This window comes from Gossypium arboreum, chromosome 8 (assembly GCF_025698485.1).
Source record: "Gossypium arboreum isolate Shixiya-1 chromosome 8, ASM2569848v2, whole genome shotgun sequence".
NCBI classification, from domain to species: domain Eukaryota; kingdom Viridiplantae; phylum Streptophyta; class Magnoliopsida; order Malvales; family Malvaceae; genus Gossypium; species Gossypium arboreum.
Window position 1 is genome coordinate 3197077 of NC_069077.1, and position 69410 is coordinate 3266486.

The 69410-nt window shown below is 31.5% G+C and overlaps 11 protein-coding genes and 1 non-coding gene across 16 annotated transcripts in view; 4 read left to right on the forward strand and 8 right to left on the reverse strand.

Annotated features, from left to right (window-relative positions):
- Positions 1-2898: 2898 nt before the first annotated feature.
- Positions 2899-5137, reverse strand: LOC108484501 (uncharacterized). Of its 2 annotated transcripts, none has more exons than XM_053031419.1 (7): positions 4898-5137; positions 4026-4103; positions 3852-3927; positions 3684-3757; positions 3537-3607; positions 3303-3349; positions 2899-3237 (listed from the first exon to the last, which is right to left on the reverse strand). In XM_053031419.1, exons 1-7 carry the CDS (start codon positions 4925-4927, stop codon positions 3119-3121), a joined length of 495 nt encoding a protein of 164 aa, XP_052887379.1. In that variant the 5' UTR covers positions 4928-5137; the 3' UTR covers positions 2899-3118. The 2 variants fall into 2 exon arrangements, with proteins under 2 accessions (XP_052887379.1, XP_052887378.1); XM_053031418.1 differs by having other exon boundaries at positions 2899-3193; positions 4898-5136.
- A 106-nt stretch (positions 5138-5243) lies between these two features.
- TRNAC-GCA (transfer RNA cysteine (anticodon GCA)) lies at positions 5244-5315 on the forward strand. The gene has a single exon. It is a non-coding gene; the product is annotated as a tRNA-Cys (tRNA).
- A 2513-nt stretch (positions 5316-7828) lies between these two features.
- LOC108486621 (F-box/kelch-repeat protein At5g60570-like) lies at positions 7829-11751 on the forward strand. Of its 2 annotated transcripts, none has more exons than XM_017790763.2 (2): positions 7829-8442; positions 10099-11751. In XM_017790763.2, exon 2 carries the CDS (start codon positions 10121-10123, stop codon positions 11486-11488), a length of 1368 nt encoding a protein of 455 aa, XP_017646252.1. In that variant the 5' UTR covers positions 7829-8442; positions 10099-10120; the 3' UTR covers positions 11489-11751. The 2 variants fall into 2 exon arrangements, with proteins under 2 accessions (XP_017646252.1, XP_017646253.1); XM_017790764.2 differs by having other exon boundaries at positions 10109-11751.
- A 3622-nt stretch (positions 11752-15373) lies between these two features.
- On the forward strand, positions 15374-17259 carry LOC108484102 (protein CDI-like). Its single transcript, XM_017787764.2, has 2 exons — positions 15374-15644; positions 16177-17259. The coding sequence occupies exon 2, from the start codon at positions 16212-16214 to the stop codon at positions 16974-16976; it is 765 nt and encodes a 254-aa protein (XP_017643253.1). The 5' UTR covers positions 15374-15644; positions 16177-16211; the 3' UTR covers positions 16977-17259.
- A 1474-nt stretch (positions 17260-18733) lies between these two features.
- Positions 18734-22057, forward strand: LOC108484520 (uncharacterized). 2 transcript variants are annotated; one of them, XM_017788334.2, is made up of 4 exons: positions 18734-19080; positions 19972-20205; positions 20277-20378; positions 21034-22057. In XM_017788334.2, the coding sequence occupies exons 2-4, from the start codon at positions 20022-20024 to the stop codon at positions 21768-21770; spliced, it is 1023 nt and encodes a 340-aa protein (XP_017643823.1). In that variant the 5' UTR covers positions 18734-19080; positions 19972-20021; the 3' UTR covers positions 21771-22057. The 2 variants fall into 2 exon arrangements, with proteins under 2 accessions (XP_017643823.1, XP_017643824.1); XM_017788335.2 differs by having other exon boundaries at positions 19070-19257.
- A 1887-nt stretch (positions 22058-23944) lies between these two features.
- On the reverse strand, positions 23945-27554 carry LOC108484055 (uncharacterized). The gene is made up of 6 exons (XM_017787679.2): positions 27369-27554; positions 26684-27065; positions 25707-26017; positions 25558-25620; positions 24731-25155; positions 23945-24428 (listed from the first exon to the last, which is right to left on the reverse strand). Exons 2-6 carry the CDS (start codon positions 27007-27009, stop codon positions 24156-24158), a joined length of 1398 nt encoding a protein of 465 aa, XP_017643168.1. The 5' UTR covers positions 27010-27065; positions 27369-27554; the 3' UTR covers positions 23945-24155.
- Positions 27555-30536: 2982 nt separating this feature from the next.
- On the reverse strand, positions 30537-35886 carry LOC108484594 (uncharacterized). 2 transcript variants are annotated; one of them, XM_017788439.2, is made up of 5 exons: positions 35775-35886; positions 33937-34325; positions 33777-33814; positions 33603-33669; positions 30537-31181 (listed from the first exon to the last, which is right to left on the reverse strand). In XM_017788439.2, exons 2-5 carry the CDS (start codon positions 34237-34239, stop codon positions 30780-30782), a joined length of 810 nt encoding a protein of 269 aa, XP_017643928.1. In that variant the 5' UTR covers positions 34240-34325; positions 35775-35886; the 3' UTR covers positions 30537-30779. The 2 variants fall into 2 exon arrangements, with proteins under 2 accessions (XP_017643928.1, XP_017643930.1); XM_017788441.2 differs by lacking the exon at positions 35775-35886 and adding an exon at positions 35613-35715.
- Positions 35887-37235: 1349 nt separating this feature from the next.
- On the reverse strand, positions 37236-39205 carry LOC108484423 (50S ribosomal protein L17, chloroplastic). Its single transcript, XM_017788198.2, has 2 exons — positions 38847-39205; positions 37236-37755 (listed from the first exon to the last, which is right to left on the reverse strand). The coding sequence occupies exons 1-2, from the start codon at positions 39058-39060 to the stop codon at positions 37346-37348; spliced, it is 624 nt and encodes a 207-aa protein (XP_017643687.1). The 5' UTR covers positions 39061-39205; the 3' UTR covers positions 37236-37345.
- Positions 39206-48696: 9491 nt separating this feature from the next.
- On the reverse strand, positions 48697-50566 carry LOC108485692 (cytochrome P450 89A2-like). The gene has a single exon (XM_017789546.2). It carries the CDS (start codon positions 50487-50489, stop codon positions 48945-48947), a length of 1545 nt encoding a protein of 514 aa, XP_017645035.1. The 5' UTR covers positions 50490-50566; the 3' UTR covers positions 48697-48944.
- A 1140-nt stretch (positions 50567-51706) lies between these two features.
- On the reverse strand, positions 51707-55451 carry LOC108484493 (maltose excess protein 1, chloroplastic-like). The gene is made up of 9 exons (XM_017788297.2): positions 55006-55451; positions 54353-54526; positions 53500-53790; positions 53261-53350; positions 52962-53063; positions 52747-52865; positions 52428-52490; positions 52277-52338; positions 51707-52137 (listed from the first exon to the last, which is right to left on the reverse strand). The coding sequence occupies exons 1-9, from the start codon at positions 55237-55239 to the stop codon at positions 52055-52057; spliced, it is 1218 nt and encodes a 405-aa protein (XP_017643786.1). The 5' UTR covers positions 55240-55451; the 3' UTR covers positions 51707-52054.
- A 2051-nt stretch (positions 55452-57502) lies between these two features.
- LOC108484413 (RNA polymerase sigma factor sigA-like) lies at positions 57503-61405 on the reverse strand. The gene is made up of 10 exons (XM_017788187.2): positions 61113-61405; positions 59812-60617; positions 59530-59728; positions 59344-59436; positions 59042-59170; positions 58817-58870; positions 58657-58734; positions 58493-58555; positions 57971-58083; positions 57503-57813 (listed from the first exon to the last, which is right to left on the reverse strand). Exons 2-10 carry the CDS (start codon positions 60471-60473, stop codon positions 57705-57707), a joined length of 1500 nt encoding a protein of 499 aa, XP_017643676.1. The 5' UTR covers positions 60474-60617; positions 61113-61405; the 3' UTR covers positions 57503-57704.
- A 1117-nt stretch (positions 61406-62522) lies between these two features.
- LOC108486380 (dual specificity protein kinase YAK1 homolog) overlaps positions 62523-69410 on the reverse strand; it is a 9913-nt gene continuing 3025 nt past the window's right edge. The window contains 16 exon segments of the mRNA XM_017790420.2: positions 62523-63036; positions 63394-63549; positions 64148-64496; positions 64499-64973; positions 65072-65146; positions 65746-65820; positions 65907-65989; positions 66102-66216; positions 66312-66456; positions 67858-67980; positions 68475-68515; positions 68604-68682; positions 68781-68863; positions 68982-69051; positions 69174-69283; positions 69381-69410. The exon segment at positions 69381-69410 is cut by the window's right edge and continues 124 nt beyond it. Of these exon segments, the coding sequence (XP_017645909.1) occupies positions 62937-63036; positions 63394-63549; positions 64148-64496; positions 64499-64973; positions 65072-65146; positions 65746-65820; positions 65907-65989; positions 66102-66216; positions 66312-66456; positions 67858-67980; positions 68475-68515; positions 68604-68682; positions 68781-68863; positions 68982-69051; positions 69174-69283; positions 69381-69410 (2109 nt within the window). The 3' untranslated portion in view covers positions 62523-62936.

Consider the following 69410-nt stretch of genomic DNA (forward strand, 5'->3'; position numbering starts at 1 on the left):
AATTCAAATCGAATTGATTTATTTAGATAGTTTATTAAAATATTTTAATTATTTAAAATTGAAAATTAAATTATAATTTTATTTAATTTATAGTTAATTTTAATTTTTATAATAATAGAAATAAATTTTCTGTATTTAAAATAATGCAAGTAATATAAATTTTATTGGTTATTTTTATTCACTTGAAATTATTATTTTTCCAAAATATTTTAAATTATTAAGTAAATTAATTACGAATTTCTAGCATAAATCACAAGCGACATGCATCAAATGAAAAAACCAAATTATAATAAAAAATCCAAAACCGAAACAGACGAATGATACGATGAAAAGACGTATGAAATAAGCAAACCTTTAAATCATAAACAAACAAAATTACTACCAAACAAGAGATTGAATTTCTTGGGATTATAAACTACGAAATCTCTTGTGCACTTAAACTTCTCTCTACTTTCAATATATTTACGAAAGAATAATTTAAATTTATAAATAATTCATTTTACTCTAAAAACAATAATTTAATTAACTTTAAATTTATAAATAATTTTAATGGTTTTAATTGAATTCAAGACCAACCAATCTAAAAATATAAAAATCCTTATGTCCAGCACATGAAAATATCTAATTATATAATATCAATTACAATTAAAATATTTATTTATGCTATAAATAAAATGCTTCATTAAACTAAAAATAATTAAATTAATTAAAAAATTTATTGCTTAAGTTTTCTCTATTATTTGCGTTTCTTTCACATGTCAAACTGTGGTGTCACATGTAATTTTTATTTACAAAATGTAAATAATTACTTTTTGTTAATACATGTGAGAGATCGTATGTCTACTTTATTTTTATTAAAATATTTATTTATTTTTCAATATCTTTTATATTATTTATAAAATCTTTTAAAGTGTCACTTTACTTAAAAGAAATTAATTTACTGTTTCTTTATGTTAAAATATGCCCGTAATTTTATACTTTTCAAAAATTAGAGACTTAATTTCTATTCTTGTATTTCTAATAATTTAATCATTTTACTTTTTAAATATCAAAATTCATGTTAAACTATTAATACTGTTTTTTTTGTTAATTTTAGGTCAATTTCAAAATGTCACAACAAATTTAACAAAAACAATTAATGATGTTAACAGTTAGACTTAAATTTTGAAATCTAAAAATAGAGGATTAAATTCTTAAAAGTACAAGTATGGGGACTATAGGCACATATTAACTAATAAATTATATTATTTGAAGGTACTTTAATTTTTTTATTTTAAAAATATAATAAAAATATGTGTATGATTAGATTTGAACGCATGCAAATTAGGTTAATAAAACTATAAATTTACCACTTAACAAGATTTTATTTTAGTACTTTTGTACATTTTAATTTTATTATGTACACTTTCTTACCTCTATCAATTGTATATCTTCTATGTTATATATAAAGTTCTTTATCAAGTTGATGTCACTCATCAACCAAGTCTCGACTCAATTAGAGAAATTATTTTGATGTCCCTTCACATTTAAAAATAAATTATATTATTTGATAACACTTTGATCTTTTTATTTAAAAAATAATAAAAATATACATATGATAGGATTTGAACCTATGTCAATTGGGTTAGTAAAACCTTAAAATTGCTACTCAACCAAAGTTTTATCAATAATGTTGCTGATTGAGATGGTGTCACAAATTAACTTAGACACCATCTTAGTAATCTCACTTTGATGTATTCATGTGTTTAAATTTTATTTTATTCGCAGTTTAATTTAATTTTTATTATTTTAATAACGTACATATTTCATGTTTACTATTAACTAGTTTCAAATCATACATTACATTATTTATTGTATGTTATTTTTAAACACAAAGCTGTATTCAAAATATATGATTTCCACATCTGTATGTGTATGATAGAGTTTCTAGTTATTATTTAAGTTCCCGATTGAGTTAGTGTCACAAGTCAACCGAGTACTTACTCGGTTAGGAAAACTATGAAAATATCATTCTCTAATTAAATTATGTCTTATTATTTGTGGGTACTTCAAATATTTTATTTTAACAAAAACTAATATGCATATGGTGATATTTGATTCCACACCAATTAGATTAGTAAAATCTTAAATTTATCACTCAACCAAAGCTTTAGCTTTTTATTTTCAAGAATTTAATCCTTCTACTTTTTTAATTTAAAATTCTACTTGCAAATCATATATAATCACATAACATTTTAGTTAAAATATAACTATTTGAACTAATTAATTACATTAAAAATATTAAACAAATTAATAACATTTAAAAATATAAAGACTAAATTATGTTAGAAACTATTATAAAGATTAAATATTAATTTTAAGCATATTAGAAGGGCCAAAACCAAAAATTAACCACTTTTATAAAATTGTTTTTTAAAAAAAGCACGATGGTGCGAAGATTCTTTGGACCCACTCTCTACGAAGAGCTCAAGTGATCAAGCGGTAACATATTTGCCCATCGTTGCCCTTCAAAGTGCTAGAGTTCAAATCCTACCAAACGAGAGTGCTCACATTCTCTTGGTAGGTGGTTCAGCGCCATGCACGACCTGGCCTGATCCTCGCTATGTTAAACTTGTCACCTCAGGCACTCGAGCTCTTTCTAGAATCGAGAGACATTCCTAACTAGAGATAATATTGACTAGTTGAGGGGTCCGTCAACTCTTGATGGATGACACTTTCAAGACTTTTACAAAAAGGTTCGAATAATTGAACTAAAACCAAATTGAATTCAATAAAAACCCAACCTTATGTGATAATTATATATATACCCTAAGGCCAACAGTATTTTGTAAAATCATCAAGATATTGTCACTTGAAGAAACAAACAACAAGAAATCAAGCTGCAACGGAAAACAAGTCTTTATCTCTCCACAAATTTAGATAAGCTAAGATTGCAGCATCAGCAATGCCATGGCAATATCTAAATTACATATATATACACACATATATTCAGTTATTCAATTGAACTCATACAATCTAAAGCCAAGCCTCATTGAAACACATCTCGTATCAGCACGAAAAAAGTTTCTTTTACCCAATGTTCGTCTACCCGGAGATATAATAATACAAATAAGATAACTTACAAATTCAGGTTCAATGAGTATGAAATGATCAATACCGATAAAATTACGGCTTTTCGATTCATATAGTGGCCCTGCCGATCATATGGCATCGACATGTTGAGTAAACAGATACATCCTGAGCCACTAAGAAAATAAACAGGAGGCAATCCTTGTAAACCTCAATGAATGATAATAACTAACCTTTTTCATCATCTGCATATTCATTTGTTTCTCTTAGTTGTTGTGTCCTGCATTAACATATAAGGTATGTTAATACCATGACCGATTGTAATATAAAGTCGGTAAAACTACTATCGGCTTTTCGTTTAGGAACGAGTAATGTATCATCACCCAATGTGCCAATAAATAGTTTTTGAACCCAAGAATGAATCGAGCTAAGTTTTCCAGATTTGCAAACAGAGAAAAGGGAATTACCATATTGATGTATGAGGGATTCCGAGCCCGTTGCAAGTAAGAATCATCCCTTTAAATCTGGCAAGATATTCCTGCATCACAATTGCAGAGTTCCTATAACATAACAATTCTAGACCAAAATATCATACGGTTAACATGAATTCTTACTCGTAAGGTATACTTATCGATCTCGTATATTCCAGTAATATCATACTCGAACCGTTTATCAGGGTCGATTAACACTGCAATAGAGTATGATGATAAAGAGAAGACTGTAAGGAAATCATATGGCAAAGAGAATGCAAAGATCATGTTCCATATGAGCAGAAGAAATACCGTTGTAAGCTTCGTTTATCTCTTGGAACTTTGCGGTGACGGAGCTGTCACCCTTGTGCTTATCAGGGTGCCACTTCTGTAGCAACATCATAAGACCTTCTCTGGTTAACTTGATCGTATTTCAACAAAAGAAAGAGTTCGAAGGAAAACCAGAGCGAGAGAGAGACCACTAACAAGTGCAAGCTTTCGGTAATTTAACCTGATCTTCTCATCAGTTGCATCATACTCAACTTCCAATATTTTGTAGTAATCCTTGAATCCAAATTACAACTATGTATCAGATACATGCTGAGGTAAGTATATACAGTGAAGATACGAATCGAAATTACAACATCATATAACTATTTAAGATCGGAAATTGCTTCAACTCTTCGTTTGGCTTTAAGTACGGTGTCGCAATATACCCATGTTTGATACTCGCACTCGAGTCTGAATAACATAGCAAGGAATCATACAATAGTATACTGCATAACAAAGCAACCTACAGATTCCATTGCTAAAACTACTCACTTAGTAACATTATAATTTTAACAATGTCTTTAAATACTGGAATTATGAAATCCAAAAACCCAAAACATACCATGAAATACTGGAATTTCTTACTTGTTAGCATTTCTATGAGAAAGTGAATCTCAACCATCATAATCAAATAACCAATAAAAAAAAAAGGGTTTTCTAATTTCTTAGAGAAAAAAATGGCAACTTAGACAATTGTTTAGAAAAGAAATTGAAAAATAATAATTTTCCAGCAAGAAACTAAGCCCAAATCATTTTTTCCCTTTTAAATCTTCAGTTCTTCCATTTTGTAAATCCCTTGAGCTTTTAAACTTTGTTTTTAACAATTCCAATGGCCACAACAAACAGTTCCATAAGTAAACTTCTAACTTGTAATTTGTAAAATACCAGTAATTTCTAGCAAAGTCAATTAAAACCATAACAAAAAATAAAATAAAACTCAAATAAGTAGCAAAGGAAAATAAAGTAAAGCAGAGTTCTTCCCAACTATTTTTTTTAAGAAGAAAAAGGCAGAAGGAAATAAAGAATACCTTAGGGGTGGAATTATGATTGCCTTCCATCTGCGAATGTAATAAAGTTGGTAAGGTGAAGTTTGTTCTTCACATGCTTCATTTCATACAGATACCCACTATGTTAAAAACAAAAAAAAAATCAACAAATTTTTGGAGGAAAACAATAATTTGGGGATTTTTTTTATGAAAGGAGAGACTATTTCGATGCCACAAAATGTTGAATGCAGATTTGTTGTTGGGTCTTATCTAATAAATATTATCATTTTCCGGAAATAGAAAATATTTTTCACGAAGGAATTGCTTAAATTGATGGAAATCAAAATTTTCATGGTAATTAAGATTTCGTATTGAGTTACCGCCAGTTGGGTCCATAGCTCAGTGGTAGAGCATTTGACTGCAGATCAAGAGGTCACCGGTTCGAACCCGGTTGGGCCCTTACCATTTTATAATTTTATTTGATTTGGGTTTCTTTTGTTAGGCCTTTCGTGGTTGGGCTCTTATCATTTTTTTAATTTTATTGATTAGGCCTTTTTTTTTTAGCCGCTTTTATATAAAAGTAAAAGATTTTTTTATATATTTCAAAAATATTATGCTTAGGAATAAATAAATTTGTCTTTCTTTTATTTCCTTTATTATATAGAAAGGATTGTCATATATATTTTATATAATTAGATTGTCCACTGTTATTTACTTTGGTCTAATTTAGATTTAGTACTAGTTTAGGACACATCTCTTTAACATAATCTTATCTTTCACAAGAAAAACAGATTATCAGCAAAAATTCATAGTTAACTCGTTAGATTATTCCATTAATTAAAACCTGAGAAATAAGCGACTTTTGAAATTAACGTAGACAACCAGTTAAGACCAAACAATTTTAGACAAAGCCGCTCGTAGTTATGACCATAATAAACGATTTTGATGTATAGTGGTAGCATAGTGAAGGTGTAGCATTATCAAGCTGTCAAACAATTGGGAACCCTTAAGTCTATGTTGAGAAGAGCGGGTTCGCAAACTAACCAATTATACTACTTGAATCCATCAAATTGCCTATAACCATGGGTGATGGAAAACAAACACTGATAGTAAAGGCTAAATTCTTGGTAGTTGATGATGTTATATATCGTAAAATTTCAATATAAATTTAAAATTGTAAATTAAAATTTATCATGTCAGATAATTAAGAATAAAAATTAAATGTGAAAGTGGATCTGAATCCATCAATATCTTGAAACCTTCGAATATCATTATTTTGATCTTTCAAATTAACATACAAGTATTTTAGAGAAGATGACTCTCTCTATTCTGAATATGCAATATCAAAAAAATTACGTATTAATAATTTGAGGACATAATTTTAATATACAGCTTTTGCATATTAATTTAAATTTCTAACTAGCTCATGGTCAATTAAAATTTAATTACTAGAATATTTATACATGTTTAGCCCATGCTTTATTGAATAATCGAAGTCCAATAAATCTTGACCAAATTTGACTACTTTTAATTTGATTTAACATTTTATAATAAGTAAATAATAACATGTAAATTTTATTATTATATATATATGTGACGTGGATATTTATCCACCAGATTACTCGTAACCTATAAGCAAGGGAAGGCCTTTGATGAGGAAGGCTAAGCTGATTCTTTGGAAAACCAAGCTTGCCTAAGCTTTCTAGGAAAACATAAACTTTGACCAACAATACCATTGATTCCTACAACTTGTTTAATCAACAATAATATTGTCCCCAATACAATCATTCTCCATGATATTATAATCATTACCTAGGATTCCTTCACCAGCTTTAGGACATCATGTTCGGAACCAGAACTCTAATTCACAACAATTCACAAAGCTCTAGGCACAACTTCCAAACTTGCAATAATAGTTCTTACAGTAGCAAACATTCCATCACCAACAACACGAGCTTGATTGCCAACAACAAGCATTCCTTCAACAGTACATAGAAGAATTGATGGTGGTTTTGTAAGCTGCCATTGACGTCAACGAGCAGGCAAGGATGATGATACTTCATAAGTGTCTAGCCAGGAACAAGAACAACTTGGCCAGATGAACCAAAGGTCAGGTAATGAATATTTCCAGCAATCAACCAATAGACAAGCTCGCCAGCACAGAGATTGAAAGTACATGCCCCAAGCAATACCTCACCAAGATACCGACCTAGAGAACAAGGTGGAAGAGTTGCAAAACTCTCAATACTTTTGCTTTAACAAACACAACACCAACAATACTTTTCTCACCGGTATCAACAAATTCAATGTCTTAATATCATGATTCATGTCTACCAATAGTAAAAATCTCGTCCAAATTTCTAGCTTCTAAATCTCATATTTTTCAAGATAGTTTAGGTTACTGCTAGCTTATTCAGACTACCATTGAGATTATCTTCTTTTTTCGTTAGCCGGCAGTCTTTATCTTTGGCATCTTCAATAAGTTGTGATTTTCTTGTTTTATTAGGTCTTTTTCAATTAACTTTACATATCAAATGATTTCTTATTAATATGCCTTTAATAGGGTTTATAGCTTAGTGATAGAACATTTGACCGCGAACTAAAAGGTGCATGATCTGTATGAATCAGGTTGGGACTTATTAGTTCACCATCCGAATGTGGTCTAGGGAATAGCATTGTTATTAGGGTTTTATTGATCTCTTTTTAATTCACTAAAAATAATAAATGTATACTCTCTAATTATAAAATAAAGAAATGAAAAGAAAATAGAGAAACCTTTAGGATGTGTGAAAGCTAATCATCTGATTGTAAAAGAAAGAAAAAACGGAAGAAAAGCAAGAAGCACGTGCAGAGGCAAACACTAGCACTGAGCAATTGGTGAGTTAAAAAAAAAAAAAACTAAAGGAGAATGGTATAAAAAAAGTTGACTAGTCAACCCAGTTATTTTCCCTTTTTAATTAAAAAAAAAGTAAAACAAAGTTATACAAGGAAGAAGAAGAACTAATTTTTACGGACAGCAAAAGAAAATATGAAACATAAAAAAGGGAGAAAAAAACAAAAAAAAAAGGGGGGAAAAATAAAGCTAAAACAAGCGTTAGAAAATTGTTGATAGAATCGAATCTCTGTTTTCATCGCCTTTTAAATAAAAAAACGGAAAATTACTATTAAAATTGAAACATAAAAATTATACAATTAATTTAATCTCTGTCTGTCTGTCTGTCTGTCTCTCTCTCTCTCTTTTTTCTTTTTTTTTTTTTCTCTCTGGGTTTTTAGAGAAAGTGAGTGGAAAGATGATTTTTTTGTGTAATAAAATAATCATATTAATAAATAATTATAAATATTAATTATTTATATATATATGGATGAGAATGAGATTACTATCGGAGAAAGATAAAGGGAGAGAAAAAAAAAAAAAGATACTGGGAAATTTGGGGGGTGATCAAAGCTTTAAGAGTAATGTGAATTAGGGGTTTTTTTTCCTTTTTTTTCTCCCTCTTTTTTTTTTTTTGGGTTTTGAAACTTCTAGTCAGTGATCGGAAAATTTCCAGGTAGCGAAAGAATCGGGTCGGATTTTTTATTCACTGAAGGTGACGACTGACGATGACTTTGGTTTTTTTTTTTTTTTAAAGCTGAATTTTGTTGCATGTTAAGATTTGCTCTTTTTTGAAGCTTCAATTGTTGAATTAATTTAATTTTGCTTTAAATTGTTGTTTCCTTTTTTTTTTTTGCATTTTATTTGAGAATTTCCTCGACTCTGTTTATTTGTTTCTATTTTTTGTTTCATTTTCTAGAATCAAATTACAGAAATATATTAGATATCATCAGTTTGTTGTAATTGAATTGCATGTTGGATTATTTGACAAATCAAGTTAAAAATTAACTTTGTATTTTGCTAATTTTTGTTGTAAAATTATTCTTCAAGATTACTATATCTAGATATATATACAGTGATAATTTGATTTAATTCATTGAAAATAACAAATAAAATTGTTTGCTAACATTAAATTCAATGTTATTACTGTAAATAGTATATATTAATTGAGATAAGAGTGTAGAAGATATGAACAAAATGGAAAGTTCTGCTTGTAACTACCACTTTACCAAATTTTTTCATTACTTTACATGATTTTAGCAGAAAGTAATGATAGGAATAAAACACATACTCTATCTGTTGAATAGAAGTTTAAAATCTCTACCAATGGTGTTAAAGGTTCGTTATCTGTCGGTTTGTGTTGTTCGGATTCAGCTAGGTTATGTTTTTTTGTTGTATTCGGAGAGTCGTTGGAGATTATATACTCGTGCCCGTGTCTGGAAATGCGTAAAACACGTGTACTTCAAGTTCATTTTGGTTACTTATTAACAGTTCACAGGGTGTGGAGGGGGGATTATTAGAAACTATTGTGATCCAACATCGTCGGAACCCTTCAAACCGTTTAAATGCATAGTTATTTTTCCTTATTCGTAGAAAGTTGTTTAGATGATAGAATTCTATTTGGATGGTTATCATTTGCTTCTAGTCATGTGATATGTAGGGCAAGTTGGCTCGAGTGGCAATGTGGCGTTAATTTGGCTAGAATGCTGTTGATCGCCTTTTTGGGAATCCACTTGCCTTTCAGATTAGATTTTTTAATTAAACTAAAAGATCCTTTTCTATTGGAGTATGAGGTTTGCCCAAAAAGTTGTTCATAGGATCGGTTCATCTTGGGACTGAAGTACTGATTAGGTTCGGAAGCTGGAAATGATTAATAACCATTATGTCTAGATGGAAAGATGATTACTTTCGGAATAAGGAGTTGATTTTGAAGTTGTTATTCATATGTTTTCTCTTGCTAACGATGAAAAAAATGCGGAAGCCTTGGTTTGGGTCTGTCTTGAGCAATGTTGCATTGCATGGGATCGTAAGTACCCCTTTTTTTGCATATTTTATTGTAACTTATCCATTTTTGTTTTTCTTAGGTCATAATCATTCTCGTATTAATGAGAGTCTGAGTTATGGCTTGATCCTTGTATGGTTCAGTGTTGATAATTTGACAGTAGGAAGATGATACCTGAAGTGATGCATTGTTAAATTGTTGAACTATAATGTGCTTTTGAGAAAATAATTTCGTTTGCATAAATTACTCTTGGCCAGCAAGATTTAACAGTACATATGTTGTTTAACACTGTTCACTTTTTGGTTTCCTTTCCTTTTGCCTTTTGGTATCGTCACTTTGCTTTATTTTTCTTACATTCTCAAGGAATAGTTTCGTGTAGGGCACATTCTAAATGGTGTTCAGAGATTCACTTAAGAAGTCAAAGACAAAAGTCGATGGGTCAGAATATGACTCACCAGTGGTGGCTGGTTTGCAACCTCCAGCATCATACAAACACAATTTGAGAGTTTCGCAAGATGATTGGGATCTATTGGCATACATTCTCTTGGCTAATAAAACTAATACGAAACATGTTGGGCAAGGTTTGCTGGACCCAGAAGTGCGTACTTTAACTTTTGGCTATATAGGACTGAACGGAAAGAAACCTATAATTGTAGCAAGATCTGGAGAAAATCATGATGGACAAGCATCGGATAACAGTCTACTACCTGGTCTTAATGATGACATGGCACTGAACATTCTGGCTCGGAGCAGCAGATCTGACTACCCAAATCTTTCCTGTTTAAACAAGAAATTTAGGTCACTGATCGGCAGCGGTTATTTATATAAACTGAGACGTCAGCTTGGCATAAGAGAAGACTGGGTTTATCTAGCCTGTAATATGATGCCTTGGAAAGCTTTTGATCCTATGAGACAGAAATGGATGAGGCTACCGAGGATTCCCTGTGATGATTGTTTTACTTGTGCTGATAAAGAGTCTCTGGCAGTGGGGACTGAATTACTCGTATTTGGTCGTGAGTTGTCCGGATTTGCTATTTGGATGTATAGTTTGATTACTCACGATTGGTCAAGATGCCCTGTAATGAATTTGCCTCGATGTTTGTTTGGATCTAGCAGCCTTGGGGAGATTGCTATTGTAGCTGGGGGCAGCGATAAGAATGGGAACGTTCTAAAATCCGCTGAGCTTTACAATTCTGAGTTGGGTACTTGGCAAACCTTGCCGGATATGAACTTCCCACGTAAACTGTGTTCTGGTTTCTTTATGGATGGGAAATTTTATGTCATCGGGGGCATGTCGAGTCATACAGACTGTTTGTCTTGTGGTGAAGAGTACAATATGCAGACAAGATCATGGAGGAGGATTGAAAATATGTACCCTGGTTGCAATGCAGAGGGTACATTTCATCCCGCAATGCGTTCGCCTCCTTTAGTTGCAGTCGTAAATAATCAACTCTACTCTGCTGATCAAGCAACAAACGAAGTGAAAAAATATGACAAGGTTAATAACTCATGGAGCGTTGTGAAGACACTACCTGTTAGGGCCGACTGGAACAACGGTTGGGGACTGGCATTTAAAGCCTGTGGTAACAGTTTACTCGTAATAGGAGCTGGAGGACGTGGAAGTGGTGATAACGGAGTAATTGTTCTGCATTCATGGAATCCGGAGGATGGAAGCAGTAATGGAGCGGACTGGAGTGTGCTTGCGGTCAAGGAAAGAGCGGGTGCTTTTGTTTACAATTGTGCAGTGATGGGTTGTTAACGATTCGACACACATCTTTGGTACAAACATCAGCAGTCGAAAGATCGGTAAGCCTAACCAGTTAATGAGTTATATGTTCTCAGTATCATCAAGTTGTTACTTGTCTTGTATTTTCCTTCTTTTTTTTCTTTTTTTTTTCCATTTATGGTTCTTCAGATGAATAATTGACCTGAAAATTGTGTAGAAAGCCATTACTGAAACCTTTTAACCTCTTACCAAGTAATTGACTGTTTGCCATTTCTCTCCTGTGCTTTGGCATTGAATTCATTTCTTTGAGAAGTTACAGTATCTTCCAAACTAGTATATATATATATATATGTATGCTAATGTGAAAGAAAAGAATAAATTGGAAGTCATTAATGCCATTAATTAAGGTTAATTTGATGTTTTAACATCATGAATTATGGTTTGATCAAACCCACGCTGCTTCAACCTCAATGCAACCGAGAAACTCGTTGGAGTTAGGCTCGAGTTGTGGGTTAGGATGGAGATGTTTAGGTGCAGACAACAGCTAACTATTTTTTATTTTTTTGGTTGGGTGAGTGGTTATTGGGTTGGGTCAACTTTTAAAAGGATTTGGGCCAAATATTTTCAATTTTGGGTCAGGATAATTTTGCCCAAAATGCAGAAACTAGTCGAACCGATTTTTTTTTCAATTAATTTGGTTTCCGGTTTTGTTAGTTCGTGGGTCAACCGACTCTTTAGCTTATTCCGGACAGTGTGTTGGCTGGTCGGATCTGGTTTTGATAAAAATTGCCTTTTAACTTTTCCAAAAAGAATAACAGTAAGCCCCTGCCAAAAAAAAAAAAATAACTCTCAAATGTTAAAACTTTTTTCAATTAAATCATTTGATTGTTAAATTTAACTGTTGACTGTTAAATAGTAATAATTGTCGTATTTTCTTTTATTCTCTAAGGTTATTGTTACCATGTGCTACGTGACGAAAACGGATGTTCTTTTATTTAAAATCATTAAAATATATAAAACTATTTTGAAAAATTATAAGTAAAATATTAAATTTTATTTAAAAAGTAATTATAAATTTTAAAAGAATATATAAATTTAAAAATATATTAAAAATATTTAAAAACTATAGGAAATATAAAATATTATTAAAAAATTACAAATATATTATAAAAAGTATAAAAATCATAAAACAAAAATAAAAATATATAGAAAATAATTCAAAACCAAAATTTTTCCATTTTCACACTACCTATAGTTAACATTACAATACCCTTTAAAATTATCAAACAATATTTGATCTCTAAAACTATCTTTTGTGCTCATCCGCCACGAATTTTCTTAGAGCTTTCGACCCTTTGTCCATCTTCACATCGTTCACTGGTGTTCTGCCTCCCATTGTCGTCCGTCTCTGTTAATCGCTGTGAATATCGTCAATGACAAAATAATTTTTTGATATGCAAATTAAGGTTTAAATTATAGGTATATGTTTAAATTTTTTAACTTCATATAATTTATATAAATTTCTATTATTTTTAAATAATGTTTATAATTTTTGTAATTTTTTTATAAGGTTTTGCACTTTTTTAAAAATATATATTTATGATTTTTTAATGATTTTAAATAAAAATATCAGTTTTGCCATGTGGCATAGCTCAACGTGACAAGTGATGAAAATTAACCAAAAATAAAGGGAAAAAAAGGCAATCATTACTCTTTAACGATTAACCATTAAAGTTAATGGTCAAAAGGTTTAATTGATAAAAATTTAACATTCTGAGAGTTTAAGTAGATGCATTTTTAAACGTTTTGGAGTTATTTGGACTTTTAGCCTTAAATATAAAAATAAAATATATTTAAAAGAAGGATTAAACATAATTTAGTCTCTAAATTTCTTAATTTTCTTTAAACTTGATTTTTGATTTTTTGTCCACATTAGTCTCGAAACTTAACAATATTTTAAAATTTTAAAAACATTTTATATTAAAATGTAGAAAAATTAAAAGTCATAAAGAAATTATAAATTATTAAGTTTTTAAATAAAAATTCAAGTGATAACATTGTACAATTTCAAATCTTAGAGTTTCATACAATTATACATTAACGAAATCCAAGTCCAAGAATTAAATTAAGAAAAGTTTTAGACTAATGTGGACAAGAAAATTCAGAGACCAAAATGAAAAAGAATACTAATTTTAAGTATGAAACGGTAGTTTATCCCTTTAAACAATGGTACCGTTTTCAAACATGTAAAGCGTGCATAGCATTTGGTGTACATGTGGAAACCCGTGAATTCATTGTGTCGGTGCACGTCATGTTAATGGCAAAAATACACACGCGCTAGTGTACGAAAAATAGTATACTCGCTAATATCTGACGTCGATTTGTTATGATGTCAAAGGACTTCAATCAATAATAATAAGCGAATCTAAGTATCTATCTAAAGCAAAGCAGTCACCAGCTAAGTAAAGCGCAAATACAGCCATAGTTTGATTATAAATAAATTTTGGTTAAAATATGTAGTAAGTATCTTTACTCTTTACAAAATTTAAAATTTTTATTTTTAGGAATTTAGTCCTCTATTTTTAATTCTAAAATTTAGGTCAAATTCTTGACATTATTAATTTTTATTAAATTTATTGGCATAATATTTTAAAATTAGAAAAAATGTTCACTTGATAGCTATATAACTAAAAATATAACATTGTAATAAACTTAGATTTAACAAAATAATTTTATCAGTGTTAGTAGTTGGGCCTAAATTTTGAAATCTAAATAGTAGAGAGACTAAATTCCTAGAACTAAAAGTATATAGACTAAATTCTAAATTTATGAATAGTATATGGACTTATAACATATTTTAACCATAAAATTCAAGTTAATGCACTTTTTGAGACTAAACTTAGCAATTGTTCTTATGTAGGGCCTAAATTAGGTGATTGTACGTATATTGGGATTTAAGCATTTTATATTCTAACTTTCTTTAAGGAAATATTAAGGACTAACTAGTACAAAAAAATCAGGCTTGCCTAATTTAAAGACTAACTTACAAAAAAAATTTAACAAGTTAAAGGACTAATTTAAACAAAAAAAAAAGTTCAAGTCTCAATTAACATATTAAGATTTTTTTTTTGAAAAATAAAAATCAAACACATGAAAATTAAATGGATCAATCAAGAGCAGGAGACCACTAACCCGACAGGTTTATTCAATACACTTATTTTTAATGTCAAATTATTTCGTTTTAAATTATTAAAAGATTATCCAAAATAATAATGTCCAAAATACAATTAAGATCCTCTTTCGACACAAAATAATTAATAGAGCTACTTGAACGAGATTATGAGCTGCTCTATTTGCTATCGTACGCGAATCAGAAAACTGTCTGGGATTGAAACTCAGTCGTCATCAGCTGAATTATTACACACTTCCATAACTCGAGAGCAATTCGTTTCCATAACGACAGCGGCAACCCTCCTCTCCTTCAACCATGAAAGCGCTTCCCTCACCGCTAAAACCTCCGCTATGTTGGCCTCCATACACCCTCCACAAACCAGTTTATTCTAAATTCAAGTTTCACTATGTAAGGACCCTAAATTCTTTTATCAAATTCATCAATTTAACATTTTTAAATAAAACAATATTTATTGATAGCCATGTAACAAAAGAATATTATAATGAATCTAGATTTATCAGAAGAATTTTAACTATGTTAATAATTGAAATTGCATTTTTAAATCCGAGAGACTAAAGTCTTTGAAATAAAAATAGAGGGACTAAATTACAATTAATGAAAAGTATTGAGGAGTTGGAGCACATATTCACTAATTAAAAAAATATCCAGCTCACTAAACCACGTGTATGATAATGACCCATCGGGATTGTACGGTGAAATTATGTCACTTCCCGTCAACAGGAAAAAACGAATAACTGGCTCCCTTTCCCTCGTTTCATTTCACCGCTAAATCCTCGCCACAACACATTCATACAAAAATTTCTATTGAATCTAAAATAAAAATTGGATAATTTCGAAATTTTAGAGATTAATTATCTATTCTTTGAGTTCTCATTTCTATAAGTAGTCTTCCAAGAGTCTACCTCTTCCCCTTTATTCTTAATAAACTTTTAGTTCTCTTTCTTCTTTCTTCATTGTCAAGAATTTCGAGATCCCGCGTTTTCTTCATTTTCTCAGGTATCTCTTTGTTTTGGTTTTTGGGTCCTCTCTCTCTCTCTCTCCCTCTCTCTCTATCTCTCTTTCTCTCTCTCTTTTGAGTTTAATTATTGTTTTTCTTCTCTGGGTTTTAAGCGTATATTTTTGCTGATCTGATTATTTTTTTCGTTAATGGTGCCATGTTTTCTTTGAATTTATGGAATTTTCTGCTAAGTTGGGTTTTTATTTATTTGTTTGTTTGATGGAAGTGTAGCACTGTGTCGACTGAATTTGAATATCTCTTTCTATTGTTTTAGATTTACGTTTCTCTATGCTTTTCTTGGTTCTTTTTTACATTAATGGATGCAATGTTAATTCAATAATAAGAGAAATCTTAAAGTTTCCCTTTCTTGGTTTTGTTTGGCTTCGAAGAATCCGCAAGAGAAAAAAAAAAGTAAAAGAAAAAAAAAAGAACGATATTTCAGTGTGCCATTCTTAACTAATTGTTCCTAGAAAATTTCCCTTTTTTTTTGTTTAATTTTATTATATTTACTGAATTTTAAAAACTGTGCAGATCTGTGTTATAGTAGAAAAAAACAGTTGCTATCAATGACTTTGGCTAATGGCGAAGCTCATCAAGTGACTAACAATGGCGATTTAAGCAAACCCTTCAAAATCTTTGTCGGTTACGATCCGCGTGAAGATCTAGCCTATAAGGTCTGCCGCCATTCTATCTTGAAACGTTCATCGGTTCCTGTCGAGATCACTCCCATTGTTCAATCAGATCTCCGGGAAAAAGGCCTTTACTGGCGCGAGCGGAACAAGCTCGAGAGTACCGAGTTCTCGTTTTCCCGGTTCCTGACTCCCTACTTGGCGAATTGTGATGGTTGGGCGCTGTTCATCGACTGTGATTTCCTTTACTTAGCTGATATAAAGGAATTAATGGAGTTGATTGATGATAAATATGCGATCATGTGCGTTCATCATGATTATACCCCGAAAGAGACCACGAAAATGGATGGTGCAGTGCAGACTTTGTATCCTCGAAAGAATTGGTCCTCGATGGTGTTGTACAATTGCGGTCATCCGAAGAACAAGGGTCTGACTCCAGAAGTTGTAAACAATCAAACGGGCGCTTTTCTTCATAGGTTCCAGTGGCTCGAAGATGATGAAATCGGATCGATCCCGTCTATTTGGAATTTCCTTGAAGGGCATAACAAGGTTGTCGAGAATGACTCAACAACGTTTCCTAAAGCCATACATTATACTCGTGGAGGGCCATGGTTCGAGGCATGGAAGAATTGCGAGTTTGCCGATCTTTGGCTGAATGAGATGCATGACTACATTGAAGAAAAGAAGTTGAATGCAAGTTAATCGGAATCGGCATGGTGCATTGGTAATTTCCTAGCTACATGTCAATTTATTCATGCTCCATTTTTATGTTATATTCATATATTGAATCTATCTTTGTGTATCCTAGTTCCAATTATGCTTTAGAGTATATCAGGATGGCTATATATCGATATCGATGCCTCGTGTATGTAGTTTTTCAATTTTTTTCATTTGTTTCAGTGACTGCATATGGGAATATATGATCCTTGGAATGTTAGGCAGTATCTTTAGTTGTTTAATGAAAGGCCTTTAATTTGTTTGTGAATTATGCTTGGTTGGTTGCTGCAAATATTTCTATTTTGGGTTTCAATTGCTTCAAATAGCGGTCTCGGGATGGCATTCATTAGCGAGTTTGCATCATATAATCATACTGTATCTAAAATGATCGGATTTTAAGACCGATGTTCGATTTATGGATGAAAACTTTGTTTATTTGAGTCTGATGTTAGTGAACTATGCTTCGTTGGTTGCTGCAAACATTTTCTGTGCCGGGTTTCGGTTGCTTTGAATAGCGCTCACGGGATGGCACGCATAATGTCTTTGCATCATACAATCATATGGTGCCTAAAATTATTGGGATTCAGCATACTTGAATTTACGTCTTTTTGTATTAGTAATAATGTTCATGCTAATCAAGTTAAGACTCAATCGATTAATAATTTTAAATTTTAATTTAATAATAAAATATATAAATGATAGTATATATATTTTTAATATTAAATGAATAGTTATCTCGGTTTATCTTACAGCCAAGGTTCTTGAAATAAGATTGGTCGGAACCGTCAGGTACTGAACTGTATCTGAACTAATCAGGGTACTAATTCAAAGTAAAGGAAAGAACATACAAATTGATTAAATTGAAACAAAAATAATTTAAATAGGGTATATAATTTTAAAAATAAAAAATTATAATCTTTTAATAATTTATATATAAGTTTAAAATTTTATTTAAATTAGTCCATATTTGTAAAAGATTAACTCAAGTTTAATTGAGGATTGTCCATATCTTTTTTAAATATTTATATTATATTATTTTAATATTTAATAATTTTATATATTTTTATATAATTATCTTAATATTATTTTAATGTTTGTGTTAGAATAGTATTATATATTTCAGATAGATTTATTTTTAATGTGTTCAAAATTATATTATTTATAAAAATAACATAATATAAAGTATTATAAACTTAAAACGGGTTAGGTATGAATCGAGCCTTGAATCTTTTTCATATTTTAAATGGGTCTATATTTTGTTGCTCAAGTTCATTTTTTAGGCTTAATATTATTTTTCTAAACATTCTTAAATTTCGGACAGACCTTTAAGCTTAAATGAGTAATCCAACCCATTGACAGGTTTAGTTGAATATAATCCTAATAACATAATAAAATTTTTTATATTTCGTTGTTATTTTAATTGTTGTTTTGAATTTTCATAAAAAAGTTGTTCTTTCTCTTTGAGAGCGTGCCTTAAGAATTTAATTGTTAATTTAGAAAATAAATAAATAAAAATAATATAAAAGTCATAAAAATATAAATTAATTTAATTTTATGGATCCACTAATTTTTCTGAATTTTTATTTTGAAATAAAGCATAACATCCAAAATCCAAATGCTCCAAATCTTATCGACAGCAAGTGATTGTGATTATTTCTTAGCAGTAGTGATTATTATTGTTGTTATTATTATTTTCCTTTTTTTTTTATAAATGAAAAACATAAAATGAAGAATGAATAGCGAAAAGGTATAACAACTTCAACAGAAACAAACGGAAAACTCGAGGCAAAATCCCACACGTTTCGTGCTCACATTGTAATACTCTCCAGATTTTACAATTTTATTTTCTAATCCAATAGAAAAATAAAAATAAAAATAAAAATAAAAGAAAATCATCCATTTGCCAAAAGCCGCCATTTGAAAAACCCTCTCTTTAGTTTCCTGCCATTTCTATTGCTAAGAGAGTGAGAAAAAGCGAGAGAGTGAACAGTGACAGAGGGGAAGTACTTCTTGGAAACGACGCCGTGTCAATGTTTCAGCATAAGCCCCGCTCCAAGCAAACCCTAATTTTTTTCCTTGCTTGAATGAGGTTTGTTTTTTTCATTTTTTCTCATCGGTTTTCAAAAAAATTTGATCGATAATCTCTTTTTTCTTTCTGCTGATTCCGATTACTTTGAATAAAGTTTCCAGCATTGCGAAACGTTAATTATAACCTTTTTTTTTTGTATTAGAAAAAATGTGTTTGTATTCTCATTGCAGTAGTAAGGTATCGATTTTAATGTGGCGAATTGAATCGAAGCTTTGTGTAGTTGATTTCTTGGTTGTTGTTTGTTAGAAGATTGAATGTTATTTCTCTCGTTTGTGCTAGTATTTGGACATACACTGTTTTGTTGATTTATATTGAATCTTTCAAACTTATTTGATGACTGATGCTGCATCCCTTACAATGCTGTGTAACGGATAAGTTAGTTAATATTGTTTACTTTTGTTATGATTGGTAGATCAACACTGTTTAGATTTATTGTTGAACTTGATAACCAATTTGAAAGGATAGAACTTGAAAGGTGCTTTTTTTAATTGATGAAGTTACCAACTTGACCTGTGGCTCATCTGTTTTTAAGATGTTATCTAGTGTTTCTAAATTCCCTTTAATGCTTGGAATGTTGATCATGTTTATATCGTTGTTTTAAACATTCTAACCATGGATGATGATTTCTTCTTAGAGAGGCCAAACTTGCTCTTTTGTTAGTTGAACAGCTTAATTGCATTTCTTGTTATTCAAATCGCTCTCAAAATTGAAATCATGCAATTTAAGCATTGTTTTTTCATTAGTGTATTTGGTTCACTTGCAATTCATTAGATCCTTTTGTTTCTTGTGAAGATAGGTGACCTCTGTTAAACTTATGTATTTCTTATGCTATTTCACCTAAATTTTGCTTTAAATGAAGAGTAATGGCAGTTTGGTGCACTCTGACTATAGGTCATACTTGGATGATTCAGAATTTTCTCCTCTGACACCTCACTCTTAAAATGAATACAAGAGGTGGCCAGGTATCTAGGGGTCAAAAGTCAAGAAGTTTTCAGGGTGAGGGGCTAAATTGGATTCTTATTGCTGGTGGTGCCTTGCTGAGTACCTTATCAATCCGCCTTGGTTACAAGCTGAAGCAGGCACTTGATACCAAGCAACAGCATGATTCTTCTACTAGATCGAAAGGTAAGCTAGCATCTTTTTCGGCAATAGTTTGTATTGAATATATGCCTGCTTCTGAATTTAGCTTGTTACAGGAATTGGATCTTCTGACAGGAGGAGATCATCAGGTTGCCGTTTACACTCAAACATGTATTCATTTACTCAAGAAGATGATTGGTGTTTCAACTGCATTTCAGGTGTGAGGCTGCTAATGTGTAAACAATTTTGTTACCTTTCACCTTTCAATGCTTTAGTTTGGATCTTTGGAGTGGGGTGACAAAAGGGAAGAAAAGCTTGTTGAGAATCCCGATATATTCCAAAACCACTTTTTTTTTAAAGTGTAAATAGTCACGTATTGGCTTGAAAAAGAAAAAAACAAAGTCTCACTTTCCTTTTGGATCACCGTCCTAATCTGGAATCTCTTACCTTAAAGTATTAATACATGACAATATTTCCTTTTGGCCTTTGCTGTAACATGTTGCTCTTCATATTGGGAGACAAGGTCCTTTTGGAGTTCTCAATGGCAGTCCTGTTCTTTGCCATTCTTAATTTGGTTAGTCATAGATTGATTTACTCACTATGTTACTTGGACTCAGTTGTGATTGTTGGGTGTATGAAATGGGTATGCTCAAAATTTTAACATTTTCTCATGTATTTGGAGGTCATATGCTATACCTATGTTCGAAAATGTGACTGACATAGGTACTTCAGAAAAAAATCGAAGAGTTGGAGCAACATAGCTCTCTAATGCTTTACCTTTTTTAATAGTGAAAGTTAAGGTGTTGGTGCATGTAATTTTATAAATTTAATTCTACCTCTTGGTCTCTTATTCAAGTTTTTGGTTGAAAACAGGAGCTGAAAGCATAGGAGGTAAGCACCCGCCTAATGGCCACATGCCGCCTTCATCTGAAGTTGCTCTCCCTCTGGTGACAGTTCCCACATCTGATTTCAACAAGGATAATGGCATTATGTGGGCATCATCTCCTGATCACCTTGAGTTGCCTCCAAAGCCATTCCATCATTCCAACTGCTCTGATTCACCACGTGTCTCAGAATCAGGCTCTGATATATATAGCAAGCGGGAAGTGATACAAAAGCTAAGGCAACAGTTGAAGAGAAGGGACGATATGATTCTGGAGATGCAGGATCAGATTACAGAGCTTCAGAATTCACTGAATGCTCAAATTTCACACTCGAGTCATTTACAATCACAGCTGGACGTTGCAAATCGAGACTTGTTCGATTCCGAGAGAGAAATCCAAAGGCTGAGGAAGGTGATTGCCGATCATTGCGTAGTACGCGTCAACACAAACGACAAGACTTCAACAGTTACAGCTTTGGCACCTGACATAAAAAACGGCCATGCAAACGGGTATCTTGGTATCGAGACTAACTTGGACTCCCCCGAGAAGGGAAGGGGAGATGAGGAGAGAATCGGAATGCTGAGAAGTGAAGTTGAAGAGTTAAAAGAGGTGATAGAAGGAAAACAATACTTGTTGCAGAGCTACAAGGAGCAAAAAATGGAGCTTTCCATGAAAATCAAAGAATTGCAGCAAAGATTGGATTACCAGCTCCCCAGTATATTGTAGGTAATGTTTTTTTCTAAACATTTTGTGCATTCTTACTTGTTTTCCCCTGTTTTGAAAAAAAATTCCTATTTTCTTATTCTTTCCCACTATCATTTGCCTTAAAAGTTTAGTGTTAGATGATATGTTCATTGCTTTGCAAGTGTCTTCTTTTTTGTATATAGAAATTAGAAACCAAGTTTTCTGTGTTGCACCTTTTTCTACTTGTTCTTTTGCCTTCTCCTTTTATCTTTCCAAGTTGATACCCGAATTTTCATTTGGTATAAAAATATGTAAATAATCATAAATAATTTATAAATAAAATATATATATATTTTAGAAATTACAAAAATTAAACAAAACTATTATTTTATATTACTTTTTTATCTTTTAAAAAATTAAAAATAAAAATACATGAGAAACTAAAAATAAAATAAAATTATTTAAACACAAATTCTGGAATCCAATCTTCATCGCCATCAAATTTTACCAATATTAGTTCACATATTAAAATCTTAGTTGATTTTAGTAACTAATGACTATAAAGTTTTCTAAATTGTTTGATATTTCACCATTGATGATCAGTCGTTTTTCTTGAGAATTTTTAACTTTTTTTTTTTTTTAAAATCCTTGCAAAGTTGTCAACAGGAAATATATTTTGGAGAAAAGAAAAGAAACATTTCAACTTCACCTTCTCAGCAATAAAGTTGAAATCTTTGAAATTGGCACACCCACTTATCATACAGAAAAGGAAAAAGATAAATCTCAAACTAAACAACCAGCCTCAATGTGGGTATTTCCCAGAAGCAAACCCAAATACTGGACTAAAATCCCACTAAGCACTGTCAAATTTGGGAACTTAAATTGATTCTCCACCAGTGGCAATGAAACTGGATCTTCATCAACGATGTTGATTTCTCAAGAAACAGATTCAACTCCCTTATCAACTTTGTTACATGCACCAACGAAAAGTTCAATCCAGCGAGATGTAGGTCGTCTCGGCGGCTGAAATGGAAATGAGGCACAGAACGACTAGGGAAAGTAAGCATAAAGGTTTCGGTTTTGCCATTTTACTCTTTTTGAGAGAGAAATGATGGGAAAACCCAGAAATTTGTAAATGCTAAAAAGCATTGCCAAAATGTCTTTTATGTCTGGGTTTTGAGAAGATTAAATCGGTAAAAGGGTTTGGAAATATTAAAAATCTTGATAAATTTTGTAGGTTTGCAAAGGATAATTGCTAAGAAGAAAACATTGCCATTGCCCACGTCTTGATAGAATGAAATTTGGGCATCCATTTAAGACAATATATATATATATATATATATATATATATAGACATACCAAATTAAAGGAAAGTGACAAATTTAGAGACTCAATAAGTATTTAAGCGGAAAAAAAAAACACTTTGGTGATGAATTGTTGAAAAAATTCTCAAATATTTAACGTCAAACGATTTTTTTGTTTGTTTTATATCTATAATTTATAATAGACTTAATGCGGATTTTAATCATAATCTTACATTTATATATACTTTAGTTTTTAACCGATTGCATGGGATGATTTTGTGTTTATAAATTAAAATATATTTAATAATTTTGAAAAATTTTAAATGAAAATTTTATTTAATTAAAGTACAATAAAAATAAATTTAATTTATCTATATGTTAATTTATTTTACAATTTTTAATTTTTGAAAATAATTATGATAATAGAAAATAAAATTGAAATCACCTGCTTAAAAGTAAAAGTGAAAACTGTAATGTTTAAAAAGTTAACTAAAAAATAAAAACTTAATAATCAAATTTAACCCATTTTAAAACGTTAAAAGTTAAATATAACTCAAAAGAAAGACAAAATTAACAATTTAATTTTAATCTAATTGTACACAATTATTGAATTAATACAATTATTTATATAAACAATACATAAATAAAAAATTATGTCAATTAAATAATGTTGATCATGATTTTGTGAAAATTATATTGAATACAAATTTCATATACAAATTCCCTTATAATATTACACATATATTATATTAAAGTTTACATATAGTTCTAATATTTATCTTTAAAATAAAATATCCTCATGACGTCATGTCATTTGAATTCGGAGGCACTTGAATTTGAGTAACATAACTTCACCCGGACCCGACTAAAGCCAATATGATTACGAACACAGAATTGCTGGATATGTATATATTTATATAAGAACTGAACATGTATGATGTTATATTATAGGTAGAGTGAGAAGTAGCATGTACAGGTAATATAAGTTGCGGAAGAAATGGGAGAGGAAAGCAGAATGCACACTTGCCATTTACATATATTTATATCAAAACTGAAGAACTTTAAAAACCTCTTTTTCTCCATTTCAACTATGTGAAATGTGAGTTGACTTCCGTAAATCCAGTTAACCCGAGGATCTCCGGCTCCATCCACTTAGGTCCGACTTTTTAACCCCACTGGCCCTTTCATTATCAGCTTGCTTTGAATTCAAAAATGGTGGCTGCACATTTGGTTGAAGAGAGGTGTTGTTAATCTGCAAGTTGTCTCCAGGAACAGTTTTCAACTTCGAGTTGTCTATCAATACGTGAGGCTTCTCTGCCTGTTGGGTTATACAACTTCCGAAACTACGCAACTCCTCCTCCGCTGCCTGGTTAGGTATTAGAATATCTGCCTCGATCTGTACATATAGGACCGAATATAAGTTCAGTCATGAAAGAAACAATAGTAGCATAGCTCGTACAAGACAATATCAACAATAAGGAACTCAAGTGTGAGTGTTAGATATGAGTATATATCCGGAATAGGTATACTAAGTTTTTTTTTTTTTTTCCTCTTTCTTGTTGATTGGAAGGTCCTTTAAGGTCATATCCCAATACCTCATGTCCACACGAGTGTCGGACATGAAAGTAAACATGGGTACTTCAATAATAAAACTCAGATTTAAAATGCAGCAAAATTATGTTAGAACATAAAACTTACATTTTCCGACGAAAACGCGAGCAGACACTGACTCATGTTCCTGATCATATCTGGGAGAGTGGCCAACTCTGCCTGACCTGAAAGTGAACTTTCAGGCATAAAATCATCCCACATAAGACACTCAGATGTATGCCGGGATGTGGTACATTGCAAACTATTCCGATCATCTTTCTCAGCATAATGATGACTTTCAGAATTGTTCAATGCATCAGACTGTACAACCGAACTCAACATGTTGATAGATGAGAACTTTTGAGGACTTTCGCTCACAACTTTGTCCATTCTTGTCTTTAGTATCCGAACTCTTGACTGTAGGCGTTCAGTCTTCCGAAGGATCTGCTCCATCAAATCATCACCATCTCTGGATTGATAAGGCCATCCATCATTGCATCCATTTTCATCATAGCCATCAATCGTTTTATTATCTGTAGAAATCATGAGATGGATTGTTCTATTATCACCTCAGTATAAAATTATAATATTGAGGATAATCTCTGCAGCCAAAATTTCATATTTAAGTCTACTGAAATCATTTTTTGCTATATTAAAAAAATAATAATAATAAAGTTTCGGAACTTCAAAAGTTCCAGCAACATCAACTTCTAAGCTAAATACGCATTAATATATAAAACCAAATATAATAAACATAATATCACAGCCATCCCTAGTTGAAAGAGTTAGATCTTATAGGGTTAAATAGGCTAAACCTAATTGTATACTAAACTAAAAAGGAACACTTATGGCACACAATGTTTATTAATCATTCACAGCCTTAACATGTAAGCTATAATATGCACTCGTGGAGAAAAATAATTTTTACTTCTTACCTAAATCGCCCCCGTCATCAACCAAAGCAAAAGCAGCGGCAGCATCAATGGATTTCTTACTTTCTAATTGGCACCAGAGAAACTTAGTTAGATTTGTTCTTTTTTTAAAATAATAAACACCATATAAAGAATAATAACAAGCTCCATACCGTAATACGAGAATATATTATGATGTGACATATATGTTGCCACATCTGTGGTATCTTCTACTCGTTTTCTCTTCCTCCTCTTCATTACTTCTTTTCTTTGAGCTTTTGAAGGAAAAGCTCGCGACTTTGCATCAAAACCTTCAGAGGTAACCCTTCCAAACTCAAACTGCTTACTTTTATCATATTCTGCGAGCTCTCTCTCGTACTTGAGTGCCTGAGACTTAAGTTCACAAAGTTTAATTTCCAACCATTTGCAGCGCCACTCAATAGGATGAATAAACCTCCTCCAGTGATCCGTTAACCTTCTCTTCCTGGTTAAGAAGAAAAAATAATAATTATTTGACATCTAACTGGGGAAAAAATGCACTTCACAAAGATGAAAATTTTTATTTGTTTGCAATTACTTGGACTATTAAGCTGAAGGAAAGAAAAAAATAATAATAATCCATCAAATATGATGGTCAATGATCCACATATGGAAATATTCTTGAGGGCACCAGTTCATTGTAACAAGTTAAAGGAGATAACTTCTTGATATCAATGATGTTCTTTTTACACAGTTTCAGTAATTTGGAAGTCCTTGGAGGGTCAATATTAGGTCATTCGAAATGAATGTTCACATGAAAGGGAGACTAATATAGGAGCGTAATTGAACTGAGTCAAGTTCAAGCTGTAAGAAACTCATTCCTGGCTTGAAATTTGAGGCTCAAAATCATGCCTCAAGCTTGATTTGAGGTAAAACTCCAACAGCTCAAGCTTGTTCGATTAGCTCACCTGTACCTAGTAGAAGATAAGCTCGATTCCCAAGATCAACTTCAAAAGCTTGAGTAAGCTCCTGAACTACTCAAGTCAAGCAACTCAACAGTGATTAAAACCTGAGAAACTTGCAAGCACAAGTTTCTCGTTTACACTCCCAGAGTAGTGCATTATTAAAAATCAATAGAAACAGGAAAGAAGAATTTAAAGCAAAAGAGTACCCCATCTGAAAATGTCCATTCCAACCATCAGATAACGATCCAAACAGCCTCAGGGGCGGCAGAGGTGATTCAACTTCATCATTCACAATCGAACCATCCTCATCCCCAGATATTGTGTCACTGAAAGAACTCGAAAACTCAGTAGCATCCTGGCATTCAACATCAACCATCTCAGACTCAACAGAATCCATGCATTCAATAAGATCAACCTCTAAACCAATGTTTCCTTGCATCCCCTTGTTTTCTTTATTTCGGGCAGAGCTTTCCTTGTCAGTCGAAACCACTATCGAAGTGGCTTTCTCGGTCAGATTCAAGTCAGGACCCATATAAAGACACCCAAAACCTTAACTTAAATCCTCAGTCAAAACCAGTCACCTAAACCCTGTCAAGATTCAAAATTAACAAATTAAATCATATCACTAAGATAATAAACTAAACCTGTAAACAAAAAATATATCTTTTTTAATCATTCAAACGTTTAATCTTTTTCAAAATAAACCAAACCCATTGATCAAGATTGTAAAAAAGAAATTCAAATTTAGCAGTCACCAAAAAAGAAGTCAAGGGTTTCAAATAGCGGTGGCGCCACCGCTAAAGACGTCAATAGCGGTGTGAACAAAATTGACGCCAATATCTCAAGTAGAAATCAACGTTTCAAGTTAAGTTTAGGGGCTAAAAAATTTACCTTATTTAGTTTCCTGGCACGCGGGAAACTTGAAGGCATGAGTGCAGGACTGACGGAGGAGGCGGCGGAGAGGCTTGTTTGGCGGCGGGGAGGTGGTGAGTGAAAGTGGGTCGGGATTTTTTTAAAGAAAATCGATTTCTTCTGAATTCTGATATTTGGCATTTAAGAGGAAATCAATTTCTATACTTATATACAACTGTTGGAAAAGACTTAAAACCCCCCATTTTTACTTTTTAGATTGCATCAATGGTCCCTAAACTTTGTCTAAAATTACGTCTTGATAACTAACATTATTTTTTTTTATACAAGATAGCTAACATTATTGAAAGGATCACTGGCTCATTATCTGTAGAATTTTCTGGGCTAAATATAATATTTGGTACCTGAACTTAACACTTTTTCCTAGTTTGGTACTTAAATTTCTTTGGGCCCAATTTGGTACTTGAACTTGGCATTTTTTCCTAATTTGGTACCTAAGCTTCTTTCTATGTTCAATTTGGTACTTAAATTTATCAAATGTTATCCAAATTATGCAAAACACTAATGGTTTTTTTTTTGTTATGCTACAAAAATATTGTAAGTATTAGAGGAATTCATGTTAAAATAAAAGGTATTGAGCTATGCTTAACTAATTAATATTAAATAAAAAATATTTTAAAACCTCAAATTAAAAGAAATTCATTATTTTCAATTAATAAACCAATTGATTAAATAAATAAAACTAAAAGTAATTGAACATATAAAATATAAAAAATATATCATATCATCATGGGATGTCGGTCATACTTGATTATTTTGCTACCTCATAAAAAAATAACATTGTTAGTATATTGGAGTAATTTGTAAAACGTTTGACAAGTACCAAATCAAACAAAAAAATATCAGGTACCGATTTAGAAAAAAGAGTCAAGTTCAGTTACCAAATTAGTCCCCAAAAAGTTTAAGTACTAACTTAAGAAAAAGTGTCAAGTTTAGATACTAAATTTGGAAAATGTGTCAAGTTCAGGTACTAAATTAGATCAAAAAAATTTAGGTACTAAATTAGAAAAAATTATCAAGTTCAAATACTATATGTTATATTAAGCAAATTTTCTACTTAATATTCTCCATTTACAAAGCCCGTTGTTCGAGACAAATAATTTAAAGAATTTTTTTATAATTTTTATAATATATTTAGAATTTTAAATAATTTATATATTTATATTTTTTAAGATTTTTAATCTTTTAAATTACAGTGAAGAATAAGTTTTAAAATATCAAAATCATATTTTAATTATAATTCCAAAACCCAATTAATTATTTACCTTTTGAGTTAATGTTTCATACCATTCTCTTAAAAGAAAGTTAATAAATAAGTTACTAAAATATAACAAATTGATAATATTAGTGACTATTATGTAATTTTTGAAAATTAGATAACTAAAACGTAATTATAAACAAAATCTAGAAACCATTAGTGTAATTTACGCTTGATATTTAAGAAGGAGTCGGTTTCTATACTTACAGAAGTGCAGGAAAAGACTTTAAAACCCTCAGTTTTACTTTTAAATAAAATCTTTTAAAAATAAACTATTTTTAATTAAAGAGATTTAATCTCTCGGGTTACTGTAAAATATACTTATTTTTTATGAGTTCATTCCTTTTGTTAAAAAAAATCTTGTAAACCCCTTTATATTTATTTATTAAGGAAATTTTAAATAATCATATTATTTATTTATTTATTTATTTTGTTTTTGTTTATTCATTTATCTATTTTTAATTACAAAATAATGAAAATTTAATTACATAATAAATTGTTATAATATTAAATATATTTGACTTTTTATAAAAATATATATTTAAGATAAATTAAAATTAAATATTTTAAATTTATGTTTAATTTAATTTAATTATATATTAAGGTGTTTCCCCTCTTTTCTTATTCTCTTACCCACTTATTTTCTTTCTTGTATTCCGACTTTTTTTTTTAAGTTCTATTTTAAGGCCTCTCTTTTTGTTTTTGTTAATATTTGTTGCTTTGTTTATTGGTTGCTGGTTGGGCACAAGTGGTAAAAATATTATGAAAACTCTTGTATTAAGAGTTGAATTACATTTTGTTTCTTTTGTAAATTAATTTTTATCGTTAGATCAAATCTTTCTATTAAAAATTTTATCTATTTTTACATTAAAAATTAGTCTTTACATGTCGTACTACATATTATTGTTTAGTTATTCTATCAGCTATATCATTTGTAATAATATAAATAAATAAAATTTTTAACAGAAAATATCAATTCGCATTTAACACTTAATATTAGAAGTATTTTTATTGGGTTCAGGCGTATGAAGATATTAGTGGCTGAACAGAACCTTAAGCAATGCGGTGGTCAGTGATGATGAACAGTAGCGGGTATGTTGAAGGTGATTGTTGAATAATGAAGAGTTTGGTGAGTTAAGTTTAGGTTGAGTTTGGATGGGCGGTGCATTTACCTGCTGTTAGTATAAAAACAGTGGTGACGGTGAGATTAGATACTATAGCAATACTGTATCTTGATACAAAAAGTAAGCTAAACGCACTGCACCGCACCGTACCGCACCACACCACTGCCCCAAACCCACCCTTAGAATGAGTGGTGGTAATGAATATGGTTGAAAAGATGGTTGGAAGTATAGGTGTTCAAATGGCTAATTTTTCGGTTAATTGAATCAAATTAATATTAATTGAATTAATCGAATTTTTTAATCTTTTAATCGTTTATCGAACTGAAATTTTTTCAAAAACATTAATCTAACCGAAATTTATATAATTTTATTTTTTATTAAAACAAGAATAAAACATATAAAAATAAATAAATTGATAATATTTATATGACTGAATTATTTGAATTAACCAAATTAAAACTACATATAATTTGTATTATTAATTATTAAGTTCAGTTAAATACATGATTTCAAACCGAGTTAACCGATAACTAAACTTTCAAAAAATCATTAATCTACCACCGAATGAATTAGATTGTTAACCGACGATTAACCGAATTAGATTGGTTCGATCAATTAATTCAGTTTTAACCGAAATTTGAACACCCCTAATTGGAAGAGACGATGGTTCAACAGAAGTAGCAACGGCCAAGACCCAAACGAATCTTCAATGGATGTATTATATGTACACACACATATATATCGGGATTTTAGACAAAATACTGAATAACATATTAGAGCTTGCAAAGTCTGATTTCTACAAGTTTTCTGCATTGTGTAATTCAGAAAGTATACAAAGGGGGTTTTGTATAGAATATAACTTTGGACTCACCTATCTATCTCCCTCTTTGCTAATTTGGAACAGCCGACTTTGCTTAAAGAATTCCTTTTCTTTTAAAAAAAAAATAATGCGCAATATATATATATATATATAGCACAAAACGTATAATGTCACGTAATTATAGAATATACTGCCAAGCTTACCGCGAAACCTAATAATGCCCCCGCTATGACTTCAACCTCTGTGTGTCCGATCGATTCTTTCAGTCGAACTTGACGATAATTGGCATCACCTTCTAAACCTTCATAATCATTTGCTGCAAACTCAAACGATGCTGCTGCCTCTTTAGTTTGCCTTGTTTCTTTCTCAGAAGCAATTAATACCGGAACATTCGCATTTTTTGAAGTTGAAGAACTTGAGTTCTTGGATAATATAGGGCCAAGCCTCTCTGAACTTTTTTCTCGAGAATCAATCAAGTTATCTCGATCCTCATAGACAACTGAATTAACCTCTACCTTGGGTAACATTGTATTTAGTGCTCTTGCATGATTGCCTACTTCTCTTCGCACCCCCTACAAAACCGACATCTATGACTACTTCAGATTCTACCAAACTGTCCTGCTAATATTTTTACTAACAGATAACCAAGTTATATTGTATACACGTAGACCAAAGAAGATAACACAGCTTTAACTAGCCATGTCCATGTATATCACCAGGGATATGATGGTATTTTAAACAAATCAAAGACACCCACTTCTGGAAACATTGATCAAGTATATGTTGAGAAGATGTATAAATACAGATGATGAATAAAACAAGACCTTATGAGGTTTCTACTCACTAAGTTCATATGCATTCTATTCTTTTTCTCCTCCTACAACTCTTAAACTAATATAAAGCAGAATCTGTCAATCAAACAGGAAGTAAAAATACAGAATAGTGAAACAAAAGCTGCATAGAGGACCTATCAGTGCACGTTGAATATATATACATATATATAATTGAAAATTATGTATGTCTATTTGTGTGCTTATGTTGAACATATATACACTATATGTACAAAATATATTACAAATATACAAGTGGCAAGGATCTTGCATTACTACAATAGTACAGTTGGACTAAAGCAAAAGCAACTAGCCACAAATGCATCCCCATACTGGAAACAATGTCAAGGATTTTAGCAACCTGAGTTTCAAATGCATAACGTAGTTATCACAAGTGCCTCTCAACCAAAATGATCAGTGGTTAAGATGATAGTTTAGGAGCAAAAGGGGTTAGGCAGGAGGACCCTTTGTCTCCATACTTGTTCATCATAGGGATGAATGTGCTTTCAGGCTTATAAATACTGTTGATGCAAGTGGAGTGTCCGTGTAACACCCAAAATGTAAAAAATTGTAGCTCACCATACTCTGTTTCGCAGATAACTTGCTAATGTTCACAAAGGGATTGTTCGAATCAGTTCTTGCTATTAGTAATATTTTGAATATTTTTATAAAATATCAAAACTGCAAATGAACAACTCTAAGAGTGAGTTATTTAGTGTTAGAATATGTCAGAATGAGTTATAGAAGATTGTGAAGCAAACTGATCTGGAAATGGGAACCCTTCCTATTAGGTACCTTAGTGTACCATTGGTAACAAGAAATTTGACACATAGGGATTGCACTCCTCTTATTGAGAAAATTACTCAAAGAATTCGAAGTTGGACAGCTAAATGCCCTTCCTTTGATGAAAGGTTACAACTTATTCAACGGTAATTTTTAGTTTGCAACACTTTAGGTGTAGAAATCTGAAAGATCGTTAGTTATGCAACTCATTCCTCTAGAAAGGTATTGATGGCTCAACTAAAGGTGCTAGAGTGAGTTGGAAAGGGGTTTGCCACCAAAAATCTGAAGGAGGCCTTGGCATTAAAGATCTTGCGACTTAAAATAGAGCCATTTGATGAGCAATCTGTGGATGGTATTAGTGAAGGCTGACTCACTCATTATGGGTTGCATGGGTTAATCAATATGCCTTAGAAGGGTTGCAATGTTATGCAAGCTCAGTGACTCCAATGGCACAAATGGGCGTGGAAAAAACTGGTCAGCTTAGAAGTTGGATTCCACAACTAGGGGTGCAACAAGGGGATCTTAGGCAATGGGATTGGGATGGACCAAATTTCGAAGCAAGCGAATTTTAAGAACCGTGCAGACACAAACAGGAAAAGGTTCCCTGGCATAAACTAATATGGTGCAATTTTTGTATACCATGCCATTCCTTTATCTCTTGGTTAGCATTTCAGGCTAGACTTCCCATAAAAAGCAGGAAGATTTCCTAGGGTCAGTCATCAAACTCCCCCATAGTGCAGCTTATATGGAGTAGAGCTGGAGGCCAGAATTCATATTTTTTTTGTTAATGTTCTTATTCGAGGCTGCTTTTGGACAACATATTGCAGGCCTGCAATATGAATTTTGTACAAAAGACACGGCAGGATGCTATTACTTGGATTTTTGGAAAATCAGAGGAAAACCTATTCAAGCTTCATTCGACTTACATGGAATGCTTATGTTTATGCGCTTTGTCGAGAAAGGAACAGAAGACTTCATAGAAGTACACCAAGGCAAGTTCAGGACTTATTCACACTAATCGAAGGAGTGGTAAGGAATAGATTGTATTATTGCAAAGTTATTGTGAATGTTCCAAGTCAAGAATTACTGAGTAGAGAATGGGGATTAATTTAACTAATGGTTGACGCTTTTGTTTCTGTCTATAGAGAATAGTGCGGAAATGTAGGAAAACTTTGCTTCATATATATAAAGAAAGAAGATTATATTGCTATTGCCAAGAATCCACATGATACAAGACCAAACCATCACTAAAAACAACATCATTGAAAGGGATAAGATGAAAGTCCAGTGCGGCAGAACTGAAACTTTGCAAAGCAAAACAGGTGACCCAGATAGCATTCATACAAACAAGGAAAAAACCACAATAGAGCATTTGCATACCTGAGCATCATACATGATAAGGCCTGCGTAGACCAGCGTCACCCCGAAAATTGAATCAGAGAAACCCCTGAAATATACATAAATATAGGTATAAAGAGTTTGAAAAGAATTCCAATTCTAGAGGCATAAAACTAAATATAAGGAAAGTTTGAATCGTTAGACAAGAGCAAATACCTTTCAAGAGCCAGACTAGTTGCAGCAGCCACAACAGACTGTCCGTAAATAAGATAAGATAAGATAAAGATGAGGGCAGAATCTTGAAATGGTCACAAAAACAAAGTGACTGAAGAAATGAAGTGTTACCAAAGAGAAAGAAAGGCAAAAGGGGCATTACAGAGGAATGGGTAGAAGGGAAGCCTCCAGCTTGAAAAGCAGTTTTGAAATCAAAATCTTTTCCATAAAGAAGAACAGAAGTGAATGGCTTTGAGAGCTGCCCAATTGCTGCCGATGCAGCAGCTGCCACCAGCACCTTGTTATGGGCGAGTTGAACAATATCATCAACCCCAATATTGTCTACAAGGCAACTGAATTTTGATGGTTTTGGTGAAAATTGGTGTTTAGGTTTGGGTTTGCGACGATGAGAGAAGGTTAACAAGGGTTTGGTAATCGGAATCGATGTACCACAGTGCAATACCATTTTTTATGTTCCTTGTCGCTCTGTTAGTGTTATCTTAATCTCTTTCTTCGCCCCTGTTCTGTTGTACGCTTTCTCACTGTCTGTAACTGTGGCACAAAAATGAAATGTAGATTAATAATAAAAATTTTACCAAATATTTTCTTTCAAACAAAATTCAGTCTTTGAAAATCAAAGGGCCTTCGGTGCACTTAGAATTTAAGACCAAAATGCATTCTCACTGAAATGGTATTAAATTTAGAGGTGAGCGTTTGATTGGGTTGAATCAAATCGAGCGAAAAAAGTTCAACTTAGTCGAATTAACGAGTACTATTTTACCAATCATACTCAATTTAAAAATTTTCCGAACCAAGTCGAATATATTTCTTCGAGTTACATGGTAAAAAATCAAAAGCTACTGTTAGAAAACTAAAGTGAAAACATAGACATAACTCAAACATTATACTTTGTCATTTGTTCATTGAAGAAAAAAATTGTTGGTTTCTATGCCAAATAACTATAAGTTAACTTTGGCCGCTTTAATGCAGCTAGCAATTGTTCCTAAATAATTGAAAATTCGTAAGCCTATACATACAGTGCACAAAATGGATCAAATCTTTGAAAATCAGAGAAAAATATACTAATAATAATAGCAGCAGTAAAGTACTGTAGAAATCTAGACCATTTGAACAGCTAAAGCAAGCAAATGACACAACCTTTAAGAGAAATAAAGAACAGATAGCAAACTCAAAAGAAATAAACACAGAGTTGAAAAACATCAAGAAACAACTTCCATTTGTGAAGAAGCTGAGAAATGGCTTCTAATTTGGAACAGAGAACAGAAGCCGAAATGGAGGACACAGTTGACTCTGGTCAAGCAAGAATCAAAAGTTAAAACAAAGAGAAGGAACATGCCCACATGAGAAATAATAGACACAGGAGATTCATGTCTCCACTACAACAAAAGAAATTATATTATGAATTTTATTAAAAGCACTTTTATGTGAAATTTAAGGAAATTTGCCTGACATATATATGAACCCAACAATTACAACTAAAGCAACCAAAACCTTCCACTTATTACCAGCAAATGCAACGGACCATTAACACATCCTACGCATATTACCAGCAAATGCAACGGACCACTAGTTAAAACTTAAAACATGTAATTCAAAGCACAAAATAAGCTATATCTCACAAAACCCATAGATAAGATCAACTAAAACAAACAATTAAATGAAAAAAAAAACATGTCCTTAAATATAGCATGTTTGAAGTTATCAGCTATGGAAGTCAAATACCCATTTCGAATAAGCAAAGATTAAAAAGAACCCAAAGTGTACATAAAAGAAAAAAAGGGTAACATTTAAACATTAAGCTAAAATTAGTTGCTTAACTTGATACGGTTTATCAGAAAAGGTGGACAGAGGAAGTTTGGCAATTGTACGTAAAATAGATACGCTTTGGTACTATAATTTATAAATAAAAAAACAATACAATTATGACTCGTAATCAATTGAAAGAAACGAAATAAAAAATTAAGCAAGAAGGAAAGATACCTTGCTAGGAGTGACAGTTACCGTAGCAGCAGAAAATGGAATAGAAGAGTATCGGGGAAGACGAGCGGCTGAAATTGGGACAGGGATTTTGAAATTATGAATTTTAATTTTTTACTTAATTATAATTTTAAAAATAAATAATGAATTTTCAGAAATTTTAAAGAAATTTTTATAATTATTGTTAAAAATTTGTGAAAGTATCAAATTAAATACTTTGACTATAATTATTCCTTAAGGCTATAACAAATTTTAATTATGGGTGATCATATCTTTACAAGTGTATAACATTAGTAGCAAAAAAAAAAAAAAACCAATGGGAGTGATTATTTTATAATTTACCCAAAATAAAAATTATACCTTAAACTTAGAATATCATTTTGCTTATTCTACTTTTCAGGTATTCTTTGGTGTAAAAATTCAACACAATTCAAATTTAAAAAACAATATCCTTATTAAAGTTGATTTTAAAAATTAAATAATTTGATTTGATGAATTTAAAATTTAAATTTTTTAATTGAATTGAATTTTATTTAACCTTAATTAAATTAAAGATGTGTTTAGATCACAGTCAGAGATGTTTCAATCACACTAGTGACAAAATTTTAACCAAAGCAATGGGGTTTTAGTAAATCAGGTAGAAGCATTCTAGCAATGTTTGTATTATATCCAGAATACATGTCATTTATATATAGGAAAGAAAAAGGAGTAAATTGGCTATCGTACATTAAACAAGTAAAATAAAAATTTTGCCATTTATTTTGATGTTTTACATATGTTATACACGGATAAGTGGATTGCAAAGATGGTTAGAAAGCACCACAAAATTTACGGAGAATCAACTACTAGAAAGTGAATTTAATAAAGAAAATTAATTATGAAATTTTAGTTATTAATGAGTCAATAATTAGAAAGAAATCATAAAAATAACATAAAAATAAGGGAAAAAAAGTAATAAATACAAAGAAATATGATAGAAATAAAGTCAATCACTTTATAAATTATAAAATCAAATCAAATATTTAAATTAATTTATATTCAATTCAAATAATTTTATATCGATTCAATTTTCGTCTAATACTTTTTAGGTTTTGGCTGAACTATCGATTTTTAGTTCAAACAATCTGTCCAATTTCAACAACCACAATTTTTGTTGATTTAGAAAATAAGACGAATTTTAAAACTTTTGTTACAAATATTATATAATAATAAATATTACACGAAATTTTATATAATGATATTGATCATGATTATAAAATAAAAGAGAAAAAAATTGTTTATTTCAAGTTTTGACTCTTTTTTTTTTGTATTTAACATTTTATAATACATAATTTTATATATAAATAATTGATTTTACGAATATTTAGACACATTTTATATTCATATCGTATTTATATTATCATTTTCGTGTATACTAATATACATCAAGCTCTGATTCAATGAAAAAATCAAACTCGTATGAAATTTAACAAAAACACCATCTAGCATTCATACAAGATAAACTTATGTTCAGCAGCATTAATGTAGTATCAAAACAGGCAACAATGTTCATAGAATCATGCAAGGAACCTCACCTATACAAGTTCTATGTAAGCCATTGGTGCATTGTCTCCTCGCCTAGGCAAGGTTCGAATAATTCTTGTATATCCACCATTTCTCTCACCGTACCTCTCCGGTACCTCAGCAAAGAGCGCGTGAACGATCTGTTTCTCATAAATGAAGCCAAGAGCTTGCCTTCGTTTGTGAAGCGAACCATCTTTCGCCAACGTGATCATTTTGTCTACATACTTCCTCACAGCGCTTGCCCTAGCCCGAGTGGTTTTGATCCGACCGTATTTAAGGAGCTGAGTCGTGAGGCCTCGCAGGAGTGCACGCCGCTGGTCAGGTGGTCTGTTGAGCTTAGGCACTCGTCTGCCATGCCGCATTGCATAGAATCGGCCACCGTTATCAATTATGGTGAAATTTTGCTCAAAGCTGGTGAGGCCTGCCAATGTTAAGTGTGATTAGTAACATAACAAACAAAGATATAGATACTAAAACCATCTATTAGAACTTTCCTATGCGATGAATATTCAAGTATAGATGTAAAGATATGAGCTTCCAAAACCCTCAAAGGCAAAGCTCTTAAAATATTCAAGTATCGAATCGAGAATTTATGTCAATGAAAGACTTAAACTCTACCTATGGTTCAGTCAACTAGTTCTCCTAATATCAAAATCTCAAAAATCTAGTGGTAAAACTTAAAGCAATATATAAGCCAAATTTGGTAAAATACCTCTCCCGTCCCTATCAATTTCGAAATTGAGCAAATTAGTCATTCTTAAAAAAATTGGAGTAACTTAATTTCTGTCAATTTCAAAAGTGAGCAACCAAGGACAATTAATCACAACTTAATGTGTTCTGTCAATTGTACATAATTTTGATCAGTGTAATAACAAATTTAACCTTCATTGTTTACATTTTTGTTATTTTGGCCTTAATTCTAAAAAATTTTCAGCCTCAACATGGACACAAATGTTGGACGATAAATTTGTTAAATTAGAACCAAATTAACAGAATGTGTAAACTTTAAGATCTAAATTTGTTATTACACCAATCAAAATAATGTACAATTGATGGAAAATATTAACCTTGTGATTAATTGTCCTTAATTGTTCGCTCGAAATTATCTCAGATTAAATTGCTCTGATTTTTTTGGAGAGGGACCAATTTGCTCAATTACGAAATTGAGAGGGATTGGATAGTTCTTTTAACCGCCATATTTCAGTAATTCATGGTAAATTCATTATTGATTCATAGTCCTAAAACTACAAGAAACCAGAACTAGAACATTAAAGCAAAATACAAGGGAAAACACCCCTCAAATCCTTAAACTAGAAATAACATAAAAATCACATGCAAATTCAGCAAAGTAATCTCATAAAATCCTAAATTCTGTTCTGCATCAAGAAATGGAATAAAAAACAAACGGATAAACCAGTTATCTTCAACCAAATCATTTAGTTTTTAGAAGATTAAGAGATTAACACAACATTTTTCAGCATATTCTTTCAATTATTCAGTAAGCAAAATTACCAGAGAAACCGAGGGAATGGAGAGGGTTAACGGGGTAGAGAGCAGTGAAAGAGCGAACTAGCTGAGGCGATTTGACAGGCGGAGGAGCACGGCGGCGACATGGTAACTTAATGGAAGAAGCTGTGGAAGTTAGCCGCGGCAGAGCAGATTTCAAGGACGCCATACTCCACCTACTACTTCCACAATCGGTGGCAATTGCCATCGACATTGCCATTTTGAGTCTGGGTTTTCTTGGTTGGCCTTGGGAATCGATGAAAACTGAGAATGGATAAGGAATTTGTTGTAGAAAAAAGACCGGATGGATAATTGAAGAACAATGAAAACCGAGTGAAATAAATTGGGGGGCTTTTATCTTAAAGAGATTGAAAATGTTAAGGCTGGGCTTGGAGTTCCTAAATACTCCATTTCATTCCCTTGGGCTCAAATCAGCAAAAGCAAATCCAAAATATGTCCAACATAATTTGCACTTTTTCCTCAGCAAAATGATTTTTTTAACATAATGTTTAGAATTACCCGTAAGTTCTCTCAACTCATAAATAAAAAAATAGTACGCTTCAACATACTTGAACCTAGATCTTTCTACATTGATAACAATATTCATATCAATCGAACTAAAACCCAATCTTTCAAATTCATTTAATAAAAATAATTTTATTTAATTAATTGTAAAATATATATGCTATACAAAAATAAAAACAAAATATTAATATATATTTTAATTTTTATCATACATTTTTAAAAATTTACCATTACAAATAGAATATATACAAATATATATCCATGAAATTATAGCATAAAATCAAATTAGTATAATGCATGCACAAAATTGAAAATAATTTGGCTGATGATAAAGGAAAATGGAAGACAATTTTAACATTTGAGATGGCTTTATTTTGGGATAAATGCCCCATCAACCATTTATTTTTGAGAATCAAGATGAATATCGATATTTATATTTTCAAATGATTAAAATTATTTAAATTAAGCTAATAATTTCTTGGCCTAGTAGTAATGATATTATCATTTAGGTATGAAAGTTTAAGCTCAATTCGACCCTATTTTAACTAATGAAAATATAAAATTAATTTCATAATTAATATAAAATAAAATAATATTAGTAAAATTTGATTTTGATTAAATTTAAAGTTAAATGGAATTAGATTTTTAAAATTAGAGAAATTGTCTCAACGTTGTTTTTCTATTGTAGAACTTAAACCAAAATTTTATTTAAAGAATATCGAATTTCTTACCACTTGACTCAATAAGTTTATAATTTTTATTTATTTGTAGATTAGTTGAAGACATGAACTCCCATTACTATTATGATTGTTAACTAATAGAATCCACTTGGATTCGCACCTTCAAGCTAGTAAGTAAGCTTTTATGTAGGCAATTCTCTTTAAATATGATATAATGTGGATATGTCTCTACCTTAAATAGTAAAATTTAACTTGACAAATATAATACCTACAATTTGTTTAAGATTAAAAATCTCAAAATACAAAAATTAAATCCTCGGCTCGTGTATAATATAAATGCCTTGTTTGGTAATTGTCGATAGTTGATAGCTGAAAATTGATATATATAAAATGATAAATAAGAGCATGTCACATTTTATTGTTAAGTATTTTTTATAATACTTTAGTTTTTATTGAGTGAAATTATTGAAATAAAACACTGTTATCAATGAATTAAAACATCCATTATGAAATCTAATTAGTGAATATTTTTAAAAATTTAAATAAACATACTTCTTAAATTCCTTATTTGCAATTTTTTAAATTGCATAAAAATTATTTTACATAAATAAATTGAAAATAAATTAAGTATATATAAATTAATTAGTGAAATCTTTTTGAATAGGGCTACCGATATCTTGGCACCCATATTAAATTTGAGAGAATATGGCAGAAAGAGTAATTTCTAAACAAATATGGTCAAATATGTCATTTCACATATTTCATTCTTATCAACGGTTGAAAAAATTATTTATCCATACGTTTTTTATTTTTTAAGGTTTTAGCTCATCAAATTTTTATAAACCTCTATTCACCAAATATTATAATTAAAAATTTAACTACCAAATACTTCAATTATATAAAATAAACTAAAAAACCCAAAATTTTATTTATCAATCGCCCTCAAAATATAACTATTAATAGAAATTCGGCTTTTAAATAGATACATGCATGAATTCGAGTTAATTTGACTTGAATTTTGATAAGGAGAGAAAAAAGATAAAATCAAACCGCTGACTATATTTTTTGGGTTAAGTGTCCCACTGTCCCATCAATTGTCGATAATTTCTACTCCTTATTATTAGATTAATCAAAGTCATCTAGAAAGCTAAATTATCATCTTCATGTTAATTTGTACTTAGTCAGAATTACGAGTTAATTAAATATTACTTGAATTAAAAGTTATATTTTTATACCATTATTTATTATAAAATATTTTTATTTTTATATAAAAGTAATAAAATTAATATATAATAAAATTTGAAACTAAAATATGGGTTTTAAAATTATCAATTTTATTATTTTAATTAAAATTTTATTTGAATTTTATATAAAATTTTAATAAATATATATTTTATCCAACTAAATTTAGAACTTTGATATTGGATATGAATTTGTGATTAGTTCGAATAAGGTATGAAAATATGTATTATTATTATTTTAAATTTTTATGCATGTAAATAGTTATTTTAAAATTATTACTGTAATATAAATTAAGTGCTTGAAAGGAGTGATAAGGAAGTGGGTATTTTTCTAATACTAAATTGTAAATAGTAAACAAATAAAACTTAAGAATTTAGCCACTCGAGAAATATTTAACTTTTTCAACATTTACAACAAGTGATTCTAACTTATCACACACCTTGTGATAATTTATCTCACCTTTGTACATTAAAAATTGATACACTCACCGCTAAATACACCATTATAAACTTAATAAATAAAACTACAACACAAACAATTTTACTATTAAATTGCATTTTCAAAATAACTACTTACTTTTATAATTTTGGAACAACACTTCGTTGGCAATCAATTATCAATTTTATATTTTTCAAAAATTATAATTTCATATTCTTTTTAAGATATTCATAATATATGGTATACAAACATGAATTTTGAAAAAATTTAAACCACATCAAGATAATTGTTTATTTATATTTATATTTATATTTATATTTATATTTTAATAATTTAATTTAATTATATTATAATTATTATTTAATGCTCCATCTTTTCAAAAACAAAATCCACCCACCCGTGGAAATTATTATAGGACCAAGACCTTTTCCAAAACATTGGTCTTTTACCAAGAAAGGGATAACAAAACCGACATGATTATTTATTAATAGGTCAGAATTTAAATATATTAAATTTAAAAAGTAGAATAAAATATTATACAAAATGTACGATCTACCGTAGCTAACCCATTGCAGCAGGTATTTGCAATTTGGAATTTGACTGAGTCCTGAATATCAACGGCATTTTTACTAAACTAGGACAAAAAAAAATATCAAAATAATACAAATAAAAAGTTATATATCAAAATGGTACATTTGGGGTGGTGCCACCACCCCATGTCCAATAAAAAATTATTGTTATTGTCTGTTAAATTACGGCACAAGACTGAAATGTAATAATATAATTTAGTTAGGGACCTATTATGAATTGTTCCATTTAGAATGACTGGTGAAAAAAAAGGATAAAGGTGCCGCCTGTAAGTGTGGCGGCACCAAACTTAAAATATGACTAATTTCCTTGTTAGCCCTCTTTATTTATTATTTTCTTTTTATTTACCTTCAATTCACTATATTATTTTTAAACAAGCCCTTAATCTATTTTTGTAGTTAAATAAGCCCTTAACTTATGGTTTTTACTCATAAAAGCCCTTCATTTTAATATTAAAGTAAATATATTTTACCCAAAGTAAAGCTATTTAAAAATATAAACTAATTCACCTTTTATGTTGATGTGAATAGTTTATTAAATAAAATAAAATTTAAAATTTCTTAAGAGTGCTTATATACATGATATTCTTAACTACTCTTTCAAAAATTTTGATTACTTTTTAGATTTTATGTTGATGTTAAAGTGTATATAATTTTATTGCATCAACAAAAATTAAGATAAAAGCTTGAAATTCAAAATATATTTACTTTAATATTAAAATGAAGGGTTTTATGAGTAAAACCATAATTTAAGGGCTTATTTAACTACAAAAATAGGTTAAGGGCTTGTTTAAAAATAATATAATGAATTGAAGGGAAAGAAAAAGATAATAATAAATAAGGAGGGCTAACAAGGGAATTAGCCATATTTTAAGTTTGGTGCCGCTACTTTTTTTTTTTTCACTAGTCATTCTAAATGGAACAATTCGTAATAGGTCCCTAAATAAATTATATTATTACATTTCAGTCCTGCGCCGCATTTAATAGATAGCAACAGTAATTTTTGATTGGACATGGGGTGGTCACACCTCTGCCATAGGCGGCACCACCCCAAATGTACCATTTTAGTACATAACTTTTTATTTGTATTATTTTGATATTTTTTTTATTTTTTTTGTCCTAGTTTAGTAAAAATTCCCAACTCTCTAAACAAGTCGCAATAATGTCATTAGCTTTATTTGCTTTTTTTTTCCCCCCAAATTCTGATTATGATGGAATGTTATAAACAGAGGTAGAATAGGGGGTTCGCAGGGCCCACACCCTTGAATTTTTATTATATTATTTTATAATTTATAAAATTTTAAATTAATAATCACAATTTTAAATTTTAATATGTTAAAAATATAAAAATTGATTTAATCTTTTAAAATTATAAATATAGAAACTATTAAAATAAATAAATTATATTTTTATTATCGTAAAAATATATAATTTAATTAAATTTTTTTTTTACTTCTTCTTGATTCTAAAGCCATTAGAAGTATTTTCTATATTTTAGTAATTAATTATATAAATACGAGAAATCTTAAAAGCTTAGAGATTTCAAGTGTAGCTGTAAATCTTATATAAATAATTTGTAAAGTTTCAATTCAAACTCTGATTTAAGTTTGGTTATATTCACACTCTATCTGTATTTATTCTTATCCGTGTCTATATATATTATAGTTATCGATTTAATCGTGCTTTGCACTAGTTGAGTTAATTATGACATTCAAGTGTATTGGTAATTGTAGCTTCATATATCTATATAATTTCTATATATTGACACTATAAATATTGAAATTGTTGAATTAATTAAACAGTCTATGCAAGAAATAATTATTGCAACCTCACTCATACAAACCGCTAAAGACAATTTGATTACAAAACAAATTGCACTAACAAATGTTTCTTTTAATGAGTAGATTCATGCAATGTAAAACGCATCATTAATATATAATCGTTGTAGTCCAAGTAAATTTAGCTAATACAATAAAATTAAGGGTTTTTTTGGATGAGCATTTACCTCTGATGTAGTGTATTTAAATTTTTTTTTTTATTTCACACTATAATATTTAATTTCACCGTCACCGTTATTTTTATACTAACAGCAGATAAACGTACTGCCCATATAAAAATACCCTACCAAATTAAGTTGTTTTACTCGATATAAGACACTATTACGGGATAAATAAATAGTCTTATTTCATTAGTAATGTATGATACATTTAAATTTATTACAATTGAATACAACTATTGAAAATTTGATTTGACCATGTTCTTTTTTTATGGGTTCATACTTGAAAAATAAAAAATTATAAAGCTGCGCAAGATAAAAAGCATGGGAACTAGAAAGCAAGCAAATGTCAAACTTTGAACGTCCCTCACTTTATGCATTAGCAAATTCAACTATGACATTTTATTTTATTATTTTAAAAAGTTTTAACCTATTGATTTTGAATCTAGATTAAAGACTAGCATTTAATTAAACATATTTTTATTAATTACCTACTGAGTTTAATATTTATTTAATATTTTATTTCCTTTTAATGTAACTGAGATAGATTCAACCATTTTGATTCATCGAATTTACTGAAATTTTCACCAATTTAAATATGTACCTATATTATAATCTTAATATCCTAATAGAAAATCAAAACCTTGAATATTTAAAAAAAACAGAAAGTCAATGCCAATTTTTTTAATGTTGAATTTATTTTTAAAATCATTGAATATTTTTCAAAATCAGAAAGTCAATGCCAAAATTTTTCAATGTTGAATTTATTTAGCTATTATCAAACTGTCCATTCTTTGCGGCCCTAAGTTATCCAAATTCAATAGTATAAACATTTTTCATAATTTAAACATTAATTGAAGATTTGAGATCAACTTAAATTATTTATGATTATATCAGTGACTTCATCGATTTTAGTTTATATATTTTAAAATAATCCAAACTTTTATATGCATATTCGAATGTGTACCATAAAATTTATTTGAAATGAAAATTTCAAATTTCGAGTCTATGCTTATTTGTTGGAGGAAAGTGTGGTGATGTGAAATTTTATGTTTAGAAAAAGTTTTGACTAAAAAAAGATTTGGTGCATTGTCACGAACTATTTTCACTATTTAGGTATTCATTTGTGACAAATATGTAAGTTGTCGGCATAATGAAGAAGCTTAATAACAACAACAACTATAATACATGATCAACTAGCATAATGTCTTTTACATGCAAGGAAAATACTTTTGAGAGGTTGTCTGTAATAATGAAGTGATGCAAATAGAAGTCAAGGATGCAAGTGATACTCTAAGAAAATAAAAAATAAAAGCTAGTAAGGCAATGTCCGTCTTAAAGATAACCGTCGAGGAGGATGTGTTAGAACATATTTGTGATGTCAAAATCCAGAACAAGCTTGGGATATGCTCTCCAAGTTGTTTTCTAAAAAGAATGATATGAAGCTCAAACTTCTAGAAAGTGAATTGTTGTTAGTGGCACAAGGAAATATGTTAATAACACAATATTTTTACAAAGTAAAAATGTTATGTCGAGAGACATTCTGAGTTGGATCCTAAAGCTTCTATCGATGATACTAGGATGAAATGGATCATCATCAATGTGTTGAAGTCAGAATATAGGAGTTTTTTTTCTACTATACAATGATGGCAAAATCAACTATCACTTGTCGAATTTGAAAATTTGTTAGTTTGTCAAGAAGCATTAACTAAACAAATGGGAGAAGTCTCACTAAAGAATGAAGAAGAGACACTCTATATGCTAATAGAGGCGAAATGAGATTCAAGCAACACGACAATGGCGAGTCCAAGAAAAATGATGACAAATCTAAAGGTCATTAAGGCGAAAGGAGCATTTGTGAAGGGGGAGGTTCCAATAACCACGTTAACAACAAAAAATTCGAAGGAAAGTGTTATAATAGTGGGAAAAAAAAGCCACATGGCAAGAGCTTGTTGGTCAAAGAAAAAACCCATTAAAAGCAACATGTATATACATGGGAAAACGACATATTTAAAACACAAATGTCAGTTTTAAAATAACATATAATAAATAATAAAATATATGATTTGAAACTAATTAATAAATAATGAAATGTACAGTTTATCGGGTATTGTCATCAATATTATCAATATATACAATTGATGAATGTAATAAAATATATATATTAAAATAAAGCTTTGGTTTTAATGATAAAGTTAATGCATGTTCTATTAATGTAAATAATATAGGTTCAAAATTGACTATATGCAATTTTTTATTGACTTTTAAAAAATATTAAAATACCCTTGAATAATATAATTTATTTTTATTTAGGATAAAATTTTTGTAATTTTCTTAACGAGTTAATACTGTTGACTCCTAACAACAATTCAATAAAAACTTAAATAATAATATAGATTAGATATACCCATATTAAACATATATTCATATATAAAAAATCACACTCAATTTTGAATGATGTAAGCTTAATTCATAGGAGCACTTGAATGATGTTAGCCTAAGTGAGAAGTGAATAGCTGATTGAGTTTTAACTCGATTAGTGTTGGTATTGTTGTTAGTATAGGAAGACGTGGGTTCGAGTGCGCTATAACGCATTATCCTTCTATTTAAAGGTTGAGGGTTTATAAATATTTCTAAATATTGTATAATAAAAAACAAATATAATAAAAATCTATAATGAAGCAATTGAGTGCTGACTTTTTTATTATTTAATTTATTGGGATTGAAAATTTCTTAAATGTTGGTACATATGTAAATAAATGCATACGAAGAAAGCAGATGGAGCGACCATAAAATCATGTTTTATTGGCTAAAATATAAAACTTTGTAAGACAAAGACAAGGTAGGAAGTGACGAGCAAGCAAATGTCAAACTTAGAACCTCCCTCACTACAAGCATAGGTAAACATGAAGAAAAGTCCAATGGCAAAAGATAGTTTTATCATTATTAAATTATAAGAGAAGGGTGTAGCCCTAATTAGTGCGATTTAAACTGAGGTCGTATATGCGGCGATGAATACCTTAACTATCACGTTAATAAATAATGTTTAGATTTAATAATCTTTAAATATAAGAAATAAATATATTCATGTGTAGATATTGACATCATTATGATCTAGCAAATTTTTCATGAAATTTGCACCACACATTTATAAAAATTGGTAAAAAAATTATATAAAAATTTATTTATGAAAATTAATAATTTTGTTTATATAAAATTTATTTATGAAAATTAAATTTTAAAATCATATTGAAAATGTCATCTTAAATTGACTCATAAATCCGGCAACAATATTTAATTAATTATTATTATTATTTTGGCTTTATTAGGGAAAATTTATTTGCAAATGGTGACAGTGAAATGCAGTCGATGATACGTCAGATGATTATAAAAGGAAGACGACATTTTATCGGAAAATTTTTTATAAAGAATAACTTATATATTATTTATAATATAGATCCCATCTGGATATTATTGTATTGAATTTACAAATGACAATGAAATTATTAAAATTAGAAATTTTATCGAATGCGCATATGCATAAGAGAATTATGTATTTAAAATATAAAATTAGTTTAAAAATAATATTTAATAATTAATGAAATATAGTGTTAGAAATTAATTAATAATAATGTATTAAATATATATGATATTAGAATGAAAAATAATAAATTAAATTGTGAGTATAATGAAATTTAAACATGCAAATACATATTAAGAATACTAAATGTACTAATTATCAATATATACAATTAATGAGAGTAATAAAATATGCATAATACAATTAAAATGTAAATATTATATTAAAAAAATTTGGGTAAGTGGTAAAGTTAATATTTTATTGATACTGAATAACACAATTTCAAATCTAATCACATGTAATTTTTTAAATAAAATATTGAAGTACTATCAAATAATATAACATATTTTAATTATGGAATGATATTTTGTGATTTTTCTAATTGAGGAGTTGGTGCCGGGTTGATTTGCGATACAAACTCAAACATGGGCTTAAATAATAATATAGATATTTTTGCTTTCAAAAAAAAAATTGCATTTATTAAATGTTATTGGTTTAATAGTGAGAAAAAAATGTTTCACTTACAAAAATGAAGCACATTTTATGGCCAGTCATTTATCTTTTTAGAGAGTACCTGCGACTAGAGAATTAATCACTATTATCGGAACGGGCCGGCGAGGTCACTTTCTTATCCGAAAAGGAATGCCACTAGTTCCACTATCAGCTTGCTTCTCCTAATGCCAACACCAATCTAGTGAATTTTCAAATATTAATTTGATGATATAATTGTAATTGAATTTATAATTTTTAATTATGCTGATTAGCTTTTAAAAAAATCAAACCCTAAAATAATAATCACATGCATGCATAAAACAATGCCATCAAGTAATAATCCTTGTATAAAGATGATTATGACAAACTAATAGTGCATACAATACAACATGATACTAAAGGTTAAAAGGTTATATGCATCTAAATCAACTTAATACAATATATATATATATATATATATATATATATATATATGTATGCATGTATAACAAATCACATATGTAGTGGGTAATATATAGATATTTTAAAGCGATTATAACATAGTGAAATGTTAGGTCTGCTAATTTATATCTTGTTCCTATCTGAAATCTGGGCCTCTAATGGCGTTTTCATCACAACAGTGAACTCTTGTTTCTCTTCCAAGCTAATGGAATCTCCATCCATGGCTTTCCATTCATATTTCCATATCATGTTCCCCACAAAATACTCCAAATGAAGAAGAGCTAACCCAAGTGCAGGACAAATCCTTCTTCCCACACCAAACGGCATCATTTTAATCTCTCTACTCCCTGTTAAATCAAACACTTCGCCATTAAAATCATCGGTTTTCAAGAACCTTTCGGGCTTAAACGCCATCGGATCTTCCCAAACTTTCGGATCCCACCCCATATCCGCCACCATGAAATTGATCGTCCCGTTTTTCGGCACCCAAAAACCACCCAACACGGTGTCTTCCGTCGTACGATGGGGTAACACGAAGTGGCCTGGCGGGTGACGTCTCAGGCCTTCCAATATCACTGCTTTTAAATACGGTATCTTCTGCAAATCATCTTCTTTGATTTCTTCATCATCATTATCTCCCATTACGCTTTTGATTTCGAGCCATAATTTGTTTTGAATTTTAGGGTATTTCACCAAATTCGCCATTATCCATTGTAGAGCTGTAGTGGTTGTATCGGTGCCGGCGTTAAGAAACTCAGAGGTTAATGTCACGATTTCTTCTTCATTGAATTTCCTTTTCTCCAATGGCAGCTCTAAGTCCAATAAAGTATCGACGTAAGCCAACACATAATCATCAGTTTCCTTGCTTTTCGATTCATCTTTAGCTTTTCTTCTTGCTCTTATCAATGGAAGCAGTGCATTTTCTCGATCTTTACGTAACTGGAAGAGCTTCCGCCATTGATGTCGAAACAAAACCTTGGTAACACTTGGACAAACATTAAGTATATTGAACTGATCAGAACTCAAAAGAATCTTTCGAGTGACAACTTCGATCTTTTCGATTTGTTGTTGGCTAAGCTTGTCACCGAAGCACATCAAAACCAGTAAACAAAACATGGCATGTCGGAAATGAGACAAAACCTCAACTGGTTCTCCGGTTTTTGACTTTTTCATTAAATTATTCAAAAGAATGTCCAAAACCCATTTACGTGCATGGGAATAGGATTTTATACGCAAAGGATGGAGGATTTCCGACGTGAGGTTCCGGCGCAAAAGCCGCCATGTGGGGCCGTAAGTGCCGGAACTGATGTTACGTTGGTGGCAAGTCATGAACTCGTTGGTGGGAAGGGCTTTGGGGCGGTCTGAAAAGATGGAACCGTTTTGAACAAGAGCTTGGTGAGCAAGGGTACGGTCGAAGACGAAAATGGAGGGACGAGGACCGATGTGGAGAGTGACCATTGGACCGAGTTTAGAGCTGAGGGTATGGAGCATGGGTTCGATTTCGAAGAAGGATTTGGTGAGCCATATGAGGTTGCCGATGATGGGGAAAGTGGAAGGGCCTGGAGGAAGAGTTTTGGGAGGCTTTTTAGAAGGGGAATTGAGGTTGATGAAAGGTTTGAGCAGAGCAACAATGGCGGCTGCGAGGAGGATAAGGAACCAGGTTCCCATTGTTTCTGTACGTGGATAAAAATGTTAAGAGGAAAGATGATGTGAAGAATAAAAACTTGGGTTTTCAATTTATAAAGAGCTGGCTTGGCTGTGTTTTTCTTTGTTTTATTATTATTTTTATTAATAGAGGAGGATTTATAAATAAATATTAATAATTGTATTTAAATATAATTAAATATTAAATATTATTTAATTATATTTAAATAAAATTATTATTATCTATTTATATTTTTTTTATATTTTTTATTTAATTTAATGATGAAGTATTATGTTATTATTTTTAATAATACATTAGATATATATATATAAGTATTATTTTATTAAAAAATTAATGTTACTTTTATTTAAATTAACTAGTTAACAAATAAATTAAAAATTTAATACTTTTAAATATTTTACAAAGAGATCATATTAAAAATGATTTTATTTATAATTAAGTCACTTTAAGATACATAATAAATAAAAATAAATTCTTATAGATTGTTCTACAAAAATTCTGTCATTTAACATTATAAAAGGAATAATTAAGAGATGGGAAAATTAAAATTTAAAAAGAAAATTTCATTGAGAAAGAATAAAATCGAAGAAATAAAAAAAAAACTCTGGGATGGTTATGAAAACTTAAAAAGCTTTATAATAAATTTAAAACTCTCAAAGAATTACTTTAATTTTAGAATCTATCTAAAATTAACTCTTAAATCCATTGATAATTAAATATATATGAAAAATTATTTCATGTGAAGTTAGAATTTTATTTTATATAGGGTTGCACATATATTAACAAATGACCCATCACTTTATTTCAAAAATTACCTCATTTATATACACACAGTAACTCAAATATTTATAAATAAAGTTATCATATATTATTTATTATTATTTGAAAAAAAGTATCCAACTTTTAATGTTCACAATTATAGGATTTTGAATGTGAAACGATTTAAATATTAATTTATCAAAAATTTAAAAATAAAATAAGATTGATTTGATTATGAAATGATAAAAGTAGCCGAATGGTTTATTTTTTATATAATCATCTAGAACCATTTTTTATTTGAACACCGAAGGAATCAACTTGTTATGGTGAAAACTAAAGCCCGGCATCTAACATTTAGCATAAATTTCTGTTCATATTTTGGATTAAGTCAACAAATCTTAAATTTTGTTATTATTAGAATTTGAAATATGAAGACTAAATATCCAACCACCATGAAAGCTTTCTTGGAGTGTGCCAAGAATAAAGCTTCTCCATTAACAATTATTATTAGAGAATTGTATTATCCCCATCCTTAATTCTATCCCAGTACTAAGTACAAATGATCATTCTATTTGTTAGACTTAAACCTACTTAACATTAGATACAAAAAAGGAAAAAAGATTACAAAAACACGATAAGAATATATTAACGTGTCAAAATTTATATAACAACGTAATACAGTTTTGGATAGCTTTTTAGTTGGCAGAGTATCCGGCTGCAAACCGGATTCAGATCCGGGCAAAAAGGATATATGATCATGCAACCAGGTCGTGTTTGTATCATTCCAGCTTGTGGCAGTGTCTTCAACTTATGATCCAAAAACCAACTCTTTCAAAGTTCTTATTGGCGAATCGTATTCATGCACAACGGTGTCTCTCCAGAGTGTTATTCCTGTTGGTAGGGGGAGATTAATTAGATACATCTCAAAATTCTAAGGCAAAAAACACATTAAATTTGTTTTCACTTCTCTATGTCTCTGGTTGATAAGAGTAAAGGACATAGGATAGTTTAATAGTGGTGGATAAACAACCTAGCCATGAAATTAAACCGACTGTTGCTGCAATGAAGAATTCCCGGCCGATAGAGTTGAAGCTGGAATGGTAGAAAATGATTGAGACACTTCTCATGATATGCAACAGGTAATAAAAATTAACCTGTATGATAAAACGCACGGCCCTTACATGTATAAGCATACAATATTCGCGTAACCATAAGAGACTGTCCCCCAAGTAGAACCAGTGAACCTGGAAAGTCAGTAGAATCAACAATAATAAGGATAGACGATGTAAGGACAATCAGAACTCAAAAGTGGTCAAGTCTGACGTCACTTAACATTCAGTAACAATAATAAGGATAGCCGATGTAATGACAATCAGAACTCAAAAGTGGTCGAGTCTGACGTCACTTAACATTCAGTCTGCTTGGTTTTACTAACGTGTGCAAGTAGCTGGAATCATTTATAAAAAACAAAACAATAAATACGATTTAATGAGTAATTACCACATAAAATCACGAATGAATAGTGCACGGGGGATCATAAGTCCATTTCCAGTCATAGCAAGCAACATTGAAATCGCTGATAGGCCTTTAATATTATCAGGATTCAGAAAATTTGTCCACTGAAAAGGAAGCACAAATCTTAATCAGGTACGCATTCGAATCAACCAAAATTAATTGATCATAGCCTTAGATACAAAATATTAAACATGAATTACCATTTGTGAAACTGGCATCCACATGAAAAGAAGAGTTGCTGTCCATCCAGAAATAGCTCCCACGAATTTCACACCTTTCTCTGAAAGTTTGCCTGTATGTGCCTGCAAATCTTGGCAAGTGCAAGTTTAAAAGGGTGCAATTGTACTGCCTATGTTTAATAGTCGTTTCTAAAACAACCGAAATAGAAAGAACAAGGAGTCTCATTGCTTGCCAATTCTTCCTGATAAAAGGAAAAAGTTTAAGCTCATTGCTAGAAACAGAAAATTTAACATATCATATAGTAGCAGATAGATCTTACCATAGTTACAGCTGCTACAGCTAGAATAAATGCTATTGCCCCCGGCAAGATGCTATTGGGTATGTATGGGACAAATGTAGACCACATTATCTGTACTCAAATTGGTACAAAAGATGGTGAGACTTGAAATATATATATACACACATAGATTTTGATGATCTGTAAATATATCATATTCAAGTTTGTGTGTGCACAGGGACTTTTAAGTGCAAGCAGAGAACAGCGGGAAAAGAGCTAACCTGGGGAAGCACAGAAAGTCCACCAACAGTAATAAAATCTTCCCAAATTTGCCAGATTCTTCTGTTGAGTATGTTGTAGTAATTCAACAAATTTAAAATGAGTCCAGAACCCACAACAACCGAAGTGGCCGCAAAGTGAGGGAGAGGCATAGCTTCTGCCATCGTAAGCTGACTAATCACCACATATGTTGATAGCACTCCTAGTGTTTGCACCACAGCAGCCTCCTTTTCCTTTTTCTTGGCAAAGTAAGAAAGCAATGAAAGGTTTCCAAGTAAACCAGTCAACATTCCCTGCATGTACAACATCCCCTTCCTTAGGTTCCTAGAAACATCTTCATTTGGTCCATTGCACAAATTCAAGAAATACATCAAAACTTAAGTTTATAAAAGCTCCGTAAAGTAAAGGGCATAACAACTGCTCAGAAGAGATTAAACTTGTCATAAATAGACGTTCTTGAAAGGTTTTTGCAGCTGACTATAAGCGGGGAAAACTGTACTCAGGACTCCACAAAAAAACCTATGCAACTCTGTATCTATTTTCTATTTACATATATTTCACACTAAACCACAAAATATGTTGAATTCATCATTCCATTGCTCTCGGTGAAAGGAATTGAAGTTCATGGGCTCGTGTGGGTATTTTCGAAACAGAGAAGGCAATGATATTTAGTTTATTGCTCCTACTATAATTGATAAAAGGCCAGAAGTCCTCTTTAATAATTCATGTGTTCTTTAACCCTTAACTTTTGGCTTCAAGATATCATAAAAAAGTACCAGGAAAACAATAATACATAAACAGAAGAACATAAATCTCAAGTAAACCAGAAAAAATCTAACTGCAATTCTAGATTACCAGCCATGGTACTGCCAAAAGGGCAGTCTTATTTCCTGCCAGAAGATTGCGTGCGTTGAGGATGATCTGAGGCAATTGAAGCAATAAAAATGGTATATTTGCAGCTCCTGAAAACGTTGATGTCAATGAATCCCATTGCTCATAGCTCCTTTTACTCTTAAAATCTACTGATCCCTTTCAAATTCCACAACAAACACAAGAAAAAAAAAAAGGATGAATGCATTTTAACATGCACAAATTCAAATAGGTTAAGTTAATCTTTAAATCCCAAATCCCTTCCATTTGTTTCTATAGATTTACCTAAGCCTAGAATGCGTGAAATTGCAAACCAATCGATCACGTAGGGTCTTTGAAGGACTATTTTCTCTTTTAAGAAACAGAAGAAAAATCATATTAAAAAGTAATCGATCTTTTTAACTTGTGGACAGTGAAAATTGAAGAACTGAAACACCACCTTAACAATTAATCTGTTATTTTCTCAAAGATATCTGGCTTCAATTGAATTCCTTATTCGATTGCTCAAAATAGTGATCACAAATGAATAAATAAATAGAGAAGGATAAAAAAATGATTATCAATGAACTGTCACTGTCAATAACTGCAACTGTTTAATTATTTTCTGGAATTGAATTTCAGAAGAGTTCGTAATCTACCTTGTGAAGCGGGTGAGGAACGTCTGAATCGAGAGCACGAATCGTGCTGACTCGGTGGTGGATCGAGTGGAAGGAGTATTGACCCAGAGACGACAAATTCAACTTGTTCTTACCGGAAGAGAAGCACTTAGAAGGCAGTAAACGTGAAGAGAAAGCGGAGTTTCGAGAAAGCAAGGAAGAGTGATCATAATTGGCAGCAATGGAGGCTATAGGCAAACTCAATGAATCAGCCATTGAACCGTTCGATACCAAAAAATATCTGTTATTGAGTTTGAGAGGGTGAGTGAAAAGACAAAGAGGGAAGTGAGCTCTGGTGGGATGATTGATATGGCAGTCTACGGAGTCTAGATGTGACACGTGGAAAGTTATAGTAGCATATTATTTTATTTAATTTTCGAGATCGGAGTAGAGGTATAATCGACACAAGTTGAGTTTGAATATTTCTAAATTCGAGCTGGATTCGAGCTGGATTCGAGCTTTGAAGTTCGATATTTTTTAAACCCTCGAGTATTTAGAGCTTATTTGAAAATAAATTAATAATATAAAAGTTTGAATTTAGTTCAATCAATAGTTTAAACTCGGATTTTATAAAATTTAAATTTAAATTTTTTCCAATTAAAAACTTGAATAAGTTACAAGTATGAGTTCCTCGTTTGCCTTGTTTATCATTTGCTTTGTTTTGCTGAACTACTTTGCTAATTATACAATTTCATATTTTAGCTTATCTAATTAAATATTAACAAAATTTCAAAGCAGTTAAAAGCTTGATAAAAATGTCTCAACTACGAGCAGCAGCAGGCTAAGTTGCTCCACAAATTCGGGGAGGACCAAGTAGTACAGAAGGTTGCAGGGCAGATCTTGGTGCCACAACTGAATGATTTCACCAAGGCTCAAAGCAGGCTGCGGATGAGGTATGACACTTTAATTGCCCAGCTCTGTGCTCGACTAGCCAGTACCGAGGGCGATAAGGAGAATGAGTTGCCTTGCGGGATAAGTACCGTCCAGCATCTTTATTCCAAGAGCCAAGAGATGAGCTTAATCTTCAGTGCTACGTCATGTATGAAGTCGAAGGTATAAGAACTGACAAGGTTGTGGTGCCTAGAGGTGATGCTAGGTATGCAGAGGCGTTTAAACTTTATGGTGGCATGGTTATGGAGACCAGGATGGGCATGTTCGCCAGTGAGCAAAGGAACAAGAAGCAACTATTGGAGTGCATGAGGAGGAAGATGTCCAGTTGGAAAGCCTGCGCCGGTTAGAAGACGGTCAGAAATTTCGGAGTATCCTGGCTTTAGCAGGTGGAGTTGAGGCTCTACCAGCTGCTGCTTCGAAGCGAGCTGCAACCTAGCTAAAGGCAAAGAGTAAACCAGCCAGTGCCACCCAAGAGAACGGTGGTAAATTCTATTATTTTAAGTAAAATATTCGCTGAAACTTATCTTTCAACAAGTTTCAACTTTATTATTTGATATAAATGTAATGAATCTTGTATTGTCATCGTTGTTTCAATTTTCACTGGAATTCTAGATTTGTGTTATGTCGTGCATGTAGGTTTTTTGGGCAACGTGGGAGTTGCCTTAGTGGCTTTAGTGGTTGACATTGTGAACACCATTTTGAAATATTCACTAAAACATGAAACCATTTTCTATATTTTCATTTACGTACTCCTAACCTTTAATTATAGTCATGAAATTAGGAGAAAACGGCAGAATTAGTATAAATATGTATAAATATTAATCAAGCTCCTTAAGCATAAAATAATTTCATCTCACTAAACTATTCAATCTAGTAAAGTATTTTTAAGTACTTTGAAGATTTTGACAATTTTATTTTGTAATAAAAAATTCAACGTTCTCCTCAATACTGTTACTCTTCTCATTTTAAGTGTTTTTATTTCGACAACGGTTGGAGATAATAATCAGTCATCCTTCCGATGTTTTATTTTTAAATTGTTTGACTTTGCTATCATATGGTGTCAGACATGGTTTCTTGCCTTTACCTTGTTCATTTTAAGTGTATAAAAAACCGTTAAAATTTTTATAAAATTTGCATTTTGTTAAAAACATTGGGAAATTTTTGTTTTTAAAAATCATAGTTTTCTCTAAAATGCATCATAGAGATTTCTTATAGGATCTCTTAGAAAATTTTAAGAAATTTTATTGATTATTTGAATTATTAATTATTGTATGTGTATTGTAATGTTATTTTTATATATACAATTTTGGAAAATCTTATAAATGCATAAAAATTGAATTTATCGTATAAAATTTTTAGCAATAAAATTTATCTTATAAATGTAATGTCCGGTGTAAGGACACGTTGCGAAACTAAATTTTCAAAGCAATATAAAGTTACCCTGTACATATCACCATTTCATTCGGCCTTCCCTGTATCACAATTTGAATAACTTTATAAATTATGGAAATTTGGCTAAGCTAGTATGATGGAAGTAATTCTCGAAATACTGTAAATATAAAATCACTATACGCATTCAAACAACATGTTTATCATCATAATTACAGAAAAATTCGATGCATAAATTTTTTTCCCGATCCGTAATACAGTCAGTTTGTTGAACTCTGGTTACAGGGAGTTTTAAGTTCATGGCAGCCATGCCCTTTTAGTCTTGATATTGAAGATACAATTTTGCTTTCTGTATATATATACAATCATTTTTACCAATGTTTATATCTGAATTTCGAAAATCACTGTTTCAATAGCATAGCTTCCATTCCATCCTTCCTCGCTGCGTTTTTTAGTTTCTCCAGCGCGACAAGCCCGATTTGCCGGACTCTCTCTCTCGACAAACCGATGCTGAAGAATTAACAAAAGATTAAAAAAAAAATGTCAAACACAACTCAAGAACGAAATGGCATTTGCATGAGAAATATGAAACTGAAAGGAAAACTGTTGATGTCTTCGAAAAATAAAGGTGGTATGGTTAGAAATCTGCAGATACGAATGAACTCACCGTTTACTGATGTCCTCCCATGTAAGACTTTCTTTACCGAGACCATGATAAAGTTTTATGATCTCCCTTTCTCGTTCTCCCAGTGTTATACCGATGAGTCTGTTCACTTCATCCTGTAAATGTAACATTCATAAAGATTACATACGACATCACCTGCAGAAAAGAAATGTGCTCTAATCGGATCCTCATGGATAAAAACTATTTTATTTGGAAAGTTCTTTGATCGATTCAAATCCAATTCACGAAGCACATGGACAATGCATAGAGAAACATAGCAGCCATCAAGACAAGAAGTAATGAAGATATGACCATTTTAGGATCGATGTTCGATTTCTACTAATCTACTAATAGTCAGCTAAGAAAAGGCTTAGTAGAGTGCTATCGGAGTGAAAGAAAGTTAAACCCGAGTCAAAATTTCTGGTGATGGAGCCAAACGAATGAGAAAGAGGTGCAGACATTACGATTATAAACCGTTCATTCGATAGTTTTTTTAGAGATCAGTGAACTAAAGTATTCATTTACCTTGAGTGCCCCTTCATCTACTCCATGCCAAGGATTGTTTTCTTCATGGTGATCTGCAATGTACTGAAAAGATAAAACCGAAACTTGGTTAATAGTAAACAACATGAAATAACCATCAAGGGAATCAGGATTCTATTGAGTTGGTTCGTATTAGAGGAACCTACACTATGATGAGTCTCTCCAGGAAGACCATTCAATGAGGGGAACGCAACGCGGTCAAGTGAGAAGACCTTACTGTCTGCCTGCATTAATGAAATTATAGTGAGGATCGGAAAATGCAATTGTATTTGTTAACCAGGAAAGTAACTTTCGGGCGTATTGTACCTCTGTCGCATTCCGGACTTTCTTCTGAGACATGTTCAGACTCTCGGCAATCCTCTGGAAATTTAACATTACCAATTAATTACTTACAGTCCACTGAGAGAATAAATAAGCTTAAAATAGGCTCGGATACAGATATTAAACATTGATTTTGAAGTATAATGATTAGTCAGATTAACCGTAATTCATTGAAACTTAATCCATATGATAGTAGTGGATGCCACTTACATCAATAGTTGGCGTTATTCCTTTCTCTTTGAGTCTATATTTTGCATTTCGGATTAATCCCAGTCGTTCATGCATATGAGTAGGCAACCTTAAAGTTCTCGAGTTATCAACTAATGCTCTCGATACACCCTGAGATAAAGTGCAAACTTTGTTAGATCTTGTCGCACATATCCATATACGACACTCATATTAATAGGACCTGTCACTTTCAGGAATAATGATATTACATTTATGGAGTTGAGTATTACGAAATCTATTTTTAATCTCTACAAAGTTTCTTCACAAACAGAGATGAACATTACCTGACGTATCCACCAGTAAACGTAAGTTGAAATTTTATATCCCTTTGAAGAATCGAATTTTTCGATGCCACGCAATAGTCCAATCAAACCACCCTACACGTAAATTAAACAAAGAAGTTAATCACGCAGTAAAACCGGAAAAATTGATAACTTATCATGTATTTAAACATGGTTGATATAATGAACCTGAATAAGATCAGGCATTTCAGCACCCATGTTATCGTATCTTTGAGCTATGGACATAACCAAACGGACATTGCTCATTGCCAATTTGTCTCTTGCCAATGAACATTCAATTAACATTGAACGCAACTCAGCACGAGAAATCTTCAAGGAAGTTGCAAGCTGTTCATCGGACGGGTCACACCCGAGCCTCTCCTTCAATCTAGGATTTCATTACAACAATTAGAACTGAATTTCAAGACTGAATTAGAATGATTCAATTCATACACATCATATATGGTTTACCTCAATCTCTGATCCTCCAAGGAAAGTCCAGTTTTGATTTTCTTCGACAATCGAACAACTTCCGCATGGCTGAGCAACTCTTCACTTACAACACCTCGCACATAACCCTTCAAACGACTTCGAAGCAGCTCTGGACTGATCAATGATCTTAGCTGCTTAGCATTAGGTTGCATCCTAGTATTGAATCTCCGTTGCCGAGCTGACACCCCAGAACAAGTAACAGGTACCTTCTTTTTAGTTTTTCTACTTGGTGATTCAGTGAACACCGTCCTTTCGAACGAAAGAGTCCATTGCTGTTCGAGCATAGACTTCTGAAACAAAAGAAGAGCCTCCACAGAGTAGTCAAGTTCATAGCTTTCTTCTTCAAAATCATCGGATCCCCGACACCAAGGTCCGGCAGTTGAAACAAGGGAAGCAGTATCCACATGCTCCTTAAGAGCTTTGATCGACCGACTACGCCGATCATATGAAGGAACACTTTGGCTACAATTAGATGATTTCTTTGCAACTATTAGACTTTTAGTGGGAGCAGTTTGATAATGTGGAGCTCCGCCATAATCACCAGCATACGAGTGCTTCTCAATGATATCGGAATACGAAAACGAAGAACTCAAGAGTCGCTTTCCGACAGTAAGTCCGATAATAGCAGCTGTTGCCATCATACAGCTTCTTCTCCGGATAGCACAATTACCATCACACAATTTTAACAAGCTGTTTCAATTTCATACAACTCTTCAACTGTATATTCAATAGGCAATTAAGCTAAACTTCTTTGATATGATAAACTCCTTTATGATATTGTGTCACTGAAAAGAGTAAAAAATGTTAGGATTATTTCTCTCAAAATACAGAAAAGAAATACACCCACACCCACACACACATGGAAGTAGAAAATTATACGAAAATAAAAGCAAATAAATGCTAACAAAAATACTAATTCATTTTTTTTTCTCTAATTTTGTAATTTCTAGAGCAATAAAAAGAATTAACTCATATTTCCAAGCTTGTAAACCATCAAACATTAAGAAATTTCCACAAACTTGGATGAATAGTGTCCATATCCTATGTTATTGCCTGACTATTTGTAAATCAATAAAAAATACAGGCAAACCAGAGCTGCAAATGGAATAAGTTTCCATTTCTGCAATATTAAGTTCTGTAATTTTTAGTTATTTACGAACAAAGAACGACAAGAATACACTAAAATTGAATAACCCATATCTATGCAATGAAGGGAAAATGAAAACAATGGACATTTTATGCAAAGAAACTTAAAAAGAAATAGATGAGTAAAAGCATACCTCAAAAAAAGGGTAGATATTAGCTAAAAGAGGAAGGAAATGTTACACCCAAGAAGAAATATAAGGAAAAAAATAAAGAAAGAAAGAGACGAATGTTCCAATGTGGAAATCAGAATATTTAGCAAAACATGAGGTTGTCGGAGTTGAAACCTGTCTTCCACAGTTTTCTTACAAATTTCTCCATTATTTTTTAATAAATAAATATTAAAATATATATAACTTTCAAAATATACTGAGATTTTTATTTATTTATTATATAAAGAAAAGGGAAAATTGGGAGGGATATGGGATTGGGGAGGAGAATAGGAGATATTCAATGGGCTGTAGCAGATAGGGTCCTTTGAGTGGTTCATAGCTCTTTCCATCTTGCTTTTTTTTTTCTCTCCTTTTTTTTCTTCTTAAACTTTTTTGTTATTATATTTTTTAAAATTTGAATAAACTACGCCTAAAATCACTAAATTAATAATAAGTTTATGTTTTGTAACTCAACTTTCAAAAGTTACAAAATAATCAATGAACTATTCGAAAAATTTTATTTAAGAAGTCATTAGGTTGTTAAGTTTTTTTTTAAGGTCCGGTTAGTGAAGTCCGAGCGATGATTCAACGTTCAGTGCATATCAATGAGTAGAATCAATGAGTAGAAAAATACACATTAGATCTAAGTTGATTTGATAATTATTTTCGAAGATAAAAAAAAAAGCTATTTGAATTTTGATTTATAGATTTCTAATGTTCAAAACATTTCCATAAAAAAAAGTTGAAATTTAGAAAAAAAAAAGAAGACGTAAAGCTTTCAATTGGTTCAGGTGGTGCGAATAGAGAAAGTCACACAGCAACAATAACTTAATTAAAAACTTTTAGATAGTTTAATGACCATTTTGTAATTTTTTAAAGTTAAATGACCAAAATATAAACTTACTAATAGTTTAATGACCTTAAGTGTAATTTACCCTTAAGTTTTTAATTCTGAAAATGAAAATGAGGATGGGATTGGGTTGGGTTGGCCACCACACACTTACCTACAAAAAGAAGAGCAAATCCATGTGTCCACTTTCCACGTCACCCTTCTTTCAACTACCTGTGTGCTTCACTCGTTATTTTATCTATTTATATTTTTTTACTATAGAATAATAGTAAATTTCAATAAGATTTGACCACATGTTTTATTTTATTTTAATTAGATTATAATACACGTTGAATAAAAAAATTTGAAATTGTAAAGTTGAATCTTCAGAAATCAAGATGTTTTAAATTTAAGTGTAGATATTTTCTAAACTTAAATTAAATTTTATAGATTTTATATAAAATCTAAAAGATGAAGCACATATTTATTACTTCGTAAACTGAAGCATCATAACCAAAGATACCAAAGATACAGCAATTGCATGCAACCAAAACAAGCAACACAAATTATATTTATGCAGAGCACAGCAAGAGAGACTGCATGGTCTGGATGAGTATTTTGCTTATGGTAAGTTCACAAAGTGAACTATTGCATACAAATTTCTTGCCAAATAACCAATATGTAATCCAAGAACACCACAAGAAATCAAGTTGATTCCAACATTAGGCAATCGTTTCATTAGGGATGTTTCGCCTTTCGTCCTACATTATTTACAGGATCATTTCAAAATGGACTCGATTACTATTCTCAGTACCAAGCGGAGGTTGCCCCATGGCATGTCATTTCTTAATGAACTGTTTCCGGGAGAATGTGGGCTCCTGGCACTAAAGCTAGGAGGGACATGAACTTTCATGTGATTCTGTTCTCTATCCCGAACACCAGCTGATCTTCCATGATTGAACCGCTGAACATTTTGCTGCCTAGATAGGCTCAGAGAATTTTGTGTTGTGCAGCATGAGGTGAGAATTTGTGGGCACAAAACGAGGATATCCAGCGTGCGAAGCATTAGCTAAATGAGGACTGCACAAACAAAATAGAAGTCGAGAATCCTGAAGAAAAACTTCAACAAAATGACAAAAGCTCAGGTCTTGTATGTTTGAGAAATTTTGACCATTATGGAGTGCGTATCCATCACTACAAATTGCAAACTACACCTTTCAATAGCGGAAATTAGAGGGTGCTGATAAGAAAAAAAGGGAGCTGATACTGAAGGACAAATGAGAAGTACGACAAGCATTAACTTAACATACATGTCTTGATACTAAGAACGAGGGGAAAGGACAGCCCCTTCCCCCGACAATTTATCCCCCACTCTTCAAGTATGAGCAAAAGGGTTCAACCTTTGAAAGCCATTCACTAAGAAGGATATGCAATTACCTTTGAGTTGACAAATTTGAGCTTGCAGTCGAGGAGACATGGTTGAACCTGCCAATTCTGACAAATGAATCAGCCGAACCAATCTGCATTCCTCTGTCAAACTCAGCAGATACGTGGCTCTCATTTGATCCATCCTCTTGCAGAAGAAGTTCATCACTGTGGTTACAATAAAATGCAAGTAATTTAATAAGTTAAATAATCATAGAATAAATATTGAGCAGTAAAATATTGGGCCAATATTGCAGTATTTTTGTAAAATCAGGTCCTTGATCAACTTAGTTTGAACATAAAACAAAGAAGCAAGTTCATAAAATGCTACCATAATTAATGCGAATATTTGCAAGAACCATTTTCAGATCTATCTAGGAATGATGAATACACTGTCCTCAGTGAGGGTAGACATTCACAGAGCAACCTATTACCATTGGACCATTATATTTCAACCAATTAAAAATATAAAGAAACATGCTTTGTGTATCAAGATGCTCCCATTCTCTCTATCCCATATTGTATTATTTTATAACAGCAAGAAATCTTAAACGGAATAAATGAATAAAATCAGCATGAAAAGAAAAGGAAGTACTGTATGCAGAGTGAGTTAAAATTATACGATGGTACCCAAATAACCTTTGAGAGGGTAAGGAAGAGTAAAAGACCATTATCTTCATCGTAAAAGAATAACCCATACAACACAGGTATGACATAACTATATATTAATATTTGATGAATATAAGTTTAGATTGCCTCTACGCACCTATAATTTGGATCCCAATATCCAGGACCTGACAATGGCATGCTGGCCTCCGACTTGTCTTGAGTTGCTCCTGTGATATACTGCAGTTGCACACTAGAACCAAGTCTGATGGACTTGGGTATGTTCTGAACAATTGAATAACTTGTAGCCATTCCAATGCCACCTTGCTGTTGCTTCCAATTGGCTGAGCTGGAATTTGACCGTATACGAGACGGCAGGCCATCAACAACCTGAGAGTTTCTCTCAGCTTGGTTAGAAATGTTTCCATCAGTAACTTGTCCTGGTCTGTTTGAAGATGACAAACTTTCTTGAGATTGTGAATTTCCAGAATGTCCCCGACTTTTCTTCAATTGAACTGGCTGGCCACAACCATCTTACTTAATGGTGATCCTTGACAACTGTTTCTAGCTGGAGAAGTAGGACCATAATGTCCAGGGGAGCCTACTGAACCTTGACCATAGGAGCTTGGAGGAGTAAACTGTGAGGGACTAGTGCCAAGGTGAAGCAGGGAAAAGTTTCTGGCCGATGGACTCATACCAACTCCGTTCCCATGAGAGTACTGCATGATTCTCCATCTAGCATTGGGACTACCTCCAAGCATTGATGCACTACTCTGCATATGCACAGTCATCACAGACGGACAAACAGGTGAATAACATGCAAATATGCTACTACTATCTCCATAACTCCCATAGCTGCTTCCAAGCCCACTATTATCATTATAGCTACTAAGACTTCCCATACTGCTATAGCAATTGGCATGACCATACGGTACCATTGGGAACTGTGGGCTGTTATGAAAAGTAACTCCGCTCCTCTTTGAAACCTACACCTGGAAAATATATTCGTATAAGACTAATACCAAAATAATGCAGTAACTCTAATGCTCTAGCAATAAAAATACTATGTAATTAAGAAGCTTACATTAGGGAAAAGACCAGCTGCAAACCAATGCCCTCCACCAGGGTGATGGTCCACCTTAATGTTTCGAGCAACCAGCTAACAATAGAGTCACCAGACATTAGGCAAGTATCATTTGCGCTATTTCTTGCCCAGAAAATAACATATTTGTGCTATTTTCCATAAAGCTTGCGATCCAACAAGAACAGATTAGTAAGTCAAAGACAGCTCAATCCATGAGAAAAGTGAGAACCAATAAAGCCAAACCTTCTCAACAGCCCAAAGAATTTTTTGCTCAGACACACAACTTAAAGAGAAAGATAGTAAAATGGAAATTGAAGTTCCATCAAAAGAATTGACCAAAACTTTCATGTTTCAAACCAGTACAGTACTCTAAGATAATGATTTCATATGTCAAATGATTTTCAACAACCTTAAACTTTTATTACAACTTCATTAAAAAATAAGAGAATAGTGCCTATACTGTAACAAAAGATTATACCAGTTCTCAGAAGAATACATTACTGATCAACCAACTAAGAATAGACAATCAATTGATAGGGGAGTCAGGAGAGGACTAAGCAATTCTTCTGTATGATGGTGCCAAGCATTGAGATAAGAGCCACATAGTTAATATGGATTTATGACATAAGGTTCAATCTCCTTCAATTGCAAAGCTGCATGCGTAAGTCCCTTACCAAGTGAGGGGTCTCTGGCGGAGGCCTATATGGCCGTGTGAAAGGTTCCCCAGTAACAAAAGGGTGTTTCGAAGCCTGCACAATGATGTTAAAGTTCTTATGTTTCTTCATTCTTAGTTGGAATAGCATGTTAAGAAGTGCTCATGGGAAATTTTAACTACCTGGAAAGGTGACCACCGTTTTGCCGGATCAAACTCAACTAGTCCCCTCAAGAAATCAATCAAAGCTAATCGTACCTGACTTTCTGTTGTAGATTTATTATGCAGCAGCTTTAGTAAGTTATTCACAGACCACACACTACAAAAATTTTCTCACCATTCCAAGCTGTACATTCAATGTTGAAGTTAGATGCTAACCTTTAATGATATCTTCTTTAGGCAAGTTTTTCCGGTAAGGATAGCATGTAACTATTGCTTCAAGATTCTTATGATTGAAATACTCTTTTCCAATCAACGGTTTTTTTAACTCCCTCTGAACAGAAACAAGCAACAATTATATCAGATGAAAAACTTGACAAGGGATGCAACATGTAAATGAACAAGAACTAGTCGCTGGAAATTTCTTACAGCTTCATATTCTTCTTCTGTTAATACTTGGTAAGCACTTCTGCCACAAACTTCACTATTCCCTATATTGTGGATTCTCCCGACGCACTTGAAGAACTTACTTGTGTTTTTTGCCTCCTTTAGAACATAATCAGGGGGCTGCCCTCTACAACATGATAACCACATATAAAAGGCTGTTCATAACAAGTGCAAAGATATGACTAACTGAATGAGTAATGACTATTAGAGTGCTAAAAACAAATTTTAATTATATCTAAATGTAATCAGGTTGGTTTAGGATAAGTTAAAACAAGATGGAAATGAAAGTTTGTACAAAACCCTTCAAAAGAAGTATGCATGAAGATTAAGAAAATAATAAGCAGCATAATATTTATATTGAATGCAAAGAAAATAGCAGAACAACTAAGAAACAGCAACTGATCAAACATAGTTCAAGAAAATCAAGTTGGAAGGGTCTTAAAGATATTTTGAAGTTTTATGAATTAACTCAGCTAGATGAGTACATATTAGCGGAAGTTCTAATGCAATTTCAGTAAAAGGCATATTTCATTGGAATTTTCTCTAACTTGTTTTCGTAAGCATGAAAATTTTATTTTGGACTAATCTCCTAGACCAGACAGATGAACAGCTTCTCCATTATGTGTGCAAAAGAATATGCATGCATCTTTTGACTATTGTTACTGTTAAAACACACTGAAACTTCAATACGAACCAAGGGATCTAATGTGGCAGTCACAGCTGGTCTTGGACTTCCCATAATAAAACAATCCAAGAGCTTAGCCTTTGCTTGGTATGAAGGATGAAAAAGAGTGAGGATGGAAAATTTGTTAAATCAAATGGTTAAGATTCATAACCATTTTCTTACTTTGTAGCTTAACCATTCCTCACTCTTTTCCATCCTCCATACCAAGCAGAGCCTTAAGGACTTTGAAAATTCTAGCACATCCTTCAAGGTTCTTATATACAAGAAATAAATTATTCACGTTGATCCTAAACTGCAGCATTAACTCACCCCTTATAAGGCACAGATCTCGTTCATAAGTATTAATGCGTATCTTGCCAATTCAATAGAGGAATCATCTTAGAGGATCTGACTTGTCATAATAATACTTTTATGTAGAACAAAAGAAGCTGAAGAGAGAGAGGTAGACTGAACTTTCAATTTGTGATGTTGAAAAAATATTAGTGATCTGAAAAATCAATGCAAATTTTTGTTTCTCTTTATACATTTTTGTTTAGCATAAGGGAAATTTTTAGTATGAATGCCTACAAACTTGTCAAAGCATTAGATACACACTGCCTTGAATCCTGGAATTTCTAAGATAGACAAAAAAATAAGAGACAGAGTGAGTATGAAATTTGATAATTGCATGCGCTTATTTAATGATAAGTGAAATTCTCCTATTTGGAGTCAATAAGATCTGCTCGGTTATAAGATCAACCAAAGAAAAGCTATACATAAAATCAGTTGCAAGAAAATGATGCCTAGAAATACTGACAAATTGTTAGCCAGAGATATGTATGACCATCAAAGCAAGAGGCATACCCAAGAATTTCAACCATTCGCCTTAGAAGATCAAATTCTGAAGCACCTGGGAATAATGGCAGCCCAAGAAAGAGTTCAGCAACTATGCAGCCAAAGGACCACATGTCAATAGCTGTTGTATATCTAATCAAGTGGTCAAGGTTCAAACTAGAACTAACGATCAAGACCAAAGACAAAAATCAGAATTAGGGAATATAATCATCAAAGACAATAATGAATCACAAGAACTGAATATTTTAAATAGGCATTTTCTAATTATTACTGCCAAAGGCTTGAAACATGACTAATTTAGGTAGTAGCAGCATGCTAAAAAGAATAGCAATATGAATCTTCTACGTCATTAATCCAAAGAGATCTTCATATAGAAATACAAAGATGAACCTTTCAAGGTTTAATCCACAGAAGATGTGACTACTATAGAGTGCTGGACTAGAACTTCTGTGGAATAAACTCCAAAGGTCATTTTAAACCTCAGGATTCAATTGATCAAACAATGTTCTGCTGAAGTTATTCCACTGAAGTTCAAGCCCCTACCAGCATGATCCGCCAAAAGACAAAGACAGTAAGCAAAACCAATAAATAGAAAAGAAGGCTACAAATTCATGTCAAAAGGATGCTGATATCCAAGAAGAACTTCAGGAGACCTATAATACCGGCTCTGCAGAAAAAAATAGGAAAAAGTGTCATAAGACCCTCTGTAGTATGATAACAGTGAACAGTATGCAGTGATAGTTGTGTATAGAAACCTGAATGTAGGAATAAACAGTCCAATCTTCCATGCAAGCTGATCCAAAGTCAATTATTTTAATTTCTGCTGGCTTGACACTGTTATTCCAGTAGAGATATATCAAACTTCACTGAAAAAATTGCAAAAAATTATATTACAAGTTTGTAATCCAGACTAATACATAAAGGCAACTCACCTTGTACAGAGAAGAATATTTTCTGGCTTAAGATCACAATGAATTATTCCAGCATCTTTTAACAAAGTCAGTCCACGTAAAATCTACATAAAATAAAAAAGGTTAGGATGCAATTCTAAAGACATTTTCAAAGAGATGTATACAGCTATTCCAATCATTATTCAGTTCAATCAAATAGAGCTACAAGAAAACTCAAAACACCTGTTTTGAAAACAGCTGAATAATGCTCAATGAGAGACCCCTAAAATGATTTATCTTGATAAGCTCGTACCTAAATCAGGGGGGAAATGTCAATAAAATGCTGGAAAAATTCTATAAGAGATTGTCTATGTAAATGGTGAAAAGAAATTTACAAACGATGAATATTGCTTCAACGTAAGACAATAAACTTACAGATTTGTGTCGAGAAGTTCAAAACAAATGCATAAATGGTGTTGATATACAAAGTAATCATAAATACGGACAATGTGATGCTCGTCTTCCGGATCATACTTTTTTTTCAACTGCAAAAGACAACCAATTAAGCAAACATAACGAGGTTGATGCTTCACTTCTGGTATTTCTAAAAAGGTATAGACAGCTATAAGGAAACTTAATTACCGTTGTCAAAACAGAAACTTCAACCAGTGC

Bases quoted from the DNA above. Each gene is read 5' to 3' on its own strand.
- LOC108484501 (XM_053031418.1), bottom strand. From the start codon at position 4,927: ATGGAAGGCAATCATAATTCCACCCCTAAG. The intron at 3,350-3,536 runs GTAATTCCCTTT...ATGTTAATGCAG, and splicing joins ATCCCTCATACATCAATATG to GACACAACAACTAAGAGAAA. The intron at 3,194-3,302 runs GTTAGTTATTAT...TATGATCGGCAG, and splicing joins ATATGCAGATGATGAAAAAG to GGCCACTATATGAATCGAAA.
- LOC108486621 (XM_017790763.2), top strand. From the start codon at position 10,121: ATGGTGTTCAGAGATTCACTTAAGAAGTCAAAGACAAAAGTCGATGGG.
- LOC108484102 (XM_017787764.2), top strand. From the start codon at position 16,212: ATGACTTTGGCTAATGGCGAAGCTCATCAAGTGACTAACAATGGCGAT.
- LOC108484520 (XM_017788334.2), top strand. From the start codon at position 20,022: ATGAATACAAGAGGTGGCCAGGTATCTAGGGGTCAAAAGTCAAGAAGT. The intron at 20,206-20,276 runs GTAAGCTAGCAT...AGCTTGTTACAG, and splicing joins TTCTTCTACTAGATCGAAAG to GAATTGGATCTTCTGACAGG. The intron at 20,379-21,033 runs GTGTGAGGCTGC...GGTTGAAAACAG, and splicing joins GTGTTTCAACTGCATTTCAG to GAGCTGAAAGCATAGGAGGT.
- LOC108484055 (XM_017787679.2), bottom strand. From the start codon at position 27,009: ATGGGTCCTGACTTGAATCTGACCGAGAAAGCCACTTCGATAGTGGTT. The intron at 26,018-26,683 runs GTACTCTTTTGC...CTTCTTAACCAG, and splicing joins AATGGACATTTTCAGATGGG to GAAGAGAAGGTTAACGGATC. The intron at 24,429-24,730 runs GTAAGTTTTATG...CTATATGTACAG, and splicing joins TCGCGTTTTCGTCGGAAAAT to ATCGAGGCAGATATTCTAAT.
- LOC108484594 (XM_017788439.2), bottom strand. From the start codon at position 34,239: ATGGTATTGCACTGTGGTACATCGATTCCGATTACCAAACCCTTGTTA. The intron at 33,815-33,936 runs GTAATGCCCCTT...ATTTACGGACAG, and splicing joins TCCCTTCTACCCATTCCTCT to TCTGTTGTGGCTGCTGCAAC. The intron at 33,670-33,776 runs GTATTTGCTCTT...TGTATATTTCAG, and splicing joins ACTAGTCTGGCTCTTGAAAG to GGGTTTCTCTGATTCAATTT.
- LOC108484423 (XM_017788198.2), bottom strand. From the start codon at position 39,060: ATGGCAATGTCGATGGCAATTGCCACCGATTGTGGAAGTAGTAGGTGG. The intron at 37,756-38,846 runs GTAATTTTGCTT...TAACATTGGCAG, and splicing joins CCATTCCCTCGGTTTCTCTG to GCCTCACCAGCTTTGAGCAA.
- LOC108485692 (XM_017789546.2), bottom strand. From the start codon at position 50,489: ATGGGAACCTGGTTCCTTATCCTCCTCGCAGCCGCCATTGTTGCTCTG.
- LOC108484493 (XM_017788297.2), bottom strand. From the start codon at position 55,239: ATGGCTGATTCATTGAGTTTGCCTATAGCCTCCATTGCTGCCAATTAT. The intron at 54,527-55,005 runs GTAGATTACGAA...GGAATTTGAAAG, and splicing joins TTCCTCACCCGCTTCACAAG to GGATCAGTAGATTTTAAGAG. The intron at 53,064-53,260 runs GTAAGATCTATC...CAAGATTTGCAG, and splicing joins CTGTAGCAGCTGTAACTATG to GCACATACAGGCAAACTTTC.
- LOC108484413 (XM_017788187.2), bottom strand. From the start codon at position 60,473: ATGATGGCAACAGCTGCTATTATCGGACTTACTGTCGGAAAGCGACTC. The intron at 59,729-59,811 runs GTAAACCATATA...ATGAAATCCTAG, and splicing joins TTGGAGGATCAGAGATTGAG to ATTGAAGGAGAGGCTCGGGT. The intron at 58,556-58,656 runs GTAGGTTCCTCT...TTATCTTTTCAG, and splicing joins CTGGAGAGACTCATCATAGT to TACATTGCAGATCACCATGA.